This window comes from Leuciscus leuciscus (assembly GCF_965113295.1).
Source record: "Leuciscus leuciscus genome assembly, chromosome: 7".
Taxonomy (NCBI): domain Eukaryota; kingdom Metazoa; phylum Chordata; class Actinopteri; order Cypriniformes; family Leuciscidae; genus Leuciscus; species Leuciscus leuciscus.
Genome location: NC_138731.1, coordinates 4,632,948 through 4,705,036, shown reverse-complemented (window position 1 = coordinate 4,705,036; position 72,089 = coordinate 4,632,948). Strand labels below are relative to the sequence as shown.

Sequence of the window (72,089 nt, the reverse complement as noted above, 5' to 3'; positions counted from 1 at the left end):
AGTGTTTAGATCAGAGGTAATTGTTGCCTCTAGCAGCTTTGCACAGGCAATCTCATACACATCTGTGAACAACACAAATGCAGATTAGGTATAAATGGAAGTAGGGCTGGGCAATATTATCGATTTCATTGTTATGCACATCTCGTAAGTAAAGCCGGTTCCTTGATTAGTAGTAAATCACCATCACCTGCTTTCAGATGGAGTGGCATTTACTACATACACATGCGATAATTAATGTGATATGGCTCAGCTTGTCAGTGAGTGAACTACGGCTCTGTGTAGTAAATACCGCTCCATCTGAAAGCAGGTGATGGTGATTTACTACTAATCAAGGAACCGGCTTTACTGATGAGATGTGCATAACAATGTCATTGATAATATTGCCCAGCCCGAAATGGAAGGGCTCCTTGTGTTACTTGTGCAGAAAAGTTTCAATTCATTAAAGGTGTTATCAGCGAACCCAGTTGGCGTAACCTCTTGTTGATGTTTGAACTATTATCAAACAAAACAGAGGCTAGCTAGCTCCTCCCTCCTCCTCAAATCCCCCAAATCCCACCCCACATCATTCTTGTCAGTGATTGGCTGGAACAGTCTATTATGTTTTATGCTTGAGGGTCAAACTATTTGTTGCTCAGTTTGTTTGAGCTGCGTTTGTGGAGACTAGACTGACTGCAGATACCTCGTTTCTCTACAGTGTGTTCAGGAGACAGCCAGCTAGCGGATAGTGACGAGATGATTGCGGTAGGTGAACAGAAATGTTCTGATTTAAAAAACGTGTGAGATCGCTGAATGCACCTTTAAGTGTAAAACTGTATTATTTGAAAATGAAGCATTACTATACCATGCGAATACATCACACGGACTTTGAATCGAGTCCAGTCAGCACCTGGCATCACTCCATCTTTAGCTGCCCTACGCAGCTTTGCAAGAGAAACAAAAGGGGGCCAGAAACTTTCGCCTTCTTTCAGCCAATTAGAATGGACAACTTCAACCTCCTTTGAATTTACAAATTCCACGATATGATACATTCTATAAAAAAGAAATGTCAGATTATGTAACCTAGGTTCCAAAGACTTGCAAGTCAAAACACATTGTAGGCACGAAAAAAAAGAAGAGAACAACAAAGAGAAGAAGAGAAGACTATACACACGCACAAGCGAAATTATTTACAAATATTTGTAGAATGGGTTCACCTCTATAATCTGAGAAACTCCAGCTCCTATCTATGAAAAAACACTTAACTATTTACTACCTAGTCTTCAAAGGTGTACTGGGCTCGGGGCGTCATTAAATGCTGAAATCCGCAACAATCAGTTGAACTGAAAGTCCGAAAGCGTACCCCCTACAGAGAGTTAAATCTCCACCCAGGATAACCCTTAAAAATAAAAAAGGCAAAATAATAAACAAAACAACAAATAGTGTTCCGTCGGAAGGATTGTATACACAACCCAGCTGGATACACTCTAACTAACCAGAGTTCTCATTCATAATTAATTGTTTGACAGCCCTAGAGAATTGTCATCATTTACTCACCCTCAAGTTGTTTTAAACCTGTAGGAATTTCTTTCTTCTGCTGAACACAAAGAAAGATATTTTGAAGAATGTCGGTAACCAGACAGTTGATGGAGCCCATTGACTTCCATAGTAGTGTAGGGAAAGATCTGTGTTTCTCCCAGCCTTAAGGGAGAGCTGTGCTCTAAGAGGGTTTCATTCTTCTTCACATGGGTGGAGCAGTTCTGTTTTCCTTGTGAAAAGGTGAGGAGGGTTTTCACTGTTGCATCTATTACATTTCTTTAATTATATTTGCCATCCATGTTATTTAAAGATATATATTACTGTTAAAGATGTTAACTAACATATATGTGCAGTAATTTATGATTGATGGTTTTGTATTTCTGATATTATTTAATGGGTTGTACCTTCTATGGGGTGGGTATATTTGTCTGTACATAGTATTGTGTTTAACGTTTCTCTGAGTATTTTGGGTTATTTCATTTTGGATTCATGTGACATTTAACAGTCACTGTCATATGTGGAAAGTTACAGTAGGAAAAAAATACTATGGAAGTCAATAGGTACCATCAACTGTCTGATAAATACCAACATTCTTAAAAATATTTTTTTTTGTGTTCAGCGGAAGAAAGAAATTCATACCGGTTTTCAAACAACTTGAGGGTGAGTAAATGATGACAATTTTCATTTTGAGGTGAACTATTCCTTTAATCTCTAAACGCAACAATTAAGCCTAATGTAAATGCAACAAAGGCATTCCAACATGTTTGTCTTTGAAAGGGAGGAGGACATATTTACAAAGGCCATCGTCAACTTTAACACACTTCAAACTCTCTGACAACTGTGAGAGAAGAAACACACCTAGGCTAGATGAACTGAGGGGATATGTGTAGAATGGCTCAACAGCACAGAACTGATAATACACCAAGTGCACATTACCTTCAAGCAAGATGATATTCTGAAGCAAGCCAATGTCATTACCTATTTTAATACAGTTATCCCCCTCTGTAATTTTAACACAAAATTGATCCCTGTGCAATTCTCTAAACTCCTGTATTCCTCCTCTAACAGCCTGTGGTAAGGGACCACCGACATGCTCTTTCTTTAATACAGTTCCAGCTTTCACATCGCCTTCATGGACCCTTCTGTTATTGGTACGCTCAGACAAGCGACGGACAATCTGGGCAACTGGGAAATTTGGCCCTCTCACCATGCGCTTTACCTCGCCAAGAAAATTTTCAAAAGGGAACCCAGATATCTCATCAATACATCCATGTCTCTTAACATCATCTCCCAAATGAACAAGGCCATGCAAATTGTACACCAGAAAGCCCTCACCATAAAGTCTGCCAAAATGTTCAACAAATGACACAAGTAGTGTCTTTGCATAGTCACATATCCCTACATCAACCTCAGGATTAGCCAGCATAAAAATAGCAACCGACAGCAGCATAAAGTTGTAGTAGACTGGAGCAGCCAGAATATCTACAAGAACGACAGGGCCTGTATACAACAAGAACTGCCGTAGCTCCGTAGCCTTCCATCTCCCTCTTTCCTCAAAAGCTCTAGGCTTTCTAGCAAACTCGCACGGAATGTGATTCTTCAGTTTTTGTAGGTTCTGAGATAGTGCTTTAACCAGCTGACCAGACAAGCGAGTTGGCAAAGGCCCACTACACCACAGGTCAAACAACCGACGTACAACCCCAAGACACACCAAATGCATATAATCGTGAGGAAAATCAAGTACCATGTCGATGCCAAGTCCAGTCAGAGGAGACTGTGCTACATGATGATCTTCATCCAACATTTGCCTAAAACTAGCATCCGTTCTTAAGGTGGAGTCAGTCTGTGGAAAAGTCATGCGGTTGCTTATATATACACCAGTCTGTACACATTTATCACAAGCTGAATAGCCTGAATGACTCTTTATGCCTTTAACAAAAGCCCGGGCTGGAGCGTCACACACAACAGAACAGACTTTCAGAAAAAACTGCTTTCCTTTGAACCAAAACCCAGACTGAAGACTACTCAACTCACTCACCAGGTCCCTCAAGTACTCAGTGAGTGATTTGGGTTTGCAATTCCCTCCGAAAACACCAATCATGAATGGATATTTATCTACTTCCTTCAACAAACCTAGAATGGGCCACAGCTGCTGGTTATTACTCTTAAACAATGGAAGCCCGTCAAAGTTTAACTGTAACTGCAGGCAATGTTTGCTAGGGAGTTTCATCCACACATTTTCAAGAAGGCCTGTTATAGCATTCAATATGCCAAAGGAAAAGAAGGCACCTCCTGCTACAGGTAGGATTTTGTAGTCTGTGATTGTTTTGAGGAGAGTCCTCCCATCTCTTGGCAAATTTGGGTGGTGAAGCCTTAGGATGGACAACAAGGCAGTAAGTGCAACCATGGTGATGTTAAACTGCAAAGCCCAATTAACTAAATCATCAGCCAGGTCAGGTCTAGGACTATCCTCAGAAGGTCCCTCTTTATCATCACAGTCACTGTCAAAGTTCCAGTCAGAAATAAAGTCATTACTGTTGTCACAGTTTAAATCAACATGCAAGTCATGTACAGTGTGGTCATCAGTCAGATCATTGTCAACGAGCTTACTGTCGTTCTCAATACCCTGCAGCAAATTAGACACTGATTTAACTGCCTTGCGTCTCAAATTTGATTTGAAATCATGCATTTGATCAGCCATTCTTACCTCAGAGCAGTGTTGTTGTTTTTTTGCCTAAATTGAATTGCAAACGCAAATTACCTGAGGAAAAAAGAAAAAAAGATTAGCATTGTACAAAACCATACATAATGTCTTCTTATACTAAAGCATTACGATTTCCCTTTTTTAGTCCAAGGATTGTATGTACTGTTGGATTGTATCACTTTAAGTCACAAATATTTATGATTTAATTTGTTGTTGGCGTTGTATTTTACAGCATTTATTAAATTTTCTGACCATGAGAATAGCATTAATTGTATTTTATTTCACCTAGAGAACCACATAACAATTTAGAAAGGTTCAGCGCTACCACTTTGAGCAATGCACAACATGTTGCAGAAATTTTCATTGCCCTTTTTGTGATGGCCGTATTTTTAAACAGACAAATTAAATAATCCCATTAAAATCCACTTTAAAAAGGCCCACTTTGTTGTTCATGGAGGTGTGAACATCTGTAGTTGTACAGTGGCAATAGATAGCCTATAATTTTACATTTATCTATTTGGCAGACGCTTTTATTCAAAGCAACTTGAATTGCATTTCATGCTGCGTTCCAGGCAGGTTTTTGAGCTCGTTAATCATGACTTCAAACCACGACTCACGACCTGTGTGCGTTCCAGGCAACCTGTAACCCGTGTTTCTACAAACTTATACCCGTGAAAGTGCACTGGAACGGCAGTCAAACCCGTGACTTCCCACCCGTGAACTCGTACTAGATTGATGTACTCCCAGTTACGAGCTCTGACGTCACATAGCCGTGTTGGAAAAACACGGGTTACAGGTTGCCTGGAACGCAGAATCAGATACACATATTTAATTTTAGTCTCTTTGGAATTAGATGGTTTTCTGCATGATATAGAGTAGACAAAATATTAAATTATCTTCATTAACGTAAAGGTTACATAAACAATCCACATTAAAACGTAAGCTTACAAAACAACCAATTATATATTTCTGTATTTATATTTTATTATAATATTGATCTATGAATGCATCCCATTCAACATGCAAACACACAGGATAAGTTTGAGTAGGTTTGGAGTTAGTAGGTAGGAGATGAAAGGTGCCTCAGGATTAACTCAATTTGTATGGAGTTTTTATTTTTTCACTTTTCACAGTTTTCAGTCTATCATATAATTTATGGTCTAAGAAAAAAAAGGTTAGTTGTAAAATGGTTTGAGTATTAAAAAATATTTTCAAATAACGCTTAAGCTTTGTTCTTTGTTTCAAAATATATCATTAATCATTTGACTCAACAAAACAAATGGATTAAGTATAATTTTAACTTTTAAAAAACTTAACATTTGTTGCAGTATAGGCCTGTATTTTGTTAATAGGAAAAAACATAATTCTTATATTTTAGATGTATTATATTTTCAATAAAATCGTTAAAAATATATTTATAATAACTTTGTTTTAAACTTTGAAACGTTGCTGCGCTGAGTGCGCTCACTTCCGGCCTCAGACTGTCATGCTGCAGTCAGACTCAGCCCTATCTCACAAAAGTTGGCCGTTGTAACGTTAACGTTATTCAGAATGTCATGAAAAATAAGTGTCACGTTCACAAATTGCCCCAACAGTCAGCCACCCACGGGAAAACACAAGATATTGTACATTCATTTGAACCAACAATACAAGTTAAAGATGGCAGCTTTCAGAAACGACTTCTCGTTTTGTATTATTAAATGTCGAGACTCGAGAGTGTCATACAGCCCCGTGCAAAAGACCATTAGATGCCTTTTACGACCACGTCATGTCACAGCGTTCACAATAATAGCGGACGGTCTGCACATTTTCAATATCTTCACAACCCAGAACATTAATAGACAATATATTTGGAGCATTGATGCTTCCTTCCAGGCAACCTGTAACCCGACTATGTGACGTCAGAGCTCGTAACTGGGAGTACATCGAGTTCACGCGGGAAGTCACAGGTTTGACTGCCGTTCCAGTGCACTTTTTCACGGGTAATTAAGGTTGTAAAAACACGGGTTAGGTTGCCTGGAACGCACCAAAGTCGTGAGTCTTGGTTTGAAGTCGTGATTTACGACCTCAAAATCCTGCCTGGAACGCAGCAGTTGTATTATGGAGCAAACTAACCAATCATAACGTTAGTCCCCAGCAAGTCCCAACCAGTTTACATAAGTAAAATAATAAACATTTTCTTTAAAAATCAAAATGGGGATTTTTTGTTGCCGTTACTGTGCAGTGTGAATTGTCTTAATCCAGCTAACATTTAGTTCCACTTGTTCTTCACAAATCACTGTGCTCGTAAATATTATTCACGTAAATTACATTCAATAAAAATTGCGTCTAGCCTAACAATTTGCCAAGCCGTAGCAGCTAGCTAATGTTTAGCTTCGTTCGCGCCATAAAAATCGGAGCCACTTTCATTAGCTGCTAACTAGCTTAGCTACTCTGACATGATAAAGAATTTAATAACGGTCCTATTCATTCTTAATTTAATTCTAAATTATTTCATTCCTTTTCTGGAGGGAAGCATGTCAAAGACCATGAACAGTTTAAACGGATCGATAATAATCAACATATAATCAGCAACAGTTCAAAATGTATAACTAGATAATATAGGATGTTAAAGGAACTCAATTGACACTCTGCTCGGCGTTAAATTTGAAATGAAATTGAACACGACTTACCCGCAATGGCGCTGGATCGAAAAGGGAGGATTCCAAGTCAGGCGTTAAGTTTTATTTCACCCGCACACGTCACTCCAGCGATGCGATCTGACGCTCGCTGCCGTTGAAATCGGCTTCATGCTGGCAAAAGGGTCTGAGCCGAGCGAGTTCAACTTCAGCCGTCAATGCATGTTGTATTGTGAAATGCAAACTCAATGTTACTAACAAGACGTTATAAATGTAGGCTACCCATCCTATTAACCCAAGTAAACACAGGATATTAAATGTTGGCCGGTAGAAAAATATTTTTGTCGGCATTTTTTGTTTCTGTTATCCACTGTGCATTTTTAAAATACATAAACGTATACATATTCATGACAACTAAATAGTTTTGCTATATAATATTATAGAATGATCTGTAAAACTAGGCTATTATTATTATTATACGCAAAACATATTTTGGACAAGTCAAGACATTAATGAACTATAAGATGGGGTCAGGAATTTACGTCAATTTTAAAATAATTTTTATGTTAATTATTGCTAAAATGAACCTAAGCCGAGTCATTTCCAGAAGTGGTCCAGCTCATACATCCAGAGCCTGTTTACCAGAACGGTGAAAAGGAATCGGCCCAGTGCTTTACAGCCGTAACAAAAATGCATGTGCCAGAGTGAGCTGCGGCCCACCACCGGCCCGGTTAACACACGCCGATGCCGAGTCTAAGCCGCAGGCGCCGCGGGGCAGCCGCGCTCGGGCCGATTATACATGCTAGCTGGGATAGCACTGTGTGGAAAAATGTAGTCATATGGTTTTCAAAAAAAAACAAGGGGTTTTATTTATTTTAAAGCTTGAGTAAGCAAACGTACTCGGTTACTAACGTAACCTCGGTTCTCTCTAGAGAGGAAACGAGTACTGCGTAAATCTTACGCTAGGGGAAATCTCTTTTCCGCGAGATACTGAAGCCCAAAAATTATCCTTAATTTTGAAATAATGTAAAACGCGTTGCGGCAGCATGCAGACATAGGCGAGACAGCTCGCGCGCCTATTGGCTGCCCTGCGGCAACTGCAGCAGCCTATCGATAAGGCCCTATCGTGACGTCATCACCAATGGGGGCGCTTCGCGCCCCATACGTCACGTCCCGCCGAAACGGGCGTGGCCTGGGGCTATAAATATAGCATCGAAAGGCTAGCTTACCGGTTTTTCATCGCCGGAGCGAACCGGAGCGTGCGCAGGCACGGCAAGATACGCAGTACTCGTTTCCTCTCTAGAGAGAACCGAGGTTACGTTAGTAACCGAGTACGTTCTCTTACGAGAGGTACTCTCGTACTGCGTAAATCTTACGCTAGGGGAAACAGTGTAAAACGCCGTGCATGCTATGATCCAGCACCAAAGTCCCAAGGGCAGGTGCCCGGGCTCATGTAGTACATGATCATAAGTGACTCACAGAGAGCCCAGGAAGAGTGGCTAGAATAGCATCATTCCTGTAATGCAGCATCCTATAAGAACAGTTATAGTGATGGTATTTATTCAGTCAGGGCGACCCCGGCCTGGACTGATGAATATAGTGGGTCTTACACATTGCCCATAGAGCTGCGCGATCTAAACGAGCGTTGCTCGAGCTATTTCGGTATTCTGGGCCGGACGTACTCGGGGCAGACAGTACCGATTTTTAGACTGAAAGCAGCTTAGCTTGCAGAGCGGGAACCTCTAGGTTATAAAACCTTATAAATGTAGACGGGGAGGCCCAGCCTGCCGCCATACAGATATCTTGCAAGGCAATCCCACTAGACCAAGCCCACGACGAGGCCACGCCTCTCGTGGAGTGCGCTCTGACACCTAATGGGCACTGCAAGCCCTTAGAGGTGTAAGCCAGCGCTATAGCATCGACTATCCATCTAGATAGACTCTGTTTCGAAACGGCGAGTCCCTTAGAACGTCCGTAGAGTGAAACAAAGAGCTGCTCCGTCTGTCTGAAAACAGACGTGCGGGACACATAAGCCCTTAGCGCCCTGACTGGGCAAAGGAAGCTGGCGTCCTTCTCCTCGTTAGAGACCGGCAGGGCAGACAGGGAAATTACCTGGGCCCTGAACGGTGTGTTGAGGGATTTAGGGACGTACCCGTGCCTTGGTTTGAGTATGACTTTCAAATCATTTGGCCCAAACTCCATACACGTCGCGCTCACTGAGAGCGCTTGTAAGTCCCCTATGCGCTTCACTGAAGCGAGAGCCAGAAGAAACACCGTTTTGAAAGACAAGTGTTTGATATCTACTGACTGGATAGGCTCAAATGGGGCACCCTTCATGGCCTCCAAGACCGTAGAAAGGTCCCATATGGGGACTGAGGGAGGTCTGGGAGGATTTAACCTCTTAGCTCCTCTAAGGAACCGAATGACCAGATCGTTCCTTCCTAGTGACTGACCAAGCGTTGGTTTGGAAAACGCTGCTATAGCCGCCACATAGACTTTGAGCGTGGATGGGGCTCTGCCTTCATCCAGTAGCTCTTGTAGGAAGGAGAGAACCTCCGTCACTCCACAGTCCAGGGGTGAAAAGCCGCGTGCTGTGCACCAGCTGGAGAACACTGACCATTTTGAGGAATAGAGCCGTCTCGTAGAGGGAGCTCTAGCCTGCATGATCGTGTTTAACACTCCCTCTGGGATATCAGAGGGTACCCGTTGATGGCCCACGCATGTAGGGACCAAAGCTCCGGGCGAGGATGCCAGATCGAGCCCCTGGCTTGAGAGAGGAGGTCCCTCCTCACTGGTATTGGCCATGGGGCAGTGCTCATCAGCTGCATAAGAACTGGGAACCAAGCCTGGTTCTTCCAGAACGGAGCAACCAGTAACACTGAGCATCTGCTTTCCCTGATCCGCTCTAATACCTGAGGTAGGAGCGTGATGGGGGGAAAAGCATAGAGCGGGCAGCGGGGCCAGACGTGGGCCAGCGCATCCCTGCTCTTTGAGAAAAATTCCGGGCAGTGAGCGTTTTCTTGAGACGCAAACAGGTCTATCTTTGCTCTGCCGAATGTCTGCCACAGCAGTTGGACTGTCTGCGGATGCAGTGACCATTCTCCTGCTGGAACATTGTTCCTGGACAGTCTGTCTGGTCCCACATTCAGGTGGCCAGGCACATGCGCTGCTCTGAGCGAGCGCAAATTGTGCTGAGCCCATACCAGGAGGCGTTTCGCTAACCTGTACAGGTTTCGGGATGTGATGCCTCCCTGGCGATTTATGTAGGCTACCACTGACATGTTGTCCGAGCGGACCAAGACGTGGTGTCCTGCTATTTGGGGACGAAAGCGCCTCAGCGCGTTGTCGACTGCCATCATTTCCAGGCAGTTTATGTGCAGAAGCTTTTCCCGTTCTGACCACTGGCCGAAAAACGGTCTGCCCTCGAGCAGTGCTCCCCATCCCGAGGTGGAGGCGTCCGTGGACACCACCTTCACACTCGAGGAAGTCCCCAGGCTTACACCTGACTGGTACCAGTCGGTCGCTCTCCAGGGTATCAGTGCTGAGACGCATTTCTGATCGACCTTGAGGCGAAAGAGACCTGAAGTCCACGCTCAACGCGGTACTCGCGCTTGTAGCCAGAACTGCAGTAGGCGCATGCGAAGCAGACCCAGCTGGAGAACTGTGGATGCTGCTGCCATGAGACCGAGCATCCTTTGAAACTTCTTTAGCGGGACTATAGTGCCGCGGCGGAAGGTTTCTGTCATGCGCTGAATAGTCAATCTGCGCTGTAGCGATATTTGAGCTGTCATTGACAGCGAGTCCAGTTCTGTGCCCAGAAAAGATATTCTCTGACTGGGAGACAGTGAACTTTTCGCCCAGTTGACTTTGAGACCCAGATTCTCGAGATGTTCGAGTAAAATGGTTCTGTGTTCTATGAGCTCCGTATGTGACTGAGCTAGAACCAGCCAATCGTCCAAGTAGTTCAAAACTCGCATTCCCCGAAGTTTCAGGGGAGCGAGGGCTGCGTCCATGCACTTCGTGAATGTACGGGGTGCTAGGGACAGGCCAAACGGTAGGACTGTGTATTGATAAGCCTGGCCCTCGAAGGCGAATCTCAAAAATCGCCTGTGACGTGACGCTATTTGTATTTGGAAATACGCGTCTTTCAGATCTATTGACACAAACCAGTCCCCGTGGCGAATTTGCGCGAGGATTTTCTTGGTTGTGAGCATTCTGAACCGGCGTTTTGAAAGCGCTTCGTTCAGTTGTCTTAGATCTAGAATGGGTCTGAGACCCCCGTCTTTTTTCGGAACCAGAAAATATCTGCTGTATAGCCCCCCTTCGCTCTGAGCTTGAGATAAAGGCTCTATTGCCCCTTTGCTCAACAGTTTCGCAATTTCGGTACGAAGTACACTTGCTACTTCCTTTTCTACCGTGGTTTCGACTCGCACCGCACAACGGCGGGGAAGTCGAGCGAACTGTAGCGAATAGCCTCTTTCTATAATGTTCAGCACCCATTCTGATACACCGGGAAGCTTTGCCCACGCATGTGCATGCATAGCTAAGGGTTGAATGAGATCGGAGCTCTGGTCGTGACATAGTGGCGACCGGGGAGCTTCGGTATGCTGTATTATAGACACCGCATTTGCAGCGCTCGAGGCGGGGAGTGTTTTGATTACAGCGGGCGGTTCGCCCGCGCTCGGCTCTCTCACGGCAGGTAGCTGAGAGACGGCGAGCGTGGGGGAAACCGAGGGATTCGTCATGTCTGTGAGTGAATGTGGGCGCAGGACAGCGGGCACATTTGCACTGAAAACACCATCGACCTGAGTCGATTTTATGTGCGCGAGCCCTGTGGGGCGGGCTGTGTCTGTGTGTAGGAATGGGCACTGGGCAGTGGGCATTTTTACTACACTCATAACACCGTCGGCCGTGGCCGGAATACCAGAAAATATGCTCTTTACAGGATTTATCTGGGTCGCCGTGAAAACGGCGTTTGTGTACAGGCAAGCGGGTAATGTAACCGACTTGTTTACTGTAGAGTACACTGGAACAGTCGCATGTAATGGAACTGGACGAGCGGGAAGTTTTGGTGGAAACCCGGCCGCAGCGGGGCTTGAACACCGTCGTTTTCCTAAGCTGGCTAGGAAGACTTTGAGGCCTCGGGCTTCATCTCAATCTTCGGCCGAGTCCCACGCTGTGGGGGGCGGCGGCCGGCAGAGCGAGAGCGTGGTCTCTGGTCCCGGGCCTGTCGACGCTGTGAAGCGGCGGCGGGGGGCGGCGGCTGCGAGCTGCGAGCAGACGGCTGTTTAGAGCGGCCTGATGCGGAGCTAGAGCGCTTTGGCAAAAAGTGCTTCATGGCCTGCGACGTCTTTTGTACCTCAGCGAATCTGTCCGCGAAATCTTTGACGGACGATCCAAAGAGGCCAGTAGCAGAAACGGGGGCGTCGAGGAACACAGAGCGCTCCGAGTCCGGCATTTCTGAAAGCGTCAGCCAGAGGTGTCTCTCAGCAACGGTTAGAGAGGCCATGTTCCGCCCTATGGCCTGTGCAGCGGATTTCGTAGCGCGGAGAGCGAGGTCCGTAGCGCTCCTTAAATCCGCCACGTTGACTGCTTCCGTGCCTTCCTCGTCCAGCTTTCGGAGAAGGTTAGCTTGGAAGATCTGGAGAGTGGCCATAGTGTGTAGCGCTGATGCAGCCTGCCCAGCGGCGGTGTAAGCGCGACTGTGCAGGGTAGAAGTAGCGCGGCAGGCTTTTGAAGGTAGCGCCGTCTTAGTCCGCCGTCCAGCAGAGGGCGGGCAAAGATGGGCTGCTACTGCCTCCTCCACTAGAGGGAGAGCGAGGTATCCTCTGTCTTTGGCACCGTCCACCACGGAGAATGCCGCCGAAGCAGAGGAACGCAGCCTGGCTGAAAAAGGGGCGCTCCAAGACTTTGCCAGTTCTTCATGAAGCTCAGGAAGAAACGGGGCGGGTCTTGAGGGCGTGGAAACGCGGTCCCCTTGCAGAAAACAGCCGTCCAGACGGTTGCGTGTAGGCTCGGCGGGCGCGGACCACTCGAGGCCGAGGCTCTCTGTGGCCTGTGTGAGCAGACGCATCAGCTCAGCTTCAATGCTGGCCCGTTTTCCTGACGACTCGCGGGCAGAAGAAGGGGCGAGGTCCACAGAGCTCGCCCAATCCTCGCTGTCCGAAGCCAGGATAGAGCAGTTGTCCTCCTCGAAAACTGCCGCTTCTTCCTTGTCATCTCCGGCGGAAGCGGCGGCCAGCGGCGGCCACTGTCCGGGAGTGAGAGACTCGAGAGAAGCAGACGGCGAAGCTGGCAGGCGCACCGGCGAGCTTTTCTCGGTGGGAGGCTCAGGGATCCGCTGAGCACGGCGCTTTTTACGGCGCGGCGTCGAAGCGGGAGGTGCAGGCTCGTGGAAAGTTGCCATGCGAGTCCTCAGAGTCGCCATAGGCATAAGCTCGCAGTGAGGGCATCCGCCGTCAGCGAGCGCTAGAGCCGCATGTCCTTCACCCAGGCAGGAAACGCAGATGACATGGCGGTCCCCGTCGCTGAGTGGGGCTCGGCACGAGCCACAGGATGGACGAGACATCTTGAAAAAGACGCTCTGCTCTTTTAGAGAAGGAGTGTGAGTCGCGGCGGCGAACACACACAATGCAATAAAAGGATATAACGCCGGATAGCGTAGCAGGAACGGTGGTTGAAGGCGGCGCGGCCAGCGACTCCAGGTACCGAACTCGTCCCGCTGAAAATGCTGTTTCCACGGCGCGGCTTCTTCTCTCTGGATCCAGCGATGCGTGAGCTCCGCTGAAGAGATGAAAAATCGGTAAGCTAGCCTTTCGATGCTATATTTATAGCCCCAGGCCACGGCCGTTTCGGCGGGACGTGACGTATGGGGCGCAAAGCGCCCCCATTGGTGATGACGTCACGATAGGGCCTTATCGATAGGCTGCTGCAGTTGCCGCAGGGCAGCCAATAGGCGCGCGAGCTGTCTCGCCTATGTCTGCATGCTGCCGCAACGCGTTTTACATTATTTCAAAATTAAGGATAATTTTTGGGCTTCAGTATCTCGCGGAAAAGAGATTTCCCCTAGCGTAAGATTTACGCAGTACAAGAGTACCTCTCGTAAGAGAACTGTACTTTTTATGTAATTTATGTAATAAATAGAACTTTATTGTAAAGTGTTACTGATTCAAACGTCTCCTGAGTTCACTGTTGGAAAGATCAGTTGTCCATTCATTAAAATGAATCGTTCAAAGGAGTCATTAGTTCGCGAATTGGACATGTCGTGCGCGTTGTGTGATTATCCCAGCAGTTAGGACATGGACATCCACGATTTGTGTCAACACAGAAAACATTTCATCACTGGATAGTTTTTTTTCGTTTAATTAAAGTGTTGTTTTATGTCAGCTGAATGTCTGGGACGCTTTTCAGAGAAGATAAGGCAACAACTTATTTAGCACAATTCACACCCAGCGGTAATTGAGGAAGAAAAAAAAAATCTCAGAATGCTCCACATGAAACTTTGGTCTTCCGACCTTTTACCACCGTGTCGATTTATTTTGATTAATATGTGCGAGGGAGAGAGAGCAGGACAGCGCTTAGTTTGGAGATGGTGAAGTCTTTTTTACACTTTCGCCTGGCTCCGAAGAGAGAGAGAGAGCGCGCGTGCGCGCGACCGAGTACTCTCTCTGCTCGTTCTTTCAGTTAAACATGCACTGTGACTCTGTCACAAGCGCAGCAGTTCATCTACATTACTCAGCGATCAAATAACACTTTGGCGGGCGCTAAAACTCATAGTCGTTTGGTCATTAATCGGACTGGTTTTGTTTCACTCATCGTAACGTAAATTTAGCTGCAGCTAAGTGCCTTTGTGCGACCCACCTTTTCTCACTGTGTGACCCATAGTTTGAAAACCACTGGTCTAGGCTATGCTGTATAAAGTAGGAGAGAGGCTTCATGCATAAATAAACGTATTTGCACAAACGCGTTTCGGCGCGTACCTTCAGAAGACTTTATACAGCATAGCCTAGACATGCTGTATATATGTACAACGTTTATATTATAGGCCTGTATGAAAGTTAGAATTTTGAAATTAATTTAGAAAATATTATGTATGTTTAGATTATATTTTGACTAGTGTTTATGCTGCCTCATTATCATCAACGAAGAGTGCTTGCAAATATCTATTGCAAATGTGTGTATGTGCTGAAATGTGTAAATATGCCCAGCTGATGAATTGCAAATGTGTTAATGTTTGCATTGTGCTATCTCCAGTAATGGCCCATTACACGCAATATATGCCTACAGCACGTGTCTACAATTATTTGCATCAGTTATTCATATAGACTAATGATAGGCTACTATACTTTGAAATATTTATGTTATAATAGTTTTCAACTTTTTTTAAAACAGGAATGCTGCATCTCCTTCATCTGCAACTCGGAGGGCGCGCAGCAACACAGTTGAACGTCAGAAAGAGTAAGTACATATTTACCCATGTTTGTTCAATTTTGTTTATATACTTATTACAATATGAGCCTGTATGAGTTTATTTATTTTTGGAGGTTGGTTGATAATGTTACATATTTTTTCTTTGTGCTATCTTATCAGCATGCTAATGCCCATCAGTTGTGCATGTGCTGGAATAGTACTCTATATGATAATAATAGTTTTCAACTTTTTTTTAAGGAATGATGTAGGTTGCTCACTCTCACCTCTCACTGCAACTCGCACTAAGAGGGCACGCAGCAACACAGACAGAAATCAGAAGGAGTAAGTACATATTTACCCACTATTTTACAGATGTTAGACCAATTTTGTTTATATACTTAGAGATGCTACAATGCTACATGTGCCTGTGTGGATTGCCAGACACAATTGCAAAACACAATTACCAGACACAATTGCAAAAATTGTGGTGTTATGTATGCACTATTACAATTAGTGATTGGTAATGTTAGTATAAAAGAGCTTATTTTTGTTGTTTTACCAAAATGCTGACTGTCCATCAGTTATGCATGTGCTGGCATAGTACTTTGTTCAACCTTTATTAATATTAATATTATTATTTTTATAGGAATGTGGTAGCATCACTCTCAGCCTCACCTGCAACTCGCACTGGGAGGGCACGCGACAGGTGTCGTTCAGTTTTGAGAACAACTGAAAAGTATGTACACTTATTCCCTTTCTTTCAGATATTAGTATAATTCTGTTTACATATTCTGGTTTTACATAGTCCATACAAACATTATGTGTCTGTATGGCTTTGCATCTGGCCAATGTTACTTATAATGATTGAAATGCAGTTGTTATATTTTGTGTAATAAACATGCTCACAGTTGTTTGTTTGTTTTACAGCTATAAAGGTGATGGTGATCATCAGACACCTGTTGCAAAGAGGGCCAAGACAAACATTCAGACAAGCAACAAGCAGTCTACTCTGTCATGGAAAACAGAGACTGACATTGATATGGTTCCACAGACTCTGAGATTCCTGCCTGCACGGGAACCAGGACCACAGCTGAGTTTAAAACATTGCAAATTTAAAACATTTAGTTCCTCCTCATAGAGGAATTACAATAAAACAGTGAAAAACAAAACCTTTGAATCTCCTCTACTTTGTTCAGGCTGCCTCTCTTTATGGCCCATTAGTCATTGGGGGAGTGTCTATGTCACACCCCTGGTCTGAATCTCATTAATATTGATGAGCGATTACCCCTCCCATGCATAAACCTCTTCTGACAAAAAAAACTGTTTTACAATGTTTAAATCAATGTATTGTTTTAAGAGAACGATCAGGCAGGATGAATTTTACATCATTTTGAAGCCAGAACTAGAAACGACAACATACATTAGTCAAGAGTCTTGTGGGCACATATTTAGAATGTGTTTTGTGTTTTTATTTCAGCAACTTTCTTCTTTTTTTTTTTAAATAACCACGCATAAACATTTTTCTCTTAAAAATACAAAGATTTACAAGCATGTTGATCAGATATTATGCTAGCCCTGTTTGTGTTATATAGAGTGAATTTACACTTTTGCCATTAACATGTTTATAAATAACTGAAAAAAAAACAAATGTCAGAGCATGTCAGAACACCTCCAGGGCCCAGAAAACCGCTCAGACCCCAGAGGGTTAAATGAATATATGGCTGATTTGAACATGAAGTTAATTCTGGTCTTCAAGCCATGATACACCTGCTCTGCCTGCATCATGTTTCAGACCAGATCTAAAATTCTCTCCCCCGTTGCTGGAGCGATCCAGCTTTTCACTACAGTTTTATTTTGACTTTTGGATTAATTGTATATTTAACATTCCTCATTGCCATTATCAGTAACGGGTAGTGGACTTGTTCTCAGATCACATTTGTGGTTCCCCTTCGTCAGCTCACTATGACGTGAGTCAGAAGTTATTCTGACAAATGTGGATCGCTTGCGAGAGCCTATCTACTTCGAGTGAAACTAATGAGCCAATGCACATTGGCATGCGATAATTGCGCGAGCATAAAACAAGCAGCAGGTGCGTTCGTATCCTTGTCTTTCGTTTCGGAGCCAGACGGTGTATGCTGTTCTTATCTCCTGCAAGATCTACTGAGTGTCTTCGAGTCTCTGCAAAGAAGAAACTCTGCTTCATGGTGTTGGTGTGACGGCGCTGACAGCGAGGATCGCGATCTCTCTGCGTCTTCTCTCTCAGCATAAACAGCTGTTTTTACAGCTTTGTCGGTTCAGTGGGCGTGACGATTGAGAGTCAGTGCTCACACTGGGTTGCATTCCTGGTGTGTAGCCACGGCTATCTCCCTGTGCGTTTCAGCACCTCAGAGCACTTCTAAGAGAGCTAACACGATCTGTCTGCGTCTTTTTCAAGATGTCATTCAGATCGTGTGTTTCTGGATGCGGTCAATGTTTGACTCCGGCTGACGGGCATGATCGCTGTATCACGTGCTTGGGCTATAGGCACGCTGAAATGGCGCTCATGGATGAATCATGTTCTCATTGCGGGAACATGACCATCGCGCGTTACGGTCGAGACTCCATTTCCTCGAAAGAGGTGGAGCCCCTTCGCTGATTCCCTGATCTAGCGCTTCTTCTGCCCAGCAGAAGAAGCCTACTTCGGTTAATAGCCCTGGTGACCTGAGAATCACAGTGAGAGATAATCCGCCGAGGCAGTCTTCTCGGGCCCCTCACTCCTCTGTAACGCCACCCGTGGAGCCCCCAAGAGAGTGCGCTGGACCGCCCACGGCGGCCCCAGTCATTTCTTTTGGAGCTCCACCAGATGATCAAATGTAGATCACTGCATCGGAGGGTGAGCTAATGTCCACTGGGGATGAAGACTCGGCTGCGCTGCCTCCTTTGGGCATTAGCTCACGGCTATGCTTTCCCGGGCCGCCGCAAGTGTTGGGCTCGAGTGGAACCCTCCACCGTGTCCCGAACCTTCGCGGCTGGATGATTGGTATCTCGGGGAGGCCCGTACTGGTTCTCAGCGCCCCGCCCCAGTGCCCTTCTTTCCGGAAGTACATGAAGAGGTTACCAGAGCATGGACGGCACCTTTTTCTGCCCGAAACAGTTCTGGTGCGTCTTCCTCCCTCACTACCCTCTACGGCGGAGTGGCGAAGGGTTACGTGGGGATCCCCCCGGTGGAGCGGTCTGTGGCGATGTAGCTGTGTCCCAGGACCGCTACCTCCTGGCGGGGAAATCCATGCCTCCCCTCCTGGGCGTGTAAGTTCTCATCTGTTCTCGTGGACAAGGCTTACTCAGCCTGTGGAGAATCTGGCTCCGCCCTGCATGACATGCCGCTCCTGCAGGTCTACCAGGCCAAGGCGCTCAAGGAATTGCACGAGGGTAGTTCCGACCCAGGGGTTATGCAGGAAATGCGTACAGCGTCTGACCTCGCCCTCCGGGCGACGAAAGTCACTGCATGCTCCCTGGGTCAGGCGATGTCCACGTTAGTGGTCCAGGAGTGACACATGTGGCTGAAGGCCGGCCTCTGCGGCAACGCTGTGGAAAACTTTGCCCAGCAGTTTTCCGCAGCACAGAAGCAGACGGAGGTGATTAAGCACATCCTGCCCCGACAACCAGTTGCTGCCTCCACCCAGTCATCGGCGGGGCCTCCGTCTGCTCGTCGCCGAGGGCGCCACCCTGCGGCCGCCTCCACCCCTGCTCAGCCTAAGCAGCAGCCTCCACCCAGGCAGCAGGTGGCCAGTCGCAAGAGGAGCGCCCAGCCCGTCCAGGCCCCCGCTAAATCTGGCGGCAAGCGTAAGGGCAAGCTGCCCTGAGACGGGCGACCCAGCGATGGAGGAAGTTGCTCTTTGGGATATAGTGTCCGCACCTCTCCCTCCCCCGGAGGAGGACCGGGTGGAGAATCTTTAGTTTTGTTTTGTTTCTGTTCCGCCACTGGCTCCTCGGAGTCCAGCAGGTACCCACATTTTCAATAAAAGAGCAATTTCTTCCATCTCTGGGTCACAAGAGGGCATGGATTGCAGTGAGTGATACTCCCATGCCTTGCCACTCCTATCCCCCTCTTCCATCACCAGCGGGCAGTAGTGTGCGGCTCGGGGACACCACCAAGCCTTCCCACGCACCCTCTGCCCCACCTTGGAACCAGGTAAGAGTGGCACATTAAAGGGATAGTTCACCCAAAAATGAAAATTCTGCCATCATTTACTCACCTTCAAGTTGTTTCAAACCTGTATGAATTTCATTTTTCTGCTGAACACAAAAGAAGATATTTTGAAAAATGTCTGTAAACAGTTGATGGACCCCATTGACTTCCATAGTATATTTTTTTTCCTACTATGAAAGTCATTGGGGTCCATCAAATGTTTGGTTACCGACATTTTTCAAAATATCTTCTTTTGTGTTCAGCAGAAAAAAGAAATTCATACAGGTTTGAAACAACTTGTGCAGAATGAACAACCAAATGATGGCAGAATTTTCATTTTTGGGTGAACTATCCCTTTAAGTACCACTTTTAGTGTGCAAGCAATTAAAAAAAAATACTGTTGGTTTAATAAGCTTGGGATAACTGGTATAATGTTTTATTTTATAATTATAATTACTATTTTGGAGTGTCTATTCACACTAAGTGCAAATAGCCTGCCTTGTTGGTGAACCCCTCCATTGTCTGATTTAGCCTTTGATAACTGGATCAGTGGTGTGGAGAGTAAGGTGGGCTATATTTTCCCGGAGAGACATTTATTTTAAATACAAAAGAAGAAAATATTCGAAAAGTGGAAATGAATACTAAATATGTTGTTATTAATTGCATACTGTGCTAAATCTACAAGTACAAGTACAAGGATCACAGAATCAGCATATCAATAACTTATTTCTGTCATTGCTAGAAGTAGGATAAGGTGGTGACAGACGAGAAATGCAGTTGTATGCTATCATGCTGTTAACATTTATTTAGTAATTTCGGCATTCATAAAACCAGAAACAGAATGGTAAGAATCACTGACAATTCTAACATGTTGTTTCTGGCTTATGATGCAATACATTAAACCTTAATAAAACCAGTCCTCTGATACTAGCAAAAAGAGCTCAAAATGAACATTTGCCAAGTCTCAAAATTTTGGCTTTGGTCAACTAATTAAACATTGCTACTGGCCAGTTTTCTTTTTCTTTTCTTTTCTTTTTTTTTTTTTTACTTTTTATGAATAGCAGCATAATACTTGGTTCAATGTCAGAATGATATTTAGTACTACTACATTATTGAATCAAGGAAATAAAACACATGGAAATCAAGGAAATACAAACTTAGAGAAACATGAGAAAATCAGTTACTGTACAATACTGTCAACAAGTTTAACATGTTTATAAATAACTGAAAAAAGCACAAATGTCAGGGCATGTCAGAACATCTCAAGTGCCCCAAAAAACCCTCAGACCTCAGAGGGTTAATATGATTTTGCGTTAACGCGTTAACTTTGACAGCCCTAGTCCATACATAACCTTTTCATCTCCGTGCGTGACGTAACTCTGTCTGACGCACCCACCGCTAGCCTAGCTTAGCACAAAGACTGGAGGTAAACGGCTCCAGCTAGCATACTGCTCCCAATAAGTGACAAAATAATGCCAACATTTTCCTATTTAGCACTGCTACTTGGGCGGAGTGATTTGCTTGGCGCGCCTGAGAAGCCCCGTGGTGAGGAGCAGAGTTGGAGTAAATCACTCCGCAGAAGTAGCAGTGCTTCGCCTTCTGAGAATATAGTTCCCAGTATGTATACGGTTAGAAGATGGCTGTGTTTCATGTGACCTTGTTATTTGTACACGCTGTGACTATGCAAATCGCAACATGTAAATCGGAAAATGTTGGTGTTATTTTGTCACTTATTGGGAGCAGTATGCTAGCTGGAGCCGTTTACCTCCAGTCTTTGTGCTAAGCTAGGCTAGCGGTGGGTGAGTCAGACAGAGATACGGCACGCACGGAGATGAGAAGGGTATGTGGACTTATCTAACTCTGGGGGATACGGTGAATAAGCTAAAGTCGGCGTGTTCCTTTAAGTTTGGGAGGAAGATTTGTGGTATTTTTAAATGAGGGAATAGCTGCAACACATAAAACGTGTCAGATTAGGCCCTACTGCCACATACATGCAAATTCACACACTCGCCAAAGAAGTAAAGTGTTAATGTTTTTTTAAATTGTGTTTTCTAACATGTGATAGATGATGATAAGATAAGAAAAAAAACAGAGCTGCCAACTTAAACTGGCCTAAACAGGAACATTAAAATTCTGCATTAACCCTTAAAGACCTAGAACATTTTTGGGGCACATGACTCGCCAATTCTTTTCTTTGTTTTTCTAGCCCATAGCAGTCAGCATCAAGTGCTATATATCATTTTAACCAGGAGAACTTGAAGTTTCAATCTAGCTAATTTAAATTTTGTCTTAGAATGGATTAATTTACCAGATTTAAGAAAAACAGCAGCAAATGTTTTTTTTTATTTTTTTTTTACTTTTTTACTCAACTCAAAAAAAAAACTCCTGAAGTTTGGATTTGTTCCTTTAGAAAGTTATACTTGGATATTCTAGATTTCCAGATTAAATTGTGTCTACATGTAACAATCCCCAAGCAAGTTATAGCAATTTATTACAATAGTATCTGCGATTTTCAGTGAAAAGCTGGTGTTTTTTGAAAAAGTTCAAGAAGTAAAGTAAATAGAAACATTGTTATATAATAATAGAACATTGAAGCAAAAGTGACTATATATATATATATATATATACACACAGTACTGTGCAAAAGTCTTAGGCATGTTAATATCCGCCGCCGTCGACTGTAGACGCGCTAGAGTATAGCGGTTAGACTCAGCCGTCGTCGACTGTGGACGCGCTAGAGTATAGGGTTAGACTCAGCCGTCGTAGATGTGTAGACGCGCTAGAGTATAGGATTAGACTCAGCCGTCATTGACTGTAGAGTAGGGTTAGACTCAGCCGTCGTCGATGTGTAGACGCGCTAGAGTATAGGGTTAGACTCAGCCGTCGTCGACTGTAGACGCGCTAGAGTATAGGGTTAGACTCAGCCGCCGTCGACTGTAGACGCGCTAGAGTATATGGTTAGACTCAGCCGCCGTCGACTGTAGACGCGCTAGAGTATAGGGTTAGACTCAGCCGCCGTCGACTGTAGACGCGCTAGAGTATAGGGTTAGACTCAGCCGCCGTCGACTGTAGACGCGCTAGAGTATAGCGGTTAGACTCAGCCGCCGTCGACTGTAGACACGCTAGAGTATAGGGTTACACTCAGCCGCCGTCGACTGTAGACGCGCTAGAGTATAGGTTTAGACTCAGCCGCCATCGACTGTAGACGCGCTAGAGTGTAGCGGTTAGACTCAGCCGCCGTCGACTGTAGACGCGCTAGAGTATAGGGTTAGACTCAGCCGCCGTCGATGTGTAGACGCGCTAGAGTATAGGGTTAGACTCAGCCGCCGTCGACTGTAGACGCGCTAGAGTATAGGGTTAGACTCAGCCGCCGTCGATGTGTAGACTGTGGTGAGATCTGGTATTGCTCTCACGTTCCTGATTAACCCCTAGTATCACTGTGTCTAGGTGATCTTTTGCTGTCAGGTCAGAATAGGAATTATTCCCTCAACTTGCTTGTTTATCATTTATACCAGTAAATCTAGGTGTAGTCCCTACACTCCCAAGGAAACAATAATAGACATTACTAACCAGACATATGAATTAAATTCATGCTTACCTTCCAGCCGAATCGCTCTTGGAACCCTTGTTATCTTCGATTAATAAGGATTAATGTATTGCTCTGTCTTTTGCTCTTAGAACTGTTTGTAAAAGCTGAAGTAAGACTTAACAGTGATTGTCTTTAGAAATAAAAGTTTATTTATACAAAAGATTAAAACACTGGTAGTACAAAAATTAATACTTGTAGCAAATCAAAAAGTAAATGTTACAGGATATAAAACTTCAGCTTATTCAATCTCAACAGGGCAGTCCTGTATGAGTGAATATTACAAAGACTAATTACCTTATCAGCAGTTCAAGCAATTTCAAGTAAATATGAACTCGTTCCCATCCGAGATTTATCAAGTTACAATATTATAGCAGAGCAGTTCAAACCAAAAGAAATTCAGCCAGGATTATACTAGAAGAGATTTGATTTCTCTCTAGGGATGCAATCGACATCAAAATCAAAAATGCAGCAACGTACAGTCGAAATGCAGTCATATTTATACAGAACTGGGTTACATTGTTCCAATACAGTTTCTTGGGTTTTTTCCAGAGGAACTCAGTCTCATGACAGAGTCTTGCGACATCAACCATCCATTGTCTCTGAGGGGTTTTTTGGTAACATTGCTGTTTCCCGTATATGGGCATTCTTGCGTCCTTTCCGTCCTCTGCGCTTTGGGCTTCCATGTATGTGTGTGCGTGCATATGTATCCGGAAGTGTGTTTGTACGTTCAAAATACCTATTAAAATTCGCAAATCCTGCCACAAGACGCGCTAGAGTATAGGGTTAGACTCAGCCGCCGTCGACTGTAGACGCGCTAGTGTATAGATTTACACTCTAGTATAGAGACGCTACGCGCGCTACTGTTAGACAGAGGGACCATTCCAGACGGACTAAAGGACTTAAAGTATTAAGGTAAGTAGGATGACAGACTTATTTTTTTTTACCTTTGCTAATAAGGGCAATGATTATGGTTAAATTCAATCAAATTAGTATATGTTGAGTATTTTATTTGTTGTGTTTGAGAGTGCGCCCAGAAAGCTGTTAATGAAACTATTTGTTCTTGCAAATGGCGACTAGTCATGCTGGAAACCAGATTCGAGAGGGAAAATACCCTGAGATGCTGTAGTAATGAAACTTGCATGAAACTCTGTCACGATTTTGGGTTTGTTCTTGTCATGTTTCTGTGTCATGTCTTGTTTCCTTGTCTGTCATGTGACCCTTGTAAGTCATGTGATCCTGCCATGTGTTCCCTTGTCTGTGTCGTTATCATTGGTTCATTGTTTCATTGTTCACAGGTGTCCCTTGTAGTGTTGTCACAATACCAAAATGATTGTTTCGATACCGATACCAAGTCAAGAATTGCGATTTCGATACATTTTCGATACTTTTCCTGAAAAGGGAGAAACACTCTCATATCAATATACATTTTTAATTTGAGGGGGGAGTTTAGACTTTTTTTATTTTTTTTATTACATTTATCTCGCCTAAATGTATGCTCACTCATTGCATTTTTACAATGGGGTAATTTTGTTCTTAAGAATTTACACAACTCAAGGAAGCTTGATTTCAATCTTTGAATTAAATTGAAAAAAGTAGCACAAATAAATGCAATAGAATAAAGATACCAATAAAGAGAAAAGTTTTTGCTCTAACACTAGTATTTAGAAATACTACAGAGACTTAATAAAGTAACCAAATGTAAAATAACACATTTGGTTAGTCCTGACTAAATAAAATACATAGGCTATTAATCCTAATTCCTTAAAATGAAAGCTATGTTTTGTTGTTTTGACAACCAAATTAATGACAGACACATATGGCTGCTGTCACTGTAAGAGCTAGTGCACGGATCCTGTTTTCATTATACGGTCACGTGCGATTTATGCTTATTTAAGACATAACCGACTGTGTTTAGAGGATACTCACCAAGACCGAAATGGACATAATTTTCGCATGTTTTTGACTGTTAAAGCAATATAATCTACAAAAAATTACTTTTGTTACCCGCGAGCTCTTTGTGAGGCGGCTTTACTCTATGTATGTGTGCAGAGAAAAAAAAGACAGCGCGCAAGTACCGAATTAGTTAAATTCGCTTGAATGTTTAAACTGGTAAGACTTAAAAAGATGTGCAAATGGTAAACTTTAGTTACTCATGATGCAATGCTGGCCCGATTATGCAAGTGACAATTCCGTCTACCCCGACCCGCTATCCCACGCCGAAATTCGAGCCCTGCTGCTGCAGCTTCTCAGACATCCATAGGGAGGCACTGGAAGTGTGCGTTGCACACACCAACATGAAATACGTTCCTTAAAAAATCTGGAACGCGAGCATTCTTAGAAGTATCGATACTAATAAATGTAGTTATCGTGACGTTTTTCATTTCCGAGAATCGCGATACTTTTGAAGTATCGAAGCACCGTGCAACACTAGTCCCTTGTCTAGTCATTAGTCTTGTGTGTATTTAAGCCCTCTTGTTTGCCATGTGTCTTTGTCAAGTATTGTTTCCTGTAACTGCTGTTGAGTAAGTTCATGTTCATGCCACGGTTTTTGTTTTCATGTCACGTCATGTTTTTGTTAGGGATGGGGAAATGAAATGATTGATGATGATAAAGTTTTTAATTATATTTATTATTTTTGGCTGTTACCATTGCTCTAAATACAAACCCTTCACCAAACACCAACACCCTATCCCTTCCCCCTTAATCCCACCTTAAACCCAAATACCAACACCAAATTACCTAAAATCACCAAAAAATGCAGAGATTTTACAAAAACAAAAAGACACAAAAACAACAAAAAACAATAGCCTAAAGTAGTGAAAAATAAATGTTGGTTATTTAAATGTAATATATTGATTAACTTTCAAAGTACAGCACTCTCCTCACAAACACATCAACCAGACTGAGGCAACAATGACTCGTTAAATAAGATCTGGAGTTCGAGCCTTCTGAGACCCAAAGCGAAAGCGCACGTGATTTGACAGAAAGTGAAGCTTCGTTTGTTTACAATGGTTTAAGTTAACTAAGATAATTGTTGTGTATTGTTTGAGAATGAGATTAGGTGACCAAATTTAAATAGAAATTGTGATTTGAACAGGCACATAACAGACATCTTAGAGTCATTTTATTTTGGTTATTATTAAAGAGAAAAGATACATTATAAAACTGAAATTTCTGAAACTGAAATTATAAAACTGAAATTTCTTTTGGAACAAAGTTTGCTTTTAATTGATGGAAAAGGGAAACTGATCAACTAATGTACTATTAAAAAATATTTATCATAAATAAAAGACACTGTATCCCAAATTTTGCCATTTATTAATTTGATTACTCATTTTAATTTCAATATTGAAAATCTGTAAGACTTTTTGTTTTTAAACTTGTATTGTCTCCATGATGTATGGCTGAACAGTGGTTTGTTTGTTTGTTTTTATTGTTGAATTTGAAATGATTTACATTATTGAATATCATGAAGTAAACAAAGACTTGCCTCACAAGCTTGTGATTTCCATCTGTGTGCCAAAGTGACAGTGGCGAGGGAACGGAGTAGGGTCTTCTAGGTATGAGCATGACCTCAAGGCCTCGTAAGACACTTCCAATTCATGGGTTTCATCAGGTCCCTTTCCACAGGTGTATAAAATCAAGCACCTAGATTATGAATGCAGACTGCATTGTGCTTGATTAATACACCTGTGGAAAGGGACCTGATGAAATCCATGAATAGAATCAATGGATCGGAGAGTTACTCGGACTCTTTGCTGAGTTATCCTTTTACGGGGGGAAAAGCATAACACTAAATGCATGGCAAAGTTTTTCTAAGTATAGTTCAGTATATTGAACTAAAGATAGATTCTGTACATGTGGTAACACAAGTTTGTTTACTTGAATTTTAGAGATATTTTATTTCTTAAGTAAAACTTGTAGGTTAAGAACATATTTTTGGAGTACAATATAGTAAGCATCTTATTTGCCATACCTTATGCCTATGCTCCTCAGATATCCAGAGACTATTCTGTATCCAGAGTTGGGAGTGGTTGCAAGAAAGTCTGCCACAATTCGTTGGAGATCCTCCTCACTAATGTCTGTAAAACTCTGCTTTACTGATAATTCCAATTCTTTCATTCGTCTTCTAATTATTCTAACACTCACATCCAAAAGTCTAGCAATTTCAGGAACAGTGAAGTCAAATTCAAAAAGGAATTCAAGGTGCTCTTTTGATATGTCAAAACGAGGGTGTCCCCTTTTTCCTGATCGAATAATTGGTGCTTGGTAACCATTAAGAACTGTGTACTGACCACTGTCTAGTATTTCCAATGCAGACACCAGATTCCGCAAAACTTCTGGATCATTGGGTATTGAAGTGGTTTCAGAAAACCTGGACAATACATTTAGAACTTGTTCAGTTCATATATAGACAAAGTCCACATCCTCATGAATGGATGCCAATTTACATCTAAGGTCGAGTAATATGTTGGAGACCTCTTCCAAAAATTCTTGGGATAGCTGTCGCTCATCTCTGAGAAGACAAGACAGCATATCACTGTTTTTTGACAAATACATGCAAAACAAACAACCTATAGCAATCTTAGACCGCTAGCTGTTGTCATGGCTGACAGAAAAAGGAAGAGGAGATGTGGATCTAAAAAACATGTTCTGTGCTTAAACAAAAACAAAGAAGGTAATCCATCAAGACAAAAACATGCAACAGCTTCACATAATATAAAGACAACACCAGTCAAAGATTTGAATCAAAATTAGGGTACATGAACACGTGATAACGAGTAATTCAAATAGAAACAGGTGTGGAACACAATGAGTAACATCTAAAGCAAGCTAGTGACTGACAAGATCAGACAAAACAAGAACTTATAGGAGAAAACAAGAACAAAGAAACGGCAGGGCAAAAATGAATACAAAATAGTCTTAGAACACAAAAAAAAAAAAAACTGCTGGTTAGCAGTTAAAACAACTTTTGATAGATTTTAATTTCGCCAACAACAATCCAATGTAGTCAGTCAGTGAGCGGAATAGGTGCAGATTCAACGAAATTAACGCAGCAGGAGACAGACTTCGCCCCGCAGCCAATATCATTGGTCAACTGGAGTAATGGGCTTGCAAAAGGTCTTTACAATTGGTCGCGAAAGCTGCCTATTCCACGCAAAGACGGGCCGTAAACTTAAAAGCCTTTGGCTTAAAGATTAAAAGGAAATTATAAATTCAACATAGACGAGGTGTGTACTTTGTATTCATAATCCTATCAGACCACATTTGTAGGAAAGGCTATCTGTTAAGGGTATCATAAAGTAGACATGTAGGCTTGTATTTGATATGTCAATTTGTCTGATATAAATGATCAGCATATTTTATGTAGCCTTCTATATATATATAATTCATTGCCTATGATTTTTATATTTAGACAAAGCAGATGGGATACTGAGTGCAGTTCTCTTACGAGAGGTCTCTCGTACTGCGTAAGATATCTTACGCTAGGGGAAAATCCTTTTTCCGCGAGATATTGAAGCCAAAAATTATCCATAATTTTGTAATAATGCAAAACGCGTTGCAGCAGCAATGCAGACATAGGCGAGACAGCTCGCGCGCCTATTGGCTGCTCTGCGGCAACTGCAGCAGCCTATCGAGCGAGGCCTGGCGTGACGTCAGACCCAATCAGGGCACTTCGCGCCCGCTGCGTCACGTCCCGCCGAAATGGGCGTGGTCTAGGCCTATAAATATCGCTCGCAGGCAGCTATTATCTGATTTTTCATCCTTCAAGCGAAGCACACGCATCGCTGGAGCTGGATTAGAAGCCGCGCCGTCGAGAGAGAGCACCTTCAGCGGGACGAGTCACTGAAGTCGCTGGCCGCGCCGCCTTCCTGCCTTCCTGCTGCGCTTTCCGGCGCTTATATCCTTCTCTTTATTACACTGTATTTCTGTGTGTGTGTGTCGCCGCCGCGACACACATTTCTAAAAGAGCTAGCGTCTTTTTAAAGATGCCTTCCTGCGGCTCGTGCAGAGCCACACTCAGCGACGGGGACCGCCACGTGATCTGCGTTTCCTGCCTGGGTGAGGAACATGCAGCTCTCGCGCTCGCTGACGGCGGATGCCCTCACTGCGAGCTGATGGCAATGGCGACTCTGAGGACTCGCCTAGCCGTCTTCACCGAGACTGCTCCCCCGCCCGCCGCGGCGTCGCGCCGTAAAAAGCGCCGTGCCCAGCGGGCCCCGGAACCCTCCCTCAGCCGCCAAAGCTCGCCGGTTCGCCCGCTTGCTTCCCCGGCTTCTTCTGTTTCGCTTCCTGACGGACAGCGGCCGCCGTCTGCCGCCGCTTCCGTTGATATCGCGGATGAGGAAGCCCTGCTGGGAGAGGATGATTCCTGCTCTATCCTGGCGTCAGGCAGTGAGGATTGGGCGGGCTCTGAGGACCCCGCGCCCCCTGCCCGCACTTCGTCAGGCAAGAGAGCTTCCATCGAGACGGAACTCATGCGAGTACTCGCACAGGCCGCGGCGAGCCTCGGCCTCGAGTGGTCTTCGCCTGAGCAGCCCGCTCACAACCGGCTGGATGGATTTTTCCTGCCTGGGGAGCGCGCTTCACCTGTGTCCAGACCGGCGCCTTTTCTTCCTGAGTTACACGAAGAAGTCGCCAAGTCCTGGAGCGCCCCCTATTCTGCTAGAGTGCGTCCTGCTGTTTCTTTGGCATTCTCCGCCGTTGACGATGCCAAGAACAAAGGATACCTCTCGCTGCCGCCGGTTGAAGAGGCGATAGCGGCCCACTTATGCCCGCCCTCCGCTGGACGGCGCGCTAAGCCGGCCCTACCCTCTAAAGCTTGCCGCACGACGTCGAGCTTGCTCCACCGAGCTTTCTCCGCCGCCGGGCAAGCTGCGTCAGCGTTGCATACCATGGCAACGCTCCAGATCTTCCAGGCCGATCTCCTCCGTAAGCTGGATGAGGAAGGACCTGACGCGATCTGCGTGCCGGACTTAAGGAGTGCCACGGACCTCGCCCTTCGTGCTACTAAGTCCGCAGCGCAAGCCATTGGACGGACTATGGCTTCTCTCACCGTGTCTGAGAGACATCTATGGCTGACGCTCTCGGAAATGGCCGAGTCTGAGCGCACCGCGTTCCTCGACGCCCCGCTTTCCGCCGCAGGCCTCTTCGGATCCTCCGTCAAAGATTTCGCGGAGAGATTCGCAGAGGTACAGAAAGCGTCTCAGGCTATGAAGCACTTCCTCCCGAAGCGCTCCAGCTCTGCAGCAGGCCGTGCGAAACCGTCTGCTCAGAGCTCACAGCCACAGCCACCGTCCACTGCCTCCACTTCACAGCGCCGCCAGGCCAGAAGCGCGAGACCGCGCTCCCGCTCATCCGGTCGCCGCCCCGCAGGACGCGGCCCGCGACCTAAGGTTACGGTGAAGCCCGAGGCCCCGAAGTCGTCCTAGCACAGCTAGGAAAACGACGGTGTTCCAGTCCCGCTGCGGCCGGACTCACACCAAAGCTATTCGCTCGTCCAGTTCCAGAAAATGTGACTGTTCCAGTGTTTTCTGCAGCCAACAAGTCGGTTCTGTCACCCGCTTGCCTGCACACAAATGCCGTTTTCACGGCTACCCAGATAAATCCCCAAAAGAGCGTATTTTCTGGTGTCCCGGCCACGGCCGATGGTGTTTCGTGTGTAGTAAGAATGCCCACTGCCCAGTGCCCATCCCTACACATAAGCACAGCCTGTCACACAGGGCTCGCGCACATAAAACCGACTCAGGTCGGTTGCGCTTCAAACATGGTGAATGTGCCCACTACCCAGTGCCCACTAACACCACGTTATGCATGTCTCACGGTTTCTGTAAAAACGAAACCAACGTGCACTCGCTTCACGCAAGCGAACGATGTTTTCGGTGTGATAAATGTGCCCGCTGTCCCGCGCCCACATCCACACATAGACATGACAGTTCCCACGGGAACCGCCCAGCCCTCCCCCTCGCGGTTAACCACCGTAGAGGAGTCGAGCGCGGGCAATCTGCCCGCTGTCACCAGCGCGCCCCATGCCTCAAATGTCACGAGCGACACGCTTGTGTTACAGCACACAGAAGCTTCTCCATCGCTGAGCGAGCGGAGCGCGCTTCGTATTCGACCCCTAGCTATCCATGCAGACGCATGGGCAAAGCTGCCCGGGGTTTCGAAGTGGGTGCTGAACATTATAAAAAGAGGCTATTCGCTGCAGTTTCGCCGACGCCCTCGCCGCTATGTGGCGCGCGTCGAGACCACGGTAAAAACAGAAGTAGCACATCTACTTCGAGCCGAAGTGACGAAACTATTGAGAAAAGGGGCCATAGAACCCCTCTCTCAAGATCAGAGCGAAGGAGGGCTATACAGCAGATACTTCCTGGTACCGAAAAAAGACGGGGGTCTCAGACCCATACTAGATCTAAGGCAACTGAACAAAGTGCTTGTGAAGCGACAGTTCAGGATGCTCACGACCAGGCAAATCCTTGTGCAGATTCGCCAAGGAGATTGGTTTGTGTCAATAGATCTGAAAGACGCGTATTTTCAAATACAGATAGCGTCACGTCACAGGCGATTTTTGAGATTCGCCTTCGAGGGCCAGGCATATCAGTACACAGTCCTGCCGTTCGGTTTGTCCCTAGCACCCCGTACATTTACGAAGTGCATGGACGCGGCGCTCGCACCCCTCAGAATGAGAGGCATGCGAGTGCTGAATTATTTGGACGATTGGCTGATTCTAGCGCAATCTCGCGCAGTGCTCATAGAACACACGACCATTTTACTCGATCACCTCGAGGATTTGGGTCTGAGTGTCAATTGGGCGAAGAGCTCCCTGTCACCCAGTCAGAAAATAACTTTCCTGGGCACAGAACTGGACTCACTATCCATGATAGCGCGACTATCACAACAGCGCGCGGTAGACATTCGACGCACAGCGAACTCTTTTCGCTGCGGCGCGTCTGTCCCGCTCAAAAGATTTCAGAAGATGCTAGGTCTCATGGCCTCAGCATCGTCAGTACTCCAGCTGGGTCTGCTCCGCATGCGCCCGCTGCAGTTTTGGCTGAAAGCGCGAGTCCCACGCAAAGCGTGGGCACCCGGTTTGCTTCGCCTCAGGGTCAATCAGAAATGCGTTACAGCTCTGAAACCCTGGAAAGCGAACGACTGGTACCAATCAGGTGTAAGCCTGGGGACTTCCTCGAGGGTGAAAGTGGTGTCCACGGACGCGTCCACCTCGGGATGGGGAGCGCTGCTCGAGGGCAGACCGTTCTTCGGCCAGTGGTCAGAACGGGAGAAGCTCCTGCACATAAACTGCCTCGAAATGCTGGCAGTAGACAACGCACTGACGCGTTTTTGTCCCCAAATAAAAGGTCACCACGTCTTGGTCCGCTCGGACAACATGTCTGTGGTATCCTACATAAATCGCCAGGGCGGCATCAGATCCGAGAAACTGTACAGGCTGGCAGAACGCCTCCTGGTATGGGCTCAGTGCAACCTGCACTCGCTCAGAGCAGCGCACGTGCCAGGGATCATGAATATAGGACCAGACAGACTGTCCAGGAACAATGTTCCGGCAGGCGAATGGTCCCTACACCCACAGACAGTCCAACTGCTGTGGAAGAAATTCGGCAGAGCGGAAGTGGACCTGTTTGCGTCTCAAGAAAACGCTCACTGTCAAGAATTTTTCTCCAAGAGCAGGAGCGCGCTGGCCCATGTGTGGCCCCGCCGCCCGCTCTATGCTTTTCCCCCCGTCTCTCTCCTGCCTCAGGTGATAGAACGGATCAGGGAAGAAGGATGCTCAGTACTGCTGGTAGCACCGTTCTGGAAAAACCAACCTTGGTTCCCAGCCGTGATGCAGTTAGCAAGTACTGCCCCGTGGCCAGTACCAGTGAGGAGAGATCTCCTCTCACAGGCCCGCGGCTCGATCTGGCATCCTCACCCGGAACTATGGTCCCTTCATGTCTGGGCCATCAACGGGTACATGTTGGACTCCCTAAAGGAGTATTAAACACGATCACGCAGGCTAGAGCTCCGTCTACAAGACGACTCTATTCTTCGAAATGGTCAGTGTTTTCGGGCTGGTGCACAGCCCGTGGTGTGTCACCCACAAACTGTGATGTGACGGAGGTGCTTTCCTTCCTACAAGAGCTGTTGGATGGGGGCAGGGCCCCCTCCACGCTCAAAGTTTATGTGGCGGCTATAGCAGCGTTCTCAGAAACAACGCTTGGTCAGTCAATAGGAAGGAACGATTTAGTCATCCGCTTCCTTAGAGGAGCTAAGAGACTGAATCCTCCCAGACCTCCCTCAGTCCCCGTATGGGACCTTTCTACGGTTCTGGAAGCCATGAAAGGTGCGCCATTTGAGCCTTTGCAGTCAATCGATTTGAAACACCTGTCTTTCAAAACAGTGTTTTTGCTGGCTCTCGCTTCAGTGAAGCGCATAGGGGATCTACACGCGCTCTCTGTGAGCGCGGCGTGCATGGAGTTTGGGCCCAATGACTCAAAAGTTATACTCAAACCTAAGCACGGTTATGTTCCAAAATCCCTCAACACACCGTTTAGGGCGCAGATTATCTCTCTGTCAGCCCTACCGGTCCCTGATGAGGAAAGAGACGCGAGCCTCCTTTGCCCAGTCAGGGCATTACGAGCTTATGTGTCTCGCTCGTCTGTTTTCAGACAGACGGAACAGCTCTTTGTTTCGTTTAGCGGACGTTCTAAGGGACTAGCCGCGTCGAAACAGAGCCTATCCAGATGGATAGTTGATGCTATAGCGCTGGCATACGCCTCCAAGGGCATGCAGTGCCCTCTGGGTGTCAGAGCGCATTCCACAAGAGGCATGGCCTCTTCGTGGGCTTGGTCGAGTGGGATTGCCTTGCAAGATATTTGTATGGCGGCAGGCTGGGCCTCCCCGTCTACATTTATAAGGTTTTATAACCTAGAGGTTCCCGCCCTGCAGGCCAGGCTGCTGTCGGTCTAAACTACCAGTATTATCTGACCTGATGCGTTCAGCTCAGAATGCTGCGTTTACTGAGCACAGCTCAATTTTCGACAGTTTAAAGCTGGGCAAACTGTGTAAGACCCACATTTTTTCCATCAGTTCAGGCCGTACCCCGCCCTGTCTGTATGATGAAATTTGCGTCCCTTCGACGCTACTTTATGTGGAAAAGTGAGGTTGCACCCCTCCTTCTTCCCGGACTCTCTGTGAGTTCACTGAGTGATTGTGCACTATATGTACCCCGGGCTTTCGCCCTTGGGTCTTTGGTGTCAGATCTCAGCATGCACGGCGTTTTACACTGGGTCCCCTAGCGTAAGATATCTTACGCAGTACGAGAGACCTCTCGTAAGAGAACGTACTCGGTTACTAACGTAACCTCGGTTCTCTCTAGAAGAGGGAACGAGTACTGCGTATCTTGCCGTGCATGCACACGCTCTGGTTGCTTCGATGATGAAAAACCAGATAATAGCTGCCTGCGAGCGATATTTATAGGCCTAGACCACGCCCATTTCGGCGGGACGTGACGCAGCGGGCGCGAAGTGCCCTGATTGGGTCTGACGTCACGCCAGGCCTCGCTCGATAGGCTGCTGCAGTTGCCGCAGAGCAGCCAATAGGCGCGCGAGCTGTCTCGCCTATGTCTGCATTGCTGCTGCAACGCGTTTTGCATTATTACAAAATTAAGGATAATTTTTACAAAAAACTACAATCCGGCCTCTAGCTCATAAATGCCAGAGGAGAACTGGCCCCCGACTGAGCCTGGGTTCTCCCAAGGTTTTTTTTCTCCATTAGGTCACCTGATGGAGTTTTAGGACACCATTAGGTCACTTGATGAAGTTTTTCGGTTCCTTGCCACTGTTGCCTTTGGCTTGCTCAGTTGGGGATATTTTGGGGATATTTAATTTAATTTTATCAATCAATAAATTCCTCTTGAAACAAACTTTGTTGTATTATTTTAATTTAATACTGTGAAGCTGCTTTGATACAATCTGTATTGTGAAAAGCGCTATACAAATAAACTTGACTTGACTTGACTTTTTGGCTTCAATATCTCGCGGAAAAAGGATTTTCCCCTAGCGTAAGATATCTTACACAGTACTCGTTCCCTCTTCTAGAGAGAACCGAGGTTACGTTAGTAACCGAGTACGTTTTCGCCGCATTTGAATATGGTACAGTGTATTTCTATTAAATAAGACACATTCCAAAATTAGATCTATTCCTGAACCTTCCTATTGTCACGGATGGAACAGGAGTCAGACAGGTGGTAAGTGAAACTTTTAGCTTTATTAACAGAAACACGGAACCAGATGGAGATTAAGGTGAGTATGTAAGCAGATGATAATCAGACAGGAACTTAACTGAAGAATAATCAGAGTCTCTGTTTCAGATGGCGGCTGGAAGATCGCTGGAAGATCTCAGGAAGAGGGCTGATGACTGAAGAAGGCAGACGGAGCTTTGATGTAGACAGAAGGCGGATGAGAGTCTGTGTGTCTTGTAGAGAAGAGACCAGACAATGAGTTTGAGAAGAGGAGCTGAATATAAAGGGTGGTGGAATGATGAGATGCAGGTGATGATGATTAGTACTCCGGAGATGATGAGCGAGTGGGAGGAGTGAGTGAGCGAGTGGGAGGAGTGAGTGAATCTGGTGGAACCCTGACACCGATTTAATGGGAGCTGGAGAAAAATGATGTAGAATATCGTGCTTTTCAGAAATGGGCGTTAAAGCAGACCAGGTTTGTCAAGATTATGATCATTTAGTAATTTTATTAAGATTGAGTCAGTACTGAGATCTCCTGAAATAAAAGATTGTGCTTGATTAGATTTTATCCACCTTTTATTAGTTGGTTATTTGTTTGATATTATGCATATTTTTATGCATGTTTTTAATCTAGGCTACATTACAGTTTTTCTGAATGGCTAAAACACATTTCTCGGAACTATCACCCACTTTCTCAAAACCATAAACACAAAACCAAACAACAGGAATGCACGTAGACCATCAAAAAGGTGCAGAATTCATTCAAGAGCTAGACCAAGATAGAGGAAATGTGTGCTACTATGCTGCAGTAATTTCTGATAGTCCAGCTGTACAAAGTCACAAAACTCCTTGAGCTCCTTTACGCGCACTGTATAGATATGAAAGTATTTGTATACCTTCACAGCAAAACACTCCAAATCTATCGGTAAGCAATCCACTGCTGTTTGCAGGGTATTGTGGATGATGTGTGCATTACAGCCAATGCCCAGAATATACCTTCCTAGCTGCATTTGCAGCTTTCTCCAGATATTGCCTTTACCAGCTCTTTTAACACCGCCAAAGTTTGTGTTAGTGTTATCAGCATAAAGTGCAACTATTTTCTGAGCAAGGCCATGTTTTTCAATGACATGGGAAATGTAGGCAGTTTGCAAATCCGATGTCTCACCTGGCAGAGATGAAAATTCAATTATCTTGACCTTTACACCCTCTAGTGGCTTGAAGTATCGCACAAGCACAGGGAACAATTTAATGTCTTTGTGGTAGGATGCATCCACAGTTAATGTGACAAAGGAGCACTTGTCCAAATCATGCTGAACTTCTTCCTCTGACAAAGGACCAAGAACGTTGCATATTTAGCCTCAGATTTAGTGCTAGCAGAAGAAAATTTCGGATCATACAATTTCTTAATCAATTTTGCAGTGCAGTCAAGCTGACCAAAAACTATGGCCATGAATAACAGAATGATATGCAAAAAGTCCTTCACTTGCATGCACTTTATCAGATTCGCAACTTTGCTGACACTTGGAGTAGCACACTTACTTTTAGCAGCGTCCATGTGCTTTTTTTTTTGTGTGCATATGCTGCGTAATGTCGGCTCGGCCTCCGTGAGTAATGGAAAAGCGAGCCCCAAAAATGTCGCATCTTAATTTACTTGCCTCTGATAGTGACTCTCTTTTGTGAAATTTAAACTCTTTTTGAAGATCCTCGTTAAATGTATACGCACGCTTCTTTGACATCTTTGCACCTGAGTCAAGCTTATCCGTGCTCTCGTCTCATATACATTTAACTGTGACGTCGGATTCCGCCTTCACTAACTGCAAGTTGATTGAGGGAATTGTGATTGGATGGAATTGTTCTTATGCCTTCTCTGATTGGATGGAATTTTTTTTTTCTGTAGCGGGTTGGACGTAGGCAGCGGGAATTGCGCCTTGATTGAATCAGGTGGTGGCCTTTTGGCGCTGCACCTTTAAATCCAGCAAGCTGGCGGTTTCTCTGATTAGTGTTTTGCTACAGACTCTTGGTTCCTTGGACTCTTGGTTGGTTGTACGAGTTGATGTGAGTTCATGCTTAAATGTATTTAGCCTCCTTGTGAAAACCATGGTTGGCATGGATCTGATTTGATTCAGACTATTGCATTGTTTTGTAGCTTGACCTGATGTTTGTGCGGTTATTCAGTGCCGTGGTTACATCCAGCTCCCTGTCTTCACGAGCCCTCATCGGCTACGAATTGTGTCTGCGTGTTTCAACGAAAATGTACGTTTTTTGCTTTTACTCATGAGTAGCGTTCAGCTTTTTCTTTAGGCATTGGCCGTAATGAACCGTCATTGATTCGTGTTTTGTCTATGTAAGTCACTGGTTTAGAGTGTGACCACTACAAGTTTGCTGAGTGCTGTTTGTTGTGCTGAGAAATGTAAGTTCGCTGGCTTCCTTTCTCCCTCACGTGTATACATCTTTGTCACGGAACGCTTGTTCATATGTATGTAGTCATGTTGACTCGCCGTGTCTGTATTATAGTTTGGTCTGGGAACGTACGAGTAAAAACCAGACGGAATAAAGCGATCGCTACAGTATTACAACTAAACAAGCTCTTGGCTCGACGCTGTGGTCTGCGTTCATACAGGTTGGTAATGTAGGCTACTTTAGCATCTTGCCCTGTTCCAACTGCTTATATTCAATTGAAGACATTTTATGGTTTAAGTAACTTTCAGCCCATTGATTTAACAGAATCAGCCCCTGATTCTGTTGTGTGGTCACTGGTTTGCTGAATGTAAATTACTTTGTTTCTTTTGTGCATGTGATTTGTGATGTGCCCTATTTATTTTGTGTTTGTTTGAGTCTTGCTGAATTTGAGTGCTATTTATTCAAACACCTTGATTTTGCACTTTGTTTGTCCCCATCCCTGAATTTGTTGCCCAGAGACCTAATGTCTGTTTTTCATGTGTGTGTTCAATTTGAGTAAAATAAAATGTACTGGTTTTATTTTTATAAAACTCCAGTCCCTCTCTCTCCTTTTATTTCCCTTTATTGGGATAGCCTGCTTGTAAACATCTAAAATTCAGATTGTTGGTTATCAACTGGTTTAAAAAGGCCCCCTAGGGGTCACATCTCTAAAATATAGTATGAGGTGATTATGTAAACTTCTTGATATATTCTGTGAGAATGGTCCAATGGAGCTGAACAGTGTAAAGTTGCTGTAACAGACCAAAGAAGCTGACATATGTCTCAGATGACTTATCTGCATCAACCAATGACAAGGTTCGGTGTGTGACCATTTAAGGAACATAAATGCTTTGCTATTCAATTCTAGAACTTTTAAAAACTGCAAGGTTGTGTGTGGAGAACTTTTTCCTAAGGAATCTCTATATATTTCTGATGTTAAATATAAAAAAAGTAGGTAGTGCCCCACTTGGTGGAACGAAACCCTATTTCTAGGCCTCTTTTAGGCTACCGACAGCGGCCTATTTCTTTTAGACTCCATGGTTATTTATTTCTCTCCAAAAGCTCTGGCATTGCTTTGCTTTATTTTGCTCTGTCTGTACATGAGTTCAGTACTGAGTCGTTCTTCCGTCGTTTCCACAGATGAGCAGTACTTTATCCTTGCAAAGACACAGTATTAGGACTGAAGTGAATATAAACTTTTGAACGGGGTCATTATTTATTTATATTTTTTTAGTTGTTGGTCTTGGTAACTGTATGAAAACATCTGTTATGTAAAATAACTTGTACTAAATAAAAAGCAACGGTTTCACTTTATTTTGATGGTCCCTTTAACACATTCTGCTGACTATAAGTAACGTTGCACCTACATGTCAACTAACTCTCATTAGAGTATTAGTTAAATATTAGTAGACTGGTAGGGTAAGGGTTAGAATAAGTTGACATGGAGTTGCAAAGTTACTAATAGTCGATTGAATGTCTGTTTGAGGATCGTCACAATTAATAGTTTGCAGAGATTATGCAGACAGTCTTCTAATACTCTAATGAGAGTTAGTTGACATGTAGTTGCTTATAGTCAACAGAATGTTCAAAAGGGACCATCAAAATAAAGTGTTACCAAAGCAACAGCAATTTTATATGATCCCTCTTTTCTGTTAATTATTAAAGGGATATTTTACCAAAAAATGAGTGTAGCACGGTTCAGTGAATTTCAAGACCCAGGGAAGAAAGAGGACAGGGTCGGCTTGCGGAGACTGCAGGTGTTTATTGGAACCAAAAATAAAACAAACAAAAAAACAACGTCATGCACAGTGCTGTATACTCAAAACTCAGTCCACTACTATCAGCAATCCATCAATATGTTCCTGTTGCTCTCTGGCTTCTGCGTCTGGCTTTTTCCACTCTTTCCGCTGCCTTCAGCTTGTCACACGTTTCACCCACAGTTCTCCGCTGGTTTCTCTCCTCTCCTCTCACACTGTTTCCACATGGCTTTTATAGTCTCTCCACACCAATCACTGAAACAAGACACAGGTGTTCGTCATTTGCACTTGACCCACTTACGCCGCACCTGTCTCCCAATCTTCTCTCCCGTCACAGGCTCTGCTAGGCCACGCCCCCCCTGCCACATACCCCCACCGCCCGACTCAGGACCACCCCCTTCTATAATATCCCGCCAGCCCCAGGAACTGTCTTACCACCTCTTTGGTCTTGGGCCAAAACGAATTTACGAAACATGGTCTTTAACGTGCGATTAAATCGTTCGACCAGTCCATCTGTTTGTGGGTGATAGACGCTGGTACGAATCGACTTAACGCCCAATAACTCGTAAAGTTCGCGTAATGTACGTGACATAAACGCCGTGCCCTGGTCTCTTTCGGTATCCCCACTCGGGAGATTAAACAAAACAGTGCATCCGCAACACTCTTAGCTGAGATGGTGCGGAGAGCCACTGCCTCAGGATATCGGGTTGCATAGTCCACTATCACTAATGCAAACCGATGTCCACGTGCAGATCATTCTAATGGCCCGATGAGGTCCATCACAATTCTTTCGAAGGGGACCTGCATTAACGGAAGTGGGCGCAATGACGCTTTTAGGGAGGCCGGCGGATTCACCAGCTGACATTCGCGACAAGACAAGCACCACCGGCGCACGTTCTCGTGAATGCCCGGCCAAAAAAAACGGGCCATGAGACCATTCAGTGTCGATATCTGTCCCAAATGTCCTGCCATGGGATTAGAATGAGCCACCTGGAAAAGCATTTCCTGACGGCTTTTTGGTACCAATAATTGGGTTGTAATCTGCTTTGATTGAGTGTCTTGTATCACTCGATACAACCTATCTTTCATAATCGCAAAATAAGTATAGGTGAGCGGACAGTCGGTTTGGAGAGGCTGACCGTCGATGGTACGGACCTGTTCAAATGCGTGTTTAAGAGACTCATCCTGAGACTGCTCCAGGGGAAAATCATCGTGCTCCGAGAGAATCTGTCTCTCGATTACGCTCGGTTCCCCTGAAACTAGTCTCGAGGGTCCCGGTTCCGTCTCTCCCAACCGCACCGTCGCCTCACTATCCTGCGCTTTCGATCCACAAGAGGCATCCACACATAAGCCCCTGATTAACTCACTAAAAGCTGGCCAATTTGTTCCCAAAATCAGCGGATGCCTGAGGTGCGGGTTAACTGCGATCTCTATCCTATGCTTTTGTCCCCTGAATTGAATCACAGCTGACATTAAGGGATAATTCACCACGTCCCCGTGCACAGACCTTACCCGAACCATGCGGCTCATATCCAATGCCTCGGGTTGAATCAGGCTTTGATGGATCAAGGTTTGGTTACAGCCTGAATCCACCAGAGCCTGATAGGTACCCCCCTTAATACTCACAGGTATTTGGTACCGGCCAGCCTGATAGTGGGCAGCCTGTTGGACGTCGGGGACCCGGATCATTGTCCCTATATCCATCATGGGACATCTATCAATGAAATGATCCGGGTCCCCTCAACGCCAGCAGGCCGGCCCAGACCTCCCCGCCACCCTAGTGGCGGGAAGTGGGCCAAGCGACCGAAAGCGCTGGCGATGTTGCTCTGGGCTTCGGCCGACCCTCTGCAGGATGGCCCTTTTTAGGTCGTCGAAGACCAGGAGGTTCTGGACTTGCAGCTGTTGGGCAGCCGCCTGCGCCTCCCCGGACAACAGGGGGATGAGGCGTACCGGCCAATGTTCCTTCGGCCACCCACCTGCCTCTGCTGCTCTCTCGAAGAGGTCCAGGAAGACCTCCGGGTCATGGCCAGGTGGGGGACCTCGGCTGGTGGCGGGCGTGACTCCGGTCCGAACCTCCCGATCCATCCAGATCCGGAACCTCTCGCGGTCCTCTTGCTGGCCCTGGACGAGGAGCTCGAAACGGCGTTCCAGGTCGCTCCTCATACCCACCAGGGCCTGATGTTGTTCGTGGTGGAGGGCCGCGAGGGATGTGTTGACGTCCGCAAGTGGGGACGTTGATGCAGGAGGAGTCGGTTGGCTGGCGGCGGCTTCCATCTCCCTTCCCGGGTTTCGGCACCAGTGTAGCACGGTTCAGTGAATTTCAAGACTCAGGGAAGAAAGAGGACAGGGTCGGCTTGTGGAGACTGCGGGTGTTTATTGGAACCGAAAATAAAACAAACAAAAAAAACAACGTCATGCACACAGTGCTGTATACTCAAAACTCAGTCCACTACTATCAGCAATCCATCAATATGTTCCTGTTGCTCTCTGGCTTCTGCGTCTGGCTTTTTCCACTCTTTCTGCTGCCTTCAGCTTGTCACACGTTTCACCCACAGTTCTCCGCTGGTCTCTCTCCTCTCACACTGTTTCCACATGGCTTTTATAGTCTCTCCACACCAATCACTGAAACAAGACACAGGTGTTCGTCATTTGCACTTGACCCACTTACGCCGCACCTGTCTCCCAATCTTCTCTCCCGTCACAGAGTCCGCTAGGCCACGCCCCCCCTGCCACAATGACAAGTCACCATTTACTCATCCTGATGTCGTTCTAAATTCATAAGACTTAACTTGAGACACAATATGAGATTGGCCTGTTAATTCAGATTTTTTTTTTTTTTTTTTTTTTTGTGGGAAACAAAGGCAGTTTGAATCAATCTACAGTATATTGGCTCTTTATATCCATTAACTCCAAAAAGACATGTTGAATGGGCACAATTTATCCTTTATTGTTAGGAAAGCAAGATGGAGACAAGAAAGACAAAACAGCAGCACTAATGTACACCGCTGTACTAATGTCAAAAATGTTGCAAGGACAGGAGCAAAGGTTGCATGGACTGGTTTGTCAACTTTATGCAGCATTTTCAAAGTTTCTTGTTCCAGCTTATGATTCCCTCATGAGTTCGGGTGTATATGTGTGTGCCCTTCAGATTGTCCTGTTATATGGTGTTTGTTGGGTAGTTTTAGTTGTCAATAGTGGTGCTTGTTAAAGCATGTATCACTAATACTATTGGTTATATGATGGGTTAAGGATTTGAACACAACCCTAGTACTAAACTATAGTGCATAACTCATACTACAACGTTTGTGCTATGGGCATGATTTGTACCTCAAATTGTGTGGCTTGTTGAGGAGAGGTATGCTATTTCTTTTCTAAAAGACTAAAAATCCTAAACCTGAGCCATATCTAGAGACCAGAATTTCATAGAGACTTAAAGGGATTATTTACCCAAAAATGTAAATTCTGTCAAAATCATGTTGTTCCAAACCCATTAGACTCTGGTTAAAGGAACACTTCGACTTTTTGGGACTTTAGCTTATTCACCGTATCCCCCAGAGTTAGATAAGTCCATATGTACCTTTTTCATCTCCGTGCGTGCTGTAAGTCTGTTTGACGCACCCACCTCTAGCCTAGCTTAGCACAAACACTGGATGTAAATGGCTACAGCTAGCATACTAATCCCAATAAGTGACAAAATAACGCCAACATTTTCCTATTTACATGTTATGATTTGTATAGTCACAGTGTTTACAAATAACAAGGTCATATGAGACACAGTCATTTTTTAAACGTTTAAATACTGGGAACTATTTTCTCAGAAGGCGAAGCACTGCAACTTGGGCGGACTGATTAGCGCAGCACCCGAGAAGCGCCGTTCCGTCAACAAAACCAACGTGACTAACTAGCTAGTAGCGAACGTGATTCGTGATCATGGCTGACTTTGAGGAATTGTCAGAGGATTTTTATTTGGTATCAAACCAAGATCCAGAACCATATCGTTTTGAGCCAGAATACACAGACGAGGAGTTACAAACTTTGGAAGCTGATAGACAAGATGCCGAACAGACCGAGGTTGAGGGGAGAATCAGAATGGGAGTAACGTTAGCCTACTATTTCACAAACAAGGTCACTGTTTCTCAAAAATGAAAACTTCCCCTCCTCCCTCTCCCCCCCCCCCTCCAATTCATTAGCAAGTTAAAGGCTACAGTCCTGAAAGTTACCTTTAGCGCCGCTTATTTGTTACTGGGGCGATAGAACGCGTTTGTGACAACACAATACTAACATTACAGGGGATACATGGAGCCCGGGAACAACTGTAATAGTAGTGAGCACCCTATTCATGTAAGCGTTATTTTGTCACTTATTGGGATTAGTATGCTAGCTGTAGCCATTTACGTCCAGTCTTTGTGCTAAGCTAGGCTAGCGGTGGTTGCGTCAGAGAGAGTTACGGCACGCATGGAGATGAAAAAGGTATGTATGGACTTATCTAACTCTGGGGGATACGGTGAATAAGCTAAAGTCCCAAAAAGTGGAAGTGTTCCTTTAATCTTCGAAATGTAAAGAGATATGATCACTTTATATGATGAACAGGTTTTTATTTACATCTAAACAAAGAATGACACACATAGGACATCACATATGGTAATCACAGAAGATTGTTCCTCACTCAACAAACCTCTTTGTTCTTGTGCATAAGCTTCTGTTGCTTACCAAATGTAATTTGTGTGTCAATCATTGAAATAAGGCAGACTGATAGAGAACAGAAAATATCTCTCAAACCCTTTAGCGTCTCTAATAAATCATTTTGATGTCTAAAATCCTGTATTTTGCCATAAAACACTGGCATATTATTAGAAAACTTTCTCTGTTACATGGCCATCATGTCCTGGAGGAAACTGAGAAGCTTGGGACCAACACCACCTAGTGGTCAAAGACTTGATTACTTTGGCCTGTTTTCATGGTCTAAAGATGATCTGAGACAAATTATGCACATTTTCACTGAACAGTTTAAGTGGAGTTGAATTTTTTCCCACACTGTTATCAGTGTGACAACCATGTCATAACCAGACTTCTATTGACCACAATCAAGAGAAATAATAACAGAAGACTGTTGTATTTGGATATGCCTTTAATGTTTCCTGCACAATTAATTAAAACAGCTAAATGCATATTTTGATAGGTCAGTTACATTTGACTGCATTGTGTATAAACAGTAGACGCTCATCTCACTGTCAAAAATACTTTACAGATTTCCTGAAACCTAATTTTTTAGTTCCATTGGGGAAAATCCAATTAAATTATTTTAACTGCAAGAGACTTTGTGGGACACGTGCTCTGGCATGTAGTGCACACTCTTTAACAGGTTGCAACCGAATCTGAATCTGGTTCCTGATCTCACCCCCACTTCTCTGTCGCTGTCCATGAAAGAGGCAAATAAAACCCTCTAACAGACTGTGTTTGATTCACAGAACAAGAAGCAGCAGCAGACGTTCAGTCAGTCTCACTATTATATGGCTCTGTATCGCTTCAAAGCCATTGAGAAAGATGACCTAGACTTCCAGTGAGTCTATTCACATATTTGTTAATATTTCAATTTAGTGATAGCATTCATGCATTGTCAAAACCATCATAAATGCTTCATTAATTGGTTTAATTTCTAAACCTGATCAGGTGTGTTGTGTGTGTTTGTGTTTCAGTCCAGGAGATCGCATCACAGTGCTGGATGACTCTAATGAGGAGTGGTGGAGGGTGAGTTCATTGTGGTGGATTGCTATCAGAAGTTAAGGTTAGTACAGGAGTAAGTTGAAAGTTTATTTGCACATATAACATTTAAAATACAACTTTACAAATCCATAAAAGAAGAAAACAAAAAATACAGTGCGGGAGAGAGTGAGAAGACCATAAGGTCTTTTAAAACCACCTCCCCAAAATCTCATTAAATGGACATAAAATTACATGATCAAACAAGACAATTTAATCAATACATCAATCATTTTAATATAACAAATTAACAAGATAAACTTATTTACATGTTAACATTATTTTCAGCTCTCTTTTGAAAGAGTTTAGAGTGGTTTTAGTCTTTAAAGCAGGGTCTAAATGAAATATTTGTCATATTCACATACTTATACATAAAAATATTTATGCAATAGATGTTAACATTAAATATTGTCAAAATGTTATATTTTATGAAAAGCAGAGCAGATGATGACAATCTATTTGAATTACTCATAATTCTTAAGAATTTCTTTTGTATTAATAAAATCTTATTTAAATATGTTTGGCATGTTGCACCCCAAACAATATTACAGTACAGAATGTGGGGATAGATTAAACTGTAATATAATGTTTTCATACATGAAATATCAATTAAAGAGCGAACTCTACTCAGTATACCAACAGATTTAATTATTTTTCTGCAAACATATTGAATATGATATTTCCAGGTTAATTTTTGTTTTTTATTTGGTTCACTTGGCTAATTTTTAAACCATCAATTGATACCTCTATGTCCTGAAAATCTGTGATGAAATAACAGGAGGATGCAAGATGCAAGTAAACTCAGTTTATTATGAAAGGTCAGATGTAGACACAGGTCGGGGACAAACACTCTGGTGGTGATGAAGCAGGGACGAGATGGCGATCCGGTGGTGGTGCGGTGATCTGCATGCTCGAGTGAAGAAACCAGGAACCGTGGAACATCCAGACGACACGAAGAACAGACGAAATCCAGACGAAGAACTCCTTGCAGACGAGGCACAGGAACAGGACACACACCGAGGAACAACCACAACGATCTGACAACATGAGAGGGAAATTACTGGGCATATAAAGGGAACTGGGATTGATAACAGCTGGAGACACTAATCAACACAACGACTAACCACGCCCACACAATTACACTCACACAGACACATCAGCATGAGACAGCCGATTCATGAACCGTGACAGTACCCCCCTCCCTAGGAACGCCTCCTGGCGTTCCCAGACAACCTTACCTGTCGATTGTAATCATCGATAAGGGAGTGATCCAGAATGTCTCTAGCAGGTACCCAACTTCTCTCCTCCGGACCGTAACCCTCCCAGTCCACCAAGTACTGAAATCCGCGTCCCCTCCGTCTTGAGTCCAGAATGCGATGTACCGAATATGTGGGTTCCCCATCTACGAGTCGCGGCGGGGGGGGGGGAACCGGGGCAGGCGGATTAATGTGAGAATAAAACACGGGCTTGACTTTAGACACATGGAAGACGGGGTGAATTCTCCTGTACGCAGGAGGGAGTCGCAGGAGGGAGTTTGAGTCGGACTGTCACCGGACTAATAATTTTGGTGACAGGAAACGGGCCAATGAATTTGGGAGCTAACTTGTTAGACACGGAGCGGAGCGGAATATTCTTGGTAGAAAGCCACACTTTTTGACCCACGACGTAAACGGGAGGCTTTGACCGGTGGCGGTCGGCCTTGGCCTTCATGCGCCCCCCTGCTTGGAGTAGAGTCTCCCGGCCTCTAGTCCAAGTACGGCGGCACCTCTGGACGAATGCGTGAGTGGAGGGGACCGCGACCTCGGATTCCAGACTCGGAAAAATTGGTGGCTGGTAACCTAAACTACACTTAAATGGCGAGAGGCCCGTGGATGACACTGGAAACGAATTGTGGGCGTACTCCACCATAGAAAGCTGTTGGCTCCAGGATGACGGATTTTTGGCAACCAAACATCGCAACATTCTTTCGAGGTCCTGATTGGCTCGTTCAGACTGGCCATTGCTCTGGGGATGATAGCCCGAGGACAGACTGACCGTGGCCCCCAGTAACTTACAGAATTCTCGCCAAAATTTGGATACGAATTGGGAACCTCTGTCAGAGACCACGTCCATCGGGAGGCCATGTAACCGAAAGACGTGATCTATGACTGTGACCGCTGTCTCCTTGGCTGAAGGTAATTTGGGCAAGGGGATGAAATGTGCCGCCTTCGAGAACCGGTCCACTACGGTTAAAACAACCGTCATGCCATTGGAGGGCGGTGACAAAATCTAGAGCGATATGGGACCAGGGTCTCGAAGGGACAGGCAGCGGTCGAAGTAACCCATCTGGGGGTTGGTTAGATGTCTTACCAGTGGCACAGATTGAACAAGCCAACACAAAATCGTGAATGTCGCGAGCCATTAATGGCCACCAGAATCGTTGCTTAACTAAAAAACTGGTACGAGTCACTCCTGGATGACAAGCCATGTTGGAGCAATGACCCCATCGAATAACGTCGGACCGTAACCCCTCCGGAACAAACAAACGACCCGGTGGGCAACCAGGCGGAGGCGTTACCCCTTCTAGGGCTGTCTTGACCCTCCATTCGACCTCCCATACCAGAGTGGAGATGACAACTTTCTCAGGTAAAATACACTCGGGAGTCACCGGGCGTTCGGATGGATCAAAAATACGAGACAAAGAGTCGGGTTTGATGTTTTTGGAACCCGGGCGGTACGAGAGAACAAAATCAAAACGTCCGAAAAAAAGAGCCCACCGAGCCTGCCTGGAGTTGAGTCTTTTAGCAGATCTGATGTATTCAAGATTCTTATGATCGGTCCAAACGATAAAGGGTACCCCCGAACCCTCTAACCAATGACGCCACTCCTCCAACGCTAACTTGACTGCCAACAACTCTCTGTTACCAATGTCATAATTACGTTCGGCAGGCGAAAGTCGATGAGAAAAAAACGCGCAGGGATGCAACTTGTCGTCTGAGGAAGCGCGTTGTGAAAGCACTGCTCCTACTCCCACCTCTGACGCGTCGACCTCCACCACGAACTGACGTGTGGGATCAGGGGTGACAAGAATGGGAGCCGAAACGAAGCGACTTTTGAGGTTGGTGAACACTGCCTCGGCAGTGTTCGACCACCTGAACGTCGTTCGGGGGGAGGTCAAAGCAGTCAGAGGTGCGACTAGTTGGCTGAAATTGCGAATGAAACGCCGCTAAAAATTGGCGAACCCCAGAAACCGCTGTAGGGCCTTACGGGAATCTGGACTTGGCCAATCTACCACAGCCTTAACCTTGTCAGGATCCATGCGCACTCCCTCAGAGGAGATGATGTACCCTAGGAAGGGAACAGACTGTGCATGAAACGCGCATTTCTCCGCCTTGACAAAAAGCCCATTCTCTAATAATCTCTGAAGCACTCGTCTGACGTGTTGAACGTGTTGAACGTGTTCCTGGAGAGACGAAGAAAAAATCAATATGTCATCCAGGTAAACATATATGAACTGATCTACCATGTCTCTCAACACGTCATTAACGAGTGCCTGGAAAACCGCTGGGCTGTTGGAAAGCCCGAAAGGCATAACCAAATATTCAAAGTGCCCCCTAGGGGTATTAAAAGCGGTTTTCCATTCATCCCCCTTCCTGATGCGAACCAAATGATATGCATTACGTAAGTCCAGTTTCGTGAAAATCGATGCTCCCTGCAACCTCTCGAAAGCTGAAGACATCAACGGCAAAGGATAAGAATTCTTTACCGTGATGTTGTTCAGCTCTCGGTAATCCATGCAAGGTCGCAGAGAACCATCCTTCTTCCCAACGAAAAAGAACCCCGCCCCCGCAGGAGAAGAGGAAGGCTGGATGAACCCAGAGGCTAGAGAATCAGAAATATATTTCTCCATGGCCTCCCTCTCGGGAACAGAAAGAGAGTAAAGTTTGCCCTTAGGCGGAGATTTACCTGGCAGTAGATCTATTGCACAGTCATAGGAACGATGCGGAGGGAGAGAAGCAGCACGAGACTTACTGAACACCTCCTTCAGGTCGAGGTACTCCGCGGGCACGTTAGACAAATCCGCTGCCTCACTCTGAAACACAGAACCAGACACAGAGGGACAGGCAGACACTAAACAGGACTCATGACAGTGGTTACTCCATGTGGAAACAGTGTTAGTGCACCAGTCGACACGGGGGTTGTGTCTGGACAGCCACGGGTGTCCCAAAACCACTGGTGCAAGTGGTGAGTCCATGAGTAAGAATGAAATGAGTTCTGTGTGATTGCCAGAAGTAATGAGGGTGATGTTTTCAGTAGAATGTGTAATCCGGGGAAGTTCTTGACCATTGAGTGCGTTGACAGTAATCTGGTGCGAGAGAGGAGTGATGGGGATCTGAAGCTTAAGTGCCAGTTTGAAGTCCATGAAATTACCCTCCGCTCCCGAATCCAGTAGTGCGTTGGTGCAGTGCGTCGATGTTCGCCATCTCAGTCTTACCGGGAGGAGGGTCGATGATGGTGATGAGGTCTTCTCGGCGGAGATCCCACCCGATAGTAGCCTCATACTTACTACCGGGCTTGCTCCTTTACCGGGCAGGAGTGGATGAAATGGCCCGCCCGGCCACAGTATAGACAGAGTCCTTGGGATCTCCTCCTTTCCCTCTCCTCCCGGGAAAGCCGAGCTCTCCCCACCTGCATGGGCTCGAGGTCGGATGCGGGGCTGACCGCGCTCGCACCACCGGGCTGGTGGTCCTCTGTGCTGGGCTGTGGACGGCTGGGACGCGCCAATCTGGTCACACGATTCAGTCGAGCGTCTACTCTCAGAGCAAGTTCCACCAGTCCATTCAGTGTCTCTGGTAAGTCCATAACATAAATCTCCCTTTGAACGCGGTCAGCCAGCCCATGCAGGAACATATCCCACTGCGCCGCCTCGTTCCAACGACACTCTGCGGCCAGGGTGCGGAACCGGATGGAAAAGTCCGCCACCGAGCCTTCTCCCTGTCGCAGTTCGGCAAGTAATCTGGCCGCCTCCTTACCCGCCACTGCACGATCGAAAACTCTCTTCATTTCTTCGGAGAGTGCCTGGAACGAGGTGCAGCAGTCGTCTCCGTTCTCCCACACCGCCGTTCCCCAAAGTGCTGCTCTCCCTGACAGCAGGGTTAATACGAATGCCACCTTAGCCTGTTCGCTCTGGAAAGTGCGTGGTTGTAAGGCGAAATGCATGGAACATCTCGTGAGGAACGCTCTGCAATATTCGGGCTCGCCGGAATATCCCTCTGGTGTGGGTAGGCGTGGCTCTGGGCTCTCTGCTGCAGCCGGTGCTGGTGGTGGGGGAACGGGCGGTGTGGGGGGCGCAGTGGGAGTCCGTAAAAGTTGTACCTGTTGGGTGAGCTCGGACACCTGCTTCACGAGTGCTTGCACCGCACGACCTGTGCCCGAGATGCTCTCCTCTTGTTGGTCCATACGTGAGATACTGTGAGCGATGAATTCGTTGAGCTGGGACGTGCTTGCTGCATCCATGGTCTGGTCAGATCGTTCTGTGATGAAATAACAGGAGGATGCAAGTAAACTCAGTTTATTATGAAAGGTCAGATGTAGACACAGGTCGGGGACAAACACTCTGGTGGTGATGAAGCAGGGACTAGATGGCGATCCGGTGGTTGTGCGGTGATCTGCGTGCTCGAGTGAAGAAACCAGGAACCGTGGAACATCCAGACGACACGAAGAACAGACGAAATCCAGACGAAGAACTCCTTGCAGACGAGGCACAGGAACAGGAACAGGACACACACCGAGGAACAACCACAACGATCTGACAACATGAGAGGGAAATTACTGGGCATATAAAGGGAACTGGGATTGATAACAGCTGGAGACACTAATCAATACAACGAGTAACCACGCCCACACAATTACACTCACACAGACACATCAGCATGAGACAGCCGATTCATGAACCGTGACAAAATCTCCTTTGTTTTTTGTGCTAAAAATCATAAAATTAGTTTTTTGTATATTAAGAGAGAGTTGATTAACTTTAAACCATTTAGAAATATTTTGTAATTCTTCATTTGCTTCTCTTATCAATGTGTCAATGTTAGAATGAGATAATAGAAGACATGTATCGTCTGCAAACATGAGTGGCATAACATTTTTACAAACAACTCTTAAATCATTGATATAAATTAGAAATAATAGAGGTCCCAAAATGGACCCCTGCGGTACCCCACATAAAAGTTTTCCCCTACTTGAGCTCAAATTGTTAACATAAACAAATTGCTCTCTCTCTTCCAAATAGTTTTGTACCCAAGTTAAGGCTATATGTTTAATGCCATAATTTTCAAATTTTGCTAAAAGAATATTATGATTTACTGTGTCGAATGCTTTCGACAAGTCTAAAAATATACCAATAGTGTTATTTTTCTCATGCAGATTTTTTTGTAATTTTGTCAACAAACTGTAAAAGAGCCATTTCTGTAGACATGTTCTCTCTGAAACCATACTGGTGATCATAAAAGATCAAATTTTCTGTCAAGTGTTTTAATATCCTTTTATAAACTAATTTTTCGAGTATTTTAGAAAAAAAAGGTAAAAGTGAAATAGGTCGGTAATTGTTAAATAAATGTGAATTCCCAGACTTAAACAAGGGAATTACTTTAGCTAATTTGAGATCTCTTGGTACAACGCCTCTTTTGAGTGACAATGAGAGAACATAAGTTACAGGCTCAATAATTCATGGGTTTCATCAGGTCCCTTTCCACAGGTGTATTAATCAAGCACAATGCAGTCTGCATTCATAATCTAGGTGCTTGATTTTATACACCTGTGGAAAGGGACCTGATGAAACCCATGAATAGAGGAAGCTACTTTCTTTATGAGACTAGCTCTAATTTCATCATGTCCTGGAGCTGTGTCCTTCATCTTTAATATGATTTCAAGCACTTCATTAGGAGTTGGAGGATCAAATTCATTTAAACAAGGATGAGGCAAATCAAAAATTTGTGAAGTAAATTTTCCTGTATTCACAATGTTTTTTGCCAGTGAAGGTCCAACATTCACAAAGAAATCATTGAAACCGTTTGCTATATCGATGGGGTTTTGATAATTCTCGATACCATCGGATAACTGAACTGGAATTCCTCAAGTTGTTTGTTTTTTATTTAATAATTCATTTATAACATTCCAGGTCTTTTTTATGTTTTCACATGAATTTCCCAACTTTTCAGAAAAATATTTTTTCTTGGCATCTTTTAAAACTTTGCTGAATTTGTTTTTATATTTTTTATAGTACGCAGTATTTAATGGTGTGGGGCTAATGAGAGATTTTTTATACAACTTATTTTTAGTAATGGAAGATTTTCTTAATGCAGGTGTAAACCATGGCTTAGAAATATTTCTGTTTTTACTTCTACTCTGTACCAATGGAATACATTTATTAAACAAAGATGAAAACATATTCATAAATGTCTGATAAGCTGTTTCAGCATCCTGATGTCCAAAGACATGATTCCATGATATCTCAGCCAGTGACCTTTTAAAAGACTCAACAGATTTAAAAGTAAGTCTACGATGTTTCATACTATAGGTTGACTTTTTTTGCTGAGAATTTGTAAAAAGCAGAAATACAGGGAGATGGTCTGAAATATCAGTAAGCATTACACCTGATATGATTGAATTTACAAAATGATTAGTTAGTATATTGTCAATTAAGGTTGCCGATGAGCATGTTATCCTTCTTGGTTTATCAATAAGTGGATAGAAATAATAAGAATAAATTGTATTTAAGAACTCAATAGAGGAATTTGATTCATGTTTCAAAAGATCAATGTTGAAATCTCCAAGAAGAATGCAAGTCCTATTCTTAACACTTATAATCTCCAACATAGAGGACAAAGCCTCATTAAAAATGTCAATATCATTATCAGGTGGTCGATAAATGCAACCAATAATTACAGTTTGACCCCCAAAACACCCACATTTTGGAATTTCTATAAAAACTGCTTCTGCATCAGTTTCAGAAAAATGAATACTCAGATCTTTCCTTTCAAAGAATTCAAAATCGTCATGAATAAAAAGTGAAACTCCTCCACCTTTTCTATTAGTTCTACAAAAATGTACTGCGTTGTATTGAGGTAAGGAGTAAAATTGTCTGATGTCCTCATTCAGCCACGTTTCAGTCAGAGCAAGCACAGAAAACTGATGTTCTAAAGTTGATAGAAACTGTATGAATAAGTCAAAATTCTTAGGTAGACTACGGGTATTCAAATGAAAAGCGGAAAACATGTCCTGATTATAATTTAATTTACTTTTGAACTGTGCATTAAATTCAAGTTCATTATAATAACGACATGCATCACTCGACCTTAAATTTAAACTATTTTTATCTGGGTCAACCAGGTCATTATATGATCTATCCTCATCAATATCATCTGGATTAAAGACCAAATTACCTGCAGAGAAACTGTGTAAAAATGACATAAAGAGTTAAAAACCAAACAAAAGGCAACAGTTAAATACCTTTACATGTAAGGCATTTTAACTGGATCGAGGAGGATGTACAATCAGTTGGTCATACTTTAGGAAGGCGATGTTCCCCTTTTTCCTCTCTTCTCTAAGTTTAGGAAGCAGTTCCTTTCGCTTCATGCGGACCTTGTCAGGGTAATCCTCATTGATATAGATGTTTGTGCCTTTTAGAGACTTTGCTCTCTTCAGTATTTCTTGTTTGTCCTTGTATCGAAGAAGTTCAATCAGAACAGATCTTGGGCGTCCAGTAGAATCATATTTCCCAATTCGAAGTCCTCTTTCAAATTCAATATGGTTTGGTTCTATTTTAAGATACTCCAGAAAAAGTTTCTTTACTTTTGCTTCGGTTTCAATCCATGTTTCAGACTTTACATCAGGAACTCCATCGATCACAATGTTCTTTTTTCTTGATATGTTATCCATGTAATCCAGTTTACCCGTTAAGCTGTTTAAAGAAGCTTGGTATTCGCCAAAACTTTCTGCAATGGCTTGATGTTTTTCTGCCATCTTGCTTGATTTAGCTTTTATCTCATCTACTTCAGCCTGAGAAAACTGGAGACTTGTTTTTAGGTCCTGAATGTCTTTAGTCACACTTTGGACATCTTTGAAAAGGTTGTCCATGCGAACACACATAGAGTCCACAATCACTTGAACACATGATTTAAAACTCTTCTCTTGTTGATCAAGAAGTTCTTTAAAATAAGTCTTTAATTGTTCAAGCATCTCCTGGACCATAGGCAATGACACAGAGTCGTCCTCACCTTTTCTTGGCATTTTGATGTTTTCAGAGCTTGATTTGTAAAACCAGGCTGGGCCAGCTTGAGTAGACCTTGTATACAATCTGTCAAATATCACTTTAGTTGTCAACCATCCACCTTTCGTAATCCACAATCCAAATGTATCTTGAAGTATGTTTTGGAAAAATATAAGTATGGTTATTCCAAAGTGACGTTCAACCATAAAAATAATAAAATACAAGTTCATTAAATCTTGCTAAGGCTCATGCTGCTGCCACACAGGAGAGTACATGAGTGAGTCAGGAGGACAGTTTTTCTCTTCCATACATTTAATGCAGGTCTGGGCAACTTTGGTCCTCGAGATCCACTTTCCTGCAGAGTTCAACTCCAACCATGATCCCAATCACCTGCCTGTAGCTTTCTAGTAGTCCTGAAGACCTTGATTAGCTTGTTCAGGTGGGTTTGATTAGAGCTGGAGCTGAACTCAGGAAAATGGATCTTAAGGGCCAGAGTTGCCCAATCCTGGTGAAAACCCACAACAACTCCTTTGGATCAATTTACACAATTCACAGAATAAACTCAGTAATAACACAATAGATGAGTTTTATCACAGTCTTTACACACTCTAGCCGTTGCCAACGGCTAGCCGTTGGGGCCCAATCATTGGTGCACTTTCAAGGGAATTAATTCAAGTTAACTCGTTACATCCAAAGCATTTTCGAGTTCACTTACGTTCCGTCCAAGGAAATGGCGAAGCAATGAAAAGTGGTCACTTACGGCACGAGCCACGAACAGAACAGTCATGCAGCCGGGTGAAAGTCCAGTCCAAATGCAACAACAAGGCAGCTCGCGATGAATCTCGTCCCCCCAAACACTGTTACGAGTCGTTTGGAAGTGCTTCTTATGACACCTATGATGCAGCTGTCGTCCTTGATGTGAATTTCTCTGTCACAATATCCCACAGTTAATGCACTAAGAAGATAACGCAACCCAACGGCAGAATGGGTTGAAATTATACTAAATAACACAGCTAAATAAAAATAACACTTTAAACCATCGGTTCCCAACAGGGGGGTCGCGGCCCACAAGGGGGCCTCAGCGAGCTCTGTGGGGGGTCGCGTCATATTTTGAAAAGTTTTGAGCAATTTGCATTAAATAAAAGTCCTTAACTTTTTTCTGTTCAAAATGTATTTAATGAGCGAGTTCATCATGAATCCATTTTCCAAACCGTGTTTTTGTCTTATCCTGAATCACTATGGTACACCTATAATAAGTGATTACATTGGGACTATTTTACCCTGGTTCGGATCGCTGCCACTGCGGAGTAGCCCAGTACCTGCGTGACTCGTCATAGACGCACACAGAGAGAGAAGTAGTTCCGGCTACAATGTTCTTCCGAAAGACGCATTATTCTGTTAATAAACACAAGTTTATTATCGCTCGCTATAGTGCCAAAAGCCTAAAAAATAAAGCCTCATATTGATAAAGCCTCACAAATAACATGCAAGTATTGAGGCCCCAGACAGAAGTCATTTAGTAATAACCTATATTCATTCTTTTTTTACCTACACACAAGTGTGAATACTTATATTTTTGTTATTGCATTTAAAATAGGGCAAATTTATAGGCTACTCCTAGGCTTACATTTTTAAATTACAAAGGGCCTACTAATGTTTTTGTTATTGTATTTTCAATATTATAGGCTATTATTTGTGCATAAACATATCTGTTTATAGTAAACATACCGTTTGTTTGAAAACAACATATTTTGTCATCCTTGTTGCAAGCTTACAAGAGCGAAAATATCATTAAATGTGAAGGGGGGCCCTAAAATATTTTCTTGGGAAAAAGGGGGTCTCAGACAAAAAAAGGTTGGGAACCACTGCTTTAAACAAAAGAAATTGAGTGAATGAAAGTTCTGTTTGTCATTTTGGGCCTGTACTAACACAAGTAGCGAAGTCTCCAAGAATGACGCTCACTTTCATTAGAACGAAGACGTGCTGCACTCTTTTCAACATGTGAGATCTCCTTCCCTGTCGTCGCTATACCGTAACTTAACGCAACTTGCGTTCGTAAACTTTAAACAATCTCAATGTTGATTGGTCAACATTAATACACTTCAGTTCAACAGAACACCTTATTTGAGTAAAGGAAACAGTATAAATAATAAAGAAACAAAGAATGTTGGTACATTTAGTTACATCACATAGTGAAATAAACAAAAATAAATATATGTATTTATAATTTAATACTCTGCAATTTTCAAAACAAGACATATTTTAAGGGGTCCCTACACAGATAAGTACGAACACAAAAAACATATAGGCAAATATAGATCTTGAAAATGTAAGTATCAGACAAATAAGCTAGTTTACAACGAAAAGGTGCAAAATACGAGAGGAGACAAATGAACAAACAAAGAAACAAACATAAAAACAGCATATCCCGATTCGATACTATCACGATACTTGGGTGCCAATATGATATGTATTGCGATTGTTTTAAGCATTGCGATTCTACAAGTAGTGCGATTCGATATTGCAATTTAATTTTTTTTTTTAAAAATTTATATATATATAAACACTAGACCATGGGGAAAAGTTAAATCATACACTTATTTACATTTTACATTTACATTTAGTCATTTAGCAGACGCCCTTATCCAAAGCGACTTACAAATTAGGACTAAGTTCAGCGAGTCATCATAAAGAGGCAAAAGCAACAACAACGCAGGAAGTGCTCAAAATACGAAGTTCTGGTATTATTCAGAGTAGCATAAGCCTGATAAGTGATGTTTCAAAGGGAAAGGATTTTTTTTTTTTTTTTTTTTTTTTTTTTTTTTATAAGGTTAAGTGCTCACGGAAGAGATTGGTTTTCAGCTGTTTTTTTGAATGTTGTCAGGGATTCTGCATTCCGGATGAGGGTGGGGAGAGCGTTCCACCAGCATGGAACTGTAAATGAGAATGTTCTGGAAAGTGATTTTGTGGCTTTCTGTGATGGAACCACGAGACGTCGCTCGTTGACCGATCGTAGGTGTCTGGTAGGGATGTAGACTCGTAGGAGTGAGTGAAAGTAGGAGGGAGCTGAGCCTGTGATAGTTCTGTAAGCAAGCGTCAGTGCCTTGAACTTGATGCGAGCAGCTAGAGGTAGCCAGTGCAGAGAGATGAACAGAGGAGTGACGTGGGCCCTCTTGGGCTCGTTGAAGACAAGACGAGCTGCAGCATTCTGGATCATCTGTAGGGGTTTGGTCGCACATGCTGGGAGTCCAGCCAGAAGGGCATTGCAGTAGTCAAGCCTAGAGATGACCAGGGCCTGGACGATAAGTTGTGTTGCATGCTCAGTTAGGAAAGGCCTGATCTTCCTGATGTTGTGCAGTGCAAACCTGCATGATCGAGCTGTCTTTGAAATGTGATCTGTGAAGGTCAGCTGGTCATCAAACGTTACTCCAAGATTTCTGACCGATCTTGATGGGGTGATTAATGATGACTCTAGCTGGATGGTGAAGTCGTGCTGTAGAGACGGATGGGCAGGGAGGACGAGAAGCTCAGTCTTTGCCAGGTTGAGCTGCAGGTGGTGTTCCTTCATCCATGTGGAGATGTCCGCCAGACAGCTTGAGACCCGTGCAGCTACTGTGGGATCATCTGGTTGAAAGGAGAGGAAGAGCTGTGTGTCATCAGCATAGCAGTGGTAGGAAAAACCGTGTGCCTGTATGATGTGTCCCAGTGATGTGGTGTAGATGGAGAAGAGGAGGGGACCAAGAACTGAACCCTGGGGAACCCCTGTGGTCAGCTGATGTGCTCTGGATACCTCGCCTCTCCATGCGACCTTGAAGGACCTACCTGTGAGATAGGACTCAAACCAGTGGAGTGAAGTTCCTGTGATGCCCAGTGATGAGAGGGTGGACAGAAGGATCTGATGATTCACCGTGTCGAAGGCAGCAGACAGATCCAGGAGAATGAGGACTGAAGATTTGGAAGCAGCTTTTGCGATCCGTAGGGCTTCTGTGACTGACAGTAATGCAGTCTCAGTTGAATGTCCTTTCTTGAAGCCAGATTGGTTGACATCCAGCTGGTTGTTTAGAGACAAGAAGGATGTTAGTTGGTTGAAGACAGCTCTTTCAAGTGTCTTCGCAATGAATGGTAGGAGAGAGATAGGTCTGTAATTCTCTACCAATGATGTGTTTAGCGTTGGTTTTTTGAGCAGTGGAGTAACCCGAGCCTGCTTGAATGCTGTAGGGAAGGTGCCAGTGTGGAGGGATGAGTTGATGATGTGTGTGAGTGATGGTAGAAGTGTGGGAGAGATGGCTTGTAGAAGGTGTGAGGGGATGGGGTCAAGCGTGCAGGTGGTAGGGTGACTGGAGAGGAGAAGTGTAGATACTTCTTCCTCGGTTAGCGAAGAAAAGGAGGACAGAGGGGTATTGGCTGTGGAAGGGGTCGGTCTGGGTTCCTGTGTGTGTGGAGCTGAGAACTGACTGCTGATAGCTGTTGTTTTGTTGGTGAAGAAGGTCGCAAAATCGTCAGCAGTTAAGGAGGAGGCGGGAGGTGGTGGAGGTGGACAGAGGAGAGAGTTGAATGTCTTGAAGAGTAATCGTGTGTTGGAGGAGCTGTTGATCTTGTTGTGGAAGTATGAAGATTTTGCAGCATGAACATCAACAGAAAAGGAGGAGAGGAGAGATTGATACATACTCAGGTCAGATGCGTCTTTTGATTTGTGCCATTTCCTCTCCGCTGCCCTGAGTTTGGTCCGGTGTTCCCGAAGAACCTCAGATAACCAGGGGTTAGAGGGAGTAGTGCGTGCTGGCCTGGAGGAGAGAGGGCAGATAATGTCTAGAGAAGAGATTAGAGTGGAGCATAAGGTGTCCGTTGCGGTATTCACATCCAGAGATGAGAATTGTGAGGGTGGGGGAAGAGAGGATGACACGGCAGAGGAGAGATGGGAGGGGGAAAGTGAGCGCAGGTTTCGTCTGAAAGTGACTGGTGGTGGGGGTGGGGGTGCAGGGGTAGAGAGTTGTAGACTGAAAGTAATGAGGAAATGATCTGAAACGTGGAGAGGTGTCACCAGGATGTTTTCTGTGGTGCAGTTGCGTGTGTAAACCAGGTCCAGTTGGTTGCCTGATTTGTGAGTAGCTGTGGTGATGAGTCGTTTGAGATCGAAAGAGGCTAGGAGAGAGGTGAAGTCTGTTGCATGTGGCTTTTCGAGATGAATGTTGAAGTCACCGAAGACTAGAAGTGGGGTGCCGTCCTCAGGGAAAGTGGACAGCAGCACATCCAGCTCATCTACAAAGTTACCCAGCTGACCTGGGGGGCGATAAATGACTACAATATGGATTTTAATGGGGGTTGTAAGTGTAATAGCATGATATTCAAATGAGTTGTTGTTGCATAGAGAGGAGAGCGTGGAGTATTTGCAATTGTTAGAAACGAGAAGCCCTGTACCCCCACCTCTCCCAGACTGGCGAGGGGAGTGGGAGAAGGAGAAATTGCTAGAGAGAGCAGCAGGGGTTGCTGAGTCTTCTGGACGAATCCAGGTCTCAGTCAGCCCCAAGATACTAAGAGTAGAATGAGATGCAAAGGCTGGAATGAAGTCAGCTTTATTGACTGCTGACTGACAATTCCATAGACCCACGGAAAGAGAGAGAGGAGTATGTGAGGATGTGGGGATGGGACGCAGATTGGCAGTATTGCGCTGCCTATTGCGCGTGATGAAAGGACGGTGCCGAGAGATAACAGGAATGTATTGAAAGCACATGTTGATTAAGGTGAACAATAAGGTAAGTAGAGGGAAGAGAAAGGGAAGAGGAGATACGTAAGTGCCTTTCTGGTGTCCTTGCTCGGTGGAGTCGCGCAGGTAGAGTCGCTGGTCTTTTCCCGAGTCGGTCTTCACACGAGGAGCCTGAACACGAGAGCTGAACGCTTCCGCTGACGCTTCCGCGACAGCGCGCAAATTACACAGATATACGGATAATGCTTTCACCGCTTGAGTGAGTACAGCTGTTTCGGTCGGGCAATTAAGTGTAAATAACGCGAAAATGTGGCAATTCCAACCTGCTAGGAGCAAAGGCTTAAGTGCAAATGTAACAATAATTTTAATTTTCACTCGCGGCTGTTGTTAATTGTGCCAACGCGTCTCTCTAAAATACAGGATTATGTGAAGTTAAAAATACAAAGTAACAATAGAATCGAAGATAGGCTTACCTTGACTAAAAACAACAATGAAATAACAGGGTGAACAGAGTATTCTGGCAAAAACACTTGCGCTTAACACTTATACAGACTGTACATGATGTATAAGATGAGTCATATTTACAAAAACAATTCATCACATCTTTCCGAGTTTTATTTCAGAAGCATCATACAGTACTACATTCTCGTTAATAAATTATTCAATAACAAATACATTTTTTAACAGTCACTTGTCGCCACCTAGTGGCGAAACAATGTAATCGATAAATGCGTTATTTTAAGCACCAAGTTTCTATCAAAAGCTGATTTACTCTGTTTTTATCGCTACTGTAGACATCGGTGTTTATATTCGAACTTTAAACTTTTATCTCAGTACTTCTATGATAATCTGAACTATTGTATCACAGAAATAATGATACTATGAGGTTGAAAAGATTGTTTGTGAAGCTGTTTCATGACAACTCTCTCCGGGTCAGTGGCTTTATACTTAAACCCACACATTGTATATCTCCAGATTCAGAATGTGTAACAGTGTAAAGCATTGAAAATATGATGTTATTGATATCATTTATTATATAAAAAAGGGGGGACAAAGAAAGGAATACAAAGAAGGAGGGAGATTCATGTACAGGGAGAAGGACGGGAAAGGAAAGAGAGAAGAGAAAAGAAAATGCATTGCAAAGGGCAAAGGGTCCCCTTCCCCGTTCAGGTAGAGCTCAACCCACCTGATATGTGCTGGAGTGCAGCAGCAAAACTCTCCATTGACTGGCCATCACAGCAGGCGGGTCGAGGAACAGAGAGAGATCTGTATGATGGTAAAGGGCTTTCATCACATGCATTAAACAGGACCTGAAGTTGGAGTTCCACATAGACTACATTGTGAAAAAAGCCCAGCAGAGGTTGTACTTCCTTCGCCAGCTGAAGAAGTTGAACCTGCCACGGGATATGCTGACCCAGTTCTACTCAGTCGTCACAGAGTTGGTTCTTTGCACTTGAATAACTGCCTGGTTTGGTTTAGCTACAGGGCTCTAGAGTGCGACCAATTTGGTCGCACATGCGAACAAATTTTGTAAGGGTACGACAAAATTTTTATATATATATATATATATATATATATATATATATATATATATATATAAACAAAAAGAACCGATAAGAATACAGTTAAAGTACCGGATCGATAAGCAGCAGCAGCAGCCATGTCACCCTGTAGCCCAAGACCAGTTGCCCACTGAAGCTAAGCAGGGTTGAGCCTGGTTAGTACCTGGATGGGAGACCTCCTGAGAAAACCAGGTTGCTGCTGGAAGAGGTGTTAGTGAGGCCAGCAGGGGGTGCTCACCCTGTGGTCTGTGTGGGTCCTAACGCCCCAGTATAGTGATGGGGACACTATACTGTCAAAGAGCACCGTCCTTCGGATGAGACGTTAAACCGAGGTCCTGACTCTCTGTGGTCATTAAAAATCCCAGGATGTCGAAAGAGTAGGGGTGTAACCCCGGCATCCTGGCCAAATTTGCCCTGTGGCCTCTGTCCATCATGGCCTCCTAATCATCCCCATTTACTGATTGGCTTCATCACTGTCTCCTCTCCACCAGTAAGCTGGTGTGTGGTGAGCGTTTTGGCTCAATATGGCTGCCGTCGCATCATCCAAGTGGATGCTGCACATTGGTGGTGGTTGAGGAGATTCCCCCCTTCTATGTAAAGCGCTTTGAGGGCAGAGAAAAGCGCTATATAAATGTAATGAATTATTAAGCAGTATCGGTAAGAGTAGGAATACAGTTAAAACCCTTTACTCCCCGGTCAATGCTCCGACAACAGCCCAGACATGAAGCTACTTCAGCCACCATTCTCCCCAGTCCCTGGTAAGATGCCAAGCCCTGGTCCTTCATCGGAGATGGCATCCGACTCAGAGACGGAGGTAGAGCCTATACCGCGCCTGAGCTAGAGACTCAAAATAGTTAGTTTGGCAGCTCAGTGAAGCACTTTAAAAAAAATTTTATTTTTTATTTACCCACACCTTATTCTTGTTTAAAATAATTTACATAATATGAATGTATATAGAGCGTGATAAAAAGGTGACCTTGAAATTGTGGCGTTAAAGGTGACGCGAGCCGAGGAAAAATTCCGGTGCACCCAAATTTTGTGCTGGTGCACCTAAATAAAAAAGTTAGGCGCACCAGTGCAACCAAGGCAAAAAGTTAGTCTGGAGCCCTGAGCTACCAAATCTGATGTCTAATTTTGTAGATGAACCAGAAGAATACTACAACGAACAGGCCGGACTGCTGAGAGGATTATTGGTGCTCCTATTAAACTCTGCTCTTCCAGAGCGAGAAAGTGGGCAGGTAAAATCATCACAGAATCCACTCACCCTGACCCTGTTGCCGTCCAGCCAAGGTCTTAAAACACTGGACACTAGAACATTTAGGCAAAGGGTCTCTAAATCTGCTCCTGGAGAACTACCGTAGAACCCTGATCTAGGCACAGGAGCAGCTTCTTCCTACAGGCAATCTCCTCTTTCAACAGTTAAATGCCTCCCAATGTCTCTCTTTGTGCAATACTCCCACTGTTTAGTCTTGTAAATTCACTCCTATTTATTCATATTATCCATAATACTGTACATATGTTCATAATATGTAAATGTTTATTCTGACACAACCTTACTGTCCTTATTTATAAATTTTTTTCATTAAATGTGTTTTGTAGAAAAATTAATAAAGCTCTGTCTGATTCTGATGAATTTGTCATAGACAATAGAGATGGAGTTTGGCTCTTTTGACGCATGCTAACAAACAGGACTTCCAACAGTGTTGTATAAAGTACTAGAAAGCAATACTTGAGTAAAAGTACAAGTATCGTACTAGAAAAAGACTTTGGTAGAAGTGAAAGTTACCTTTTAGAATATTACTTAAGTAAAAGTCTTAAAGTATCTGATATATACTGTACTTAAGTATCAAAAGTAATTTTCTGATATTTAATGTACTTAAGTAATTGAAGTAAAAAAATAAAATAAAATTTAAAAGCAAGCGGTTAGAACTTTGGGTTTGTGAACTTTATTGTGGCTTTCTTATAGTAAAGCATATTCAGGGTTCCAACTTCCCATATCTTCTTAATCTCACTGATCAAATCAAAATCACAGTCTTTTCCAGGACTTTTCAGGCACAATTCTCTTAAGTTCAAAGAACAAACAGCATACTTTTAGAGCTGACATCAAAGAAAAAAAAACTTTAACAGAAATTTCACTTTTGTATGAACTTCAGGTAAAAATGAAAAATAAATAATAACCTATTTCTTAAAAAAAATTCTGGGCTTACTCCCCAGGTCACCATCTCACACATACACACAGCAACATTAGCCCAACATTATCCTATAACCACTGAGTTTTGAGTTAATTAACATCAAAGGAAATCTCAAGTTTGACAAAACGTATGATGCTTTTAAAGACGTGAATAGCCCTTAACACTTTCTTTCTAACCTGCCACTGATTAACGTAGCAGTTCTCAAAAAAATATTTCTCAGTCTAACATTAGCCTACTACCTGAGGAAATATTCGGCCCGGCAGTTATGCTATACCAAAAACAGTTAAGCGTGTTTCAGTATTATGGACATGTCTTTGAGAGTTCTCTGTTGAATTAAATCAAAAGGTAGGTGCTCGCATAGATATCGGTGCTCCTGCTTCCATGGCGGTTTCAGTTGTGCTTCCTCCTCCTTTGGCATGGCAACAAACAAGCATTACACTGGAGCGCGCGCCGTGCGGAGCGTGCGTAATGCAATCTAGAAGCAGTGATTCGCCAAACCTCCCTTATTGCAGTCGCACACATTTCTTCTGAATTTATTTTGTAGTAACGAGTAACGAAGATGCTTAGTGGAAATATATCGGAGTAAAAGTATAAATTTTATCTAGGAAATGTAGTGGAGTAAAAGTGAAAGTTGACATAAATTTAAATAGCGAAGTAAAGTACAGATACGTGAAATTTCTACTTAAGTACAGTAACAAAGTATTTGTACTCCGTTACATTACAACACTGACTTCCAACATGTGACGCATGTTTATGGGGCGCCGTTTGTAAAGTGTCTCATGCTGAAAATAACAGCAACATTTTGTCACATTTAGCTTCAAACAATGTTTAAAAAACTGGTATGAATTTTTGACGGTCACTTTTTACCACATTTACAACAATATTTGTCAACTTAGAGATATTTTAAATAGTTAAATCTAAATATTAAATGTTACACCTAAATGCTAAATCTAAATCTAAATGTTAAATATAAATATAAATATAAATGTTAAATATAAATGTTAAATATAAATATAAATGTTAAATCTAAACGTTAAATCTAAATCTAAATGTTAAATCTAAATATTAAATATAAATATAAATGTTAAATATAAATATAAATGTTAAATATAAATATAAATGTTAAATCTAAATCTAAATGTTGAATCTAAATGTTTCGGGTGAAACTAAATATTTAACTAATATGCAAATTCAAAATGCCAGTAACCGGAAGTGCCAAAATAAAAACTCGAGTGTGTGTTTATAGCATGGTTTATAGTGTCAAATAACGAATAAAAACCATCTCATAATAATAACGATAATATAACGATAATAACTACCTAAAATAATAAACACGTTTGGAGAAACTGTAGAGTTTCGTGATGAGAGTGATGACATGACATTCAGTCAAAGTGAGCCCCCTCGTGGCTGGCTATTATGGCTGCAGGTCATAAGTCCCGCACTTTTCATAAAAGTGACACTAGCCTACTCTTCAAATACAGTTTCTCCAAATGTGTTTATTATTTTAGGTAGTTATTATCACGATAATCCATGTCCAAGAGTCCATTTCCTCGGATGAGATGGTTTTTATTCGTTATTTGACACTATAAACCATGCTATAAACACACACTGACCTCCTCGAGCTTTTATTTTGGCACTTCCGGTTACCGGCATTTTGATTTTGCATATTAGTTAAATATTTAGTTTCACCCGAAACATTAAGATTCAACATTTAGATTTAGATTTAACATTTAGATTTAGATTCAACATTTAGATTTAACATTTAGATTTAACATTTAGATTTAGATTTAATATTTAGATTTAACATTTAGATTTAGATTTAGATTTAACATTTAGATTTAACATTTAGATTTAGATTTAGGTGTAACATTTAATATTTAGATTTAACTATTTAAAATATCTCTAAGTTGACAAATATTGTTGTAAATGTGGTAAAAAGTGACCGTCAAAAATTCATACCAGTTAAATACAACATTGTTTGAAGCTAAATGTGACAAAATGTTGCTGTTATTTTCAGCATGAGACACTTTACAAACGGCGCCCCATACATGTTAGCAGTGAATAGCTACATGCTAATAGCAATTAGCTTAGGGTTAAAACATGATAAAACAAGTAAAAATGTGCTAGCAACATGGTAATCATGTTAGCATCATGCTAGCAACATGATAATCATGTTGGCATCAGGCTAGAAACATGTAATCGTGTTGTCATGATGGTTTGTTATGATTCTTCATACCAGAGGCATTTCACCCATTGAGATACCTCACTCATGTTATCAGATAACCAGGGTTACGCAAGTAACCTAAAGCTTTTGAAACCTTTTAAAATCATCATGAAATCAAAATTGACTATTGTTGTTGAAATACTGCAGTATTTTGTTTTATAAATTATTTATCCGTGAACATAATTTTCCAAAAAATCATGTTCCCTTGTAATCTTCAATCAAAATAACTTTCCCTCCCTCTTGGAATGACTTCTCTTCTCTAATGAAGTGTTTACTGGCGCTAGGGCGGGGCAAACTGTCACTCACATGAGATCATAGCAGCAGCAAACCACAATGATCTAACGATCCAATTAATTCCCGATAGACAGAATCAAATCCTGCCCTACTTTTTTTTTTTTTTTGGTCAAGAAGCCATTCCACTATACATCACAGTTGGGAAGAAAAGACTAACACAACTTCCATTCCATGCCGATATTAGCGGTTCTGTGTTAACTTGCCCATTACCAGTTACTAAAGTACTGGTAAAACCTACTTTCTTTGATACCGCCCAGGGGTGCGTTTCCCAAAAGCATTGTTAGCAACTATGGTCAAAACATTTACACTGAATTGTGTTGGTAACGATGGAACTTGCAACCATGGTTGGCTTTGGGAAACGCACCCCAGGTTAGAACGTGATTTCAGTGGAAATCAGAATGTATATCTTCCTATAAAGTGTTTGCACATTAAGCTGAGAAAGGATAAATTATTTTAATGGAGAAACACTAACACACTTTACCTTCAAAGCCTAGGTCTTCAACCCTGCTCCTGGTGACCACTGTCCTGGGGTGCGTTTCCCATACAATGACGTAGCCTGCTGCTTAACTACCATAGTACAATGCATTGTTGAAGAAATCAACTAGCTAGTCTCGCTTGTTTCCTGAAACTGTATATTGTCGTAAATTTGTCGTTCAACCACATTGGTAATGATGTCACGCAGGTTGTGGAGTAATAGCTTCCTTGAGATCGAATTAATGCTCGATGTTTTGCTATAAATTACGGACATGGCATCTGAGGACAATTTCTCATTTTTATCTATTATTTTGCTTTATTTCCAGATTCAATCATAGGCTCGTTCTTGCGTACTAGAGTATGTGCGCACATGCGCTCTCATCAAAAACGGTGCTTTAAATATTTTAACAAAATAAAAAACTCAAATTATATATGTATTCTAAATAAAATATATAGATTGTACTGAATGTCAGCTTGCTTATTTTGCTCAAGATAATGATTTATTGAGTCCACATGTCATGCAAACAAGAAACTGATTCTAACCACAGGTTGAGAGCTGTCATTCCAAACACACAACTTTGCAATGCTGTTTGCAAATGTTCGTTGGAACAATGGTTTCGGGAAACACAGACTTGTTGAACTATACTGATAACGACGGAACTTGCGACCATAGTTGGCTAATGATGCTTTCGGGAAACTCAATCCTGCAAAGTTTGTTTTCAACCTGCTTCAGCTCACCTGCCTGTGATTTTTCAGGTGATCCTGAAGAGCTTGATTAGCTGAGTGTGTTACCCCTTTTCCACCAAGGCAGAACTGGTGCTGGTTCGGAGCCAGAGCCTAGTTTCAAATCGGTTCTTTGTTTTTCCACCGCCAAAGCACCAGCTCCGAACCAGTAAAACTGGTTCTTAAGTAGCACCAAATCATTGCAGGGTCTAGAACGGAGCCAAGAAAGAACCGCTTGCGTCAGAGGCTGGGGGCGGGGTTACCGTGGCCAACAAGACTGAAGAGAAACTTGTGACCGCCATTTTTAAATAGCAGCTAGTCGAGCTAATAGCAGCTCGATTATAATATCCGTCTATGTAAGTTACGGCGAGCTGCACGAACGCGTTGGATTCGCCGTGTTTGGATGCCGATTTATTTTCGCAAACCCATGAGCATCCATAGTAACGCAACGTCTATTATTGTTGATGCCTTGTTCGAGATGCATCGGAGCAGCGTGGACCGATCAGAGCTGCGGGAGTGTTTGGAGATCATACGACTCCTTGTGCTTTTTGATCGCTTTCGCAGTGCTTTGATTTCATGTGCTGATCGTTCTGCGAGAAGCCGATGCATCTCGAACAAGTCTGGTGTGTTTGTGTTTGGCGCTGCCGGACTAGCGTTGCTGGGCAACATGATACGTATGCAGTGACGTAAGATATAGCTCTGTTGTGGCTCTCTGGCCGGTGGAAACGCAAACGGTTCGTCAGTCGAACCAACTCCGAACTGGCAATAGCTCTAGCTCTGAACCAGCACCCGGTTCTTGTTGGTGGAAAAGGGGTATGTTTGATTAGGGTTGGAACTAAACTCTGCAGTACATTTGGGTCTCTTATTACCCCTTCTCCACCAGCAAGAACCGGGTGCTAGTTCAGAGCCAGAGCCAGAGCTATTGCCAGTTTGGAGTTGGTTCGACTGAGGAGCTTTCTAAGAACCGGTTTGCCTTTCCACAAGCCAGAGAGCCAGATCTCACATCACTGTATACATCTCATGTTGCCCAGCAGCGCCAAACAAAAACACATCAGGCTTGTTCGAGATGGTTCGGCTTCTCGCAGACCGATCGGCGCATGACATCAAAGCACTGCGAAAGTGATCCAAAAGCACGAGTCGTATGCTCTCCAAACACTCCCGCAGCTCCGATCGGTCCACGCTGCTCCGATGCATCTCGAACAAGCCTTCCATCAACAATGGCGGTCTTTGTGTTACTATTGATGCTCATGGCTTTGCGAACCTACATCGGCATCCAAACTTGGCGAATCCAACGCGTTCTTGCAGCTCGCCGTAACTTGCATAGACGGAGATTACAATCGAGCTACTATTAGTTTGATTAGCTGCTATTTAAAAATGGCGGTCACAAGTTTATTTTTGTCTTGTTGGTCACGATAACCCCGCCCCCAGCCCCTGACGCAAGCGGTTCTTACTTCTAGCCCAGCAATGTTTTGGTGCTACTTAAGAACCACTTTTACTGGTTCAGAGCTGGTGCTTTGGGTGTCGAAAAACAAAGAACCGATTTGAAACTAGGCTCTGGCTCCGAACCAGCACCAGCACTGCCTTGGTGGAAAAGGGGTGTGTGAGCAGGGCTTCAGACCTAGGCTTTAAAGTAAACACTAGCCCACTAGTTTTAAACTGTCTATGTGTGTCTCAAAAGGTAAGATTGGTGAGAAGACAGGCTACTTGCCCATGAATTACATAATCAGGGTGCGAGCAGGCGAGAGGGTATATAAAGTGAAACGCTCCTTCGTAAGAGATAGAGAGATGGGCCAGATTACACTGAAGAAAGATCAGGTCAGTGTGTGTCTGTGTGGTGAGGACTGAAGATTATTAATAAAGTGTTGGGGACAGAGCCGGATTATCCATAAGGGCACTTGGGCCAGTGCCCAGGGGCACCAACCATTCACAACCACTAGGGGGGCACCACATGACACAAGCTTTAAAAATATTTTTCGTAAATTGTTATATTATTAACTTGAAATTCTTGAAAGACCATACATAACTCGATTATGAACACTAATTTAACAATAACAATAATAATATAAATAATAATATAAATAAATAAAGATTACATGACCACTATCACTCCCCTCCTCCCTCCCCAAACCCCAATCTGTCAGAGTTGAGTTGGTCCACAACAAGTATGCGCAAATGTGTCATTTTTTTAACGACTACAGAAAATGAATCTAAATCCAAAATGGACCGACGTCAATTGAGTGGTTTTGCAAAAAGAAAGTTAAAGAAAGACAGAATTGTCGCTAGACGTTTAGCTACAATTCAAAATGTTCCAGGGATCGAAAGGTTTTTTTTGTGAGAAGATCACTAGCAGCGAAGCCGGAGCTAACTGTGGAGACGGTACTAGCATCTCAGATGGTACCGCCGTCAAATAATGCACTGCGCCGCATGATTACCCTTTTGAGCAGTATGGTCTCATATATGGGATTTTTATGTCTGTGCCCCTGAGAGTACGGTGCCACATTTAGAATGTTCAGTGACGTCGCATCACTGCCAGATTCAAACTGTGCTTTCGCGCGTTGGCTGGCGCTGAGCCAGAGTCGGACGCGTTCAGCGCTGTCATATATCACGACTAAGCAGTGTTTTCAACCTCATAATGTTTATTTTAGGTTTCAGATATTTATATACACATAAGCACGAGTAAAACAATACATTTGGAGTTTGTAAAAGACACACTGATATCTGTGGAAGCAGCAATAACAATCTATTAAAATATAAGTTGCCGACATGTGTTATTCATATCAGACAAACATAGTGAAAGTAACTATAAAGTTTACTCTATTCTTCTCAGTTCACCGGCCACTTTCTTGCATTTATTTCGGGAGAAACTGATGAATTCACGTGCTGTAAATCCGACTGACATGCAGGACAACATTGCGGCGCCCATCTCATGTTAGATCAAGATTATTTATAGGTTTTTAAACGACCAAACACACTCACTTACACATATTTGAGAATCGGAATATCAGATAGGCTAGTTGATGACATGGTAAGCAAGTTTGTGAATATTTTAAACTTACGCGTGAAAGGGTTAAAGAAAAGATCGCAAATAAATATTTGTGTGTGCTGTAAAGTGGTTAGAAAAAAAATAAATCGGAATCGGCTAAAATCGGTATAGGCAGGTCAAACTCAATGAAAAATTGGAAATCGGAATTGGCCTAGAAAATTGTAATCGGTGCATCTCTAAATAAAACAGCACCAAATATTGTCAAAATTATGCCACTTTCCTTTCCTGTTAAAAGACAAATGTCATAAATTTGAAAAAGAGAGAGAAAGTATTTTTACACAAGTAAAATACTTTTTTTATTATTATTATTTTTGGGCAAACATGAATTGACGCTGTCAATGAATTGATAATTGATGGGGGGTGGGGGGGCCTTTTGAGGTATAGTGCCCAGGGGCACCACACTGTCTTAATACGGCCCTGGTTGGGGAGAGTTAGCGCACCCAGCTGCTCTCTGCTGTTGACGTCTTACTGCAAAAGGCTTCTTAAATTATATAGCGAGCTAAACCTGAGAAATGGCAAATGTGTATTTATGCGCTCCTCTCCCCTCCCCTGAATAATTCAACTGGAATACCTCTGTATGTCCCGTATGATAATCAAAAAATCTGGTCTGCCTATTTAATGTTTGTATTTAAGCGTAAAGGAACCGAATCAAAATGTATTTAAGAGGCAGTTTATTGGCTGATCACCAATTGATTTTTCAGATTTATAACTGTGTTCTGCTTTGTAGATTGTGGTGAAGAAAGGAGAAGAGGTGAATGGATATCTGAAAGTAAGCACTGGCCGTAAACTGGGCTTCTTCCCTGCTGACCTACTACTAGAGCTCTGAATGATGGAGAATCATTAATGAAGAAAATATGTGAAGCTCAAGAATGGACAGAGACATAAATGAGACAGACAGAAAGAAATGACTATATCTGACCTCACTGGCTTGTACACAGGGTCTAAATTTAACTTTTACCAAGCACTATATATGAATAAAAATCTTTGCTGAGAAAATAAAAACAAAGTTCCTCATTAGTTGGCCAGTAATTTTATTATGAACTGCAAAAATAAGTTTGTATTGTCTGAACTAAAACTCTTTGTGGTGACACATACATTACTCACATTAAAAACAGGTGTAACACATAACCAAATCAAAGAGAAACCATAGCAACAAACTGAAAACTAGGTCAAAGAACTAAAACCCAGAAAATCCCTTATATATATTTTGTGTAGGAACACCAGTTTTGTTTTGTTTATACACACCAGTTAAATGAAAACAGAAAGCAAAGTGTGAACATGTGACATACAAAGTTAAAGAAACGTTTTTGTTGTTGTTGTTTTTTTAACATTCTAATACATAACTTATTGCAGCAGTGTACAAGCTTACAAAAATGTATTTTTGATATTCTTTAACATGTTATGACCCAGAAAACTACTGTAT

At 43.6% G+C, this 72,089-nt stretch overlaps 2 protein-coding genes and 2 long non-coding RNA genes across 5 annotated transcripts in view; 2 read left to right on the top strand and 2 right to left on the bottom strand.

Moving 5' to 3' along the window:
- Window positions 1-1,705, bottom strand: part of LOC309503404 (uncharacterized protein) — a 6,077-nt gene extending 4,372 nt beyond the window's left edge. For both annotated transcript variants that reach the window (XM_082176222.1, XM_082176223.1), the window contains exons 1-3: window positions 1,534-1,705; window positions 842-1,029; window positions 1-62 (exon numbers count right to left, since the gene is read on the bottom strand). The exon at window positions 1-62 is cut by the window's left edge and continues 47 nt beyond it. In XM_082176222.1, the coding sequence (XP_082032348.1) occupies window positions 1-62; window positions 842-1,028 (249 nt within the window). In that variant the 5' untranslated portion in view covers window position 1,029; window positions 1,534-1,705. The remainder of the gene's footprint in view (window positions 63-841; window positions 1,030-1,533) is intronic.
- Window positions 1,706-14,883: 13,178 nt separating this feature from the next.
- Window positions 14,884-16,422, top strand: LOC309503515. The gene is made up of 4 exons (XR_014207680.1): window positions 14,884-15,294; window positions 15,505-15,588; window positions 15,893-15,982; window positions 16,174-16,422. It is a non-coding gene; the product is annotated as an uncharacterized lncRNA (long non-coding RNA).
- A 6,707-nt stretch (window positions 16,423-23,129) lies between these two features.
- Window positions 23,130-23,761, bottom strand: LOC309503589. Its single transcript, XR_014207760.1, has 2 exons — window positions 23,481-23,761; window positions 23,130-23,434 (listed from the first exon to the last, which is right to left on the bottom strand). It is a non-coding gene; the product is annotated as an uncharacterized lncRNA (long non-coding RNA).
- An 11,529-nt stretch (window positions 23,762-35,290) lies between these two features.
- Window positions 35,291-71,788, top strand: LOC309502540 (SH3 and cysteine-rich domain-containing protein 3-like; the record flags this gene model as incomplete). Its single annotated transcript, XM_082174944.1, has 6 exons — window positions 35,291-35,302; window positions 37,417-37,494; window positions 44,906-44,997; window positions 45,134-45,185; window positions 69,301-69,438; window positions 71,394-71,788. 6 exons carry the CDS (start codon window positions 35,291-35,293, stop codon window positions 71,490-71,492), a joined length of 471 nt encoding a protein of 156 aa, XP_082031070.1. The 3' UTR covers window positions 71,493-71,788.
- Between the last annotated feature and the right edge of the window lie 301 nt (window positions 71,789-72,089).